At 48.2% G+C, this 70,476-nt stretch overlaps 3 protein-coding genes across 6 annotated transcripts; all 3 read right to left on the bottom strand.

Annotated features, from left to right (window-relative positions):
• Nucleotides 1–18,329: 18,329 nt before the first annotated feature.
• On the bottom strand, nt 18,330–22,400 carry LOC140900104 (somatostatin-2). The gene is made up of 2 exons (XM_073316735.2): nt 22,172–22,400; nt 18,330–18,729 (listed from the first exon to the last, which is right to left on the bottom strand). Exons 1-2 carry the CDS (start codon nt 22,271–22,273, stop codon nt 18,517–18,519), a joined length of 315 nt encoding a protein of 104 aa, XP_073172836.1. The 5' UTR covers nt 22,274–22,400; the 3' UTR covers nt 18,330–18,516.
• Nucleotides 22,401–30,997: 8,597 nt separating this feature from the next.
• On the bottom strand, nt 30,998–39,392 carry SRM (spermidine synthase). The gene is made up of 8 exons (XM_073316553.1): nt 39,186–39,392; nt 38,450–38,570; nt 37,990–38,082; nt 36,630–36,783; nt 34,540–34,623; nt 33,778–33,923; nt 32,787–32,909; nt 30,998–31,958 (listed from the first exon to the last, which is right to left on the bottom strand). Exons 1-8 carry the CDS (start codon nt 39,332–39,334, stop codon nt 31,941–31,943), a joined length of 888 nt encoding a protein of 295 aa, XP_073172654.1. The 5' UTR covers nt 39,335–39,392; the 3' UTR covers nt 30,998–31,940.
• A 4,042-nt stretch (nt 39,393–43,434) lies between these two features.
• Nucleotides 43,435–70,173, bottom strand: EXOSC10 (exosome component 10). Of its 4 annotated transcripts, none has more exons than XM_073317130.1 (25): nt 69,994–70,173; nt 65,835–65,971; nt 65,193–65,316; nt 63,613–63,717; nt 63,088–63,250; nt 57,985–58,096; nt 57,587–57,662; nt 57,260–57,370; nt 56,605–56,748; nt 55,556–55,746; nt 54,513–54,669; nt 53,250–53,398; nt 52,757–52,807; nt 51,822–51,933; nt 50,961–51,011; nt 50,269–50,347; nt 49,943–50,064; nt 49,254–49,349; nt 48,461–48,535; nt 47,914–48,001; nt 46,597–46,670; nt 45,876–46,044; nt 45,310–45,371; nt 44,574–44,650; nt 43,435–43,959 (listed from the first exon to the last, which is right to left on the bottom strand). In XM_073317130.1, exons 1-25 carry the CDS (start codon nt 70,150–70,152, stop codon nt 43,929–43,931), a joined length of 2,715 nt encoding a protein of 904 aa, XP_073173231.1. In that variant the 5' UTR covers nt 70,153–70,173; the 3' UTR covers nt 43,435–43,928. The 4 variants fall into 4 exon arrangements, with proteins under 4 accessions (XP_073173231.1, XP_073173232.1, XP_073173234.1 ...); XM_073317131.1 differs by lacking the exon at nt 69,994–70,173 and adding an exon at nt 69,449–69,928; XM_073317133.1 differs by lacking the exon at nt 69,994–70,173 and adding an exon at nt 69,271–69,436.
• Nucleotides 70,174–70,476: the final 303 nt, after the last annotated feature.

Raw genomic sequence — 70,476 nt, 5'->3', positions numbered from 1 at the left:
GGGCCATTATTCTTTCAATTTAGGTCTCTGATGCCTGTTAACATACATTAGGCTTTTCCATATGGTGCTTTTTAGCCTGGTGCCCAGGGCAGCTGCCCAGGTCTCTTCCCCCACCCACGCTCTCAGGCCCTGCCTAATGAGGATGGATGACAGCCCCAGCTCAGTAATGGGACACAGATGGTCCAAATGGCTTTTCACTTTTCTACTTTGAAACATATTTTCCATCTTAGAAATTCTCATACAAAAATAAACCCTCCTAATCTTTGGTGCTGTAATTTTTTGTTTTCTAAATTGATAATGGACTCGTCGGATAGGCAAAATCTTTGAGAGGGCTGCAGACTTTTTATTAGAATGGATCGGGCACTGAACTAAGAGTCAGGAGACCTGGGGGTCTAGTTCCAGCTCTGCCACTGGGTGGCTTTGGACAAGTCACTCCCCTTTTCTGTGCTTCTGTTTTCCTTCCCACTCTTCGCCAGTCTTGCCTACTGTAAACTCTTCAGGGCAGAGGCTGTCATTTACTATGGGTTTGTACAGCCTCTAGTCCAATTACTAGTGTTACTTATAGTTCTGTAGCCTTAGTCAGAGCCCAGAACCCCATTGTGCTAGGTGCTGTACAAACACAATGATCCCCCGATCTCCACTGTGGTCTCTAGACACTGCCAGAATACAAATAATAATGAATTAAACAAATGGATCACTGGAGTTAAAGTCTGGTGTGGGTAGGACAAAAGGAGAGCCCTGAAAGAAGAAGACAACCTCGTAGCTGCATGCAGTAGCCAGTAACTGAGGGGTCTAAGCAGCAGGTTTGGCATAGCGAGGCTCTGCAGCATTACAGGTTCAAACCCCAGCAAGGTTAACACAGGCTCTTTATCCTAGGAATTATTTGTATTCCAAGAGGAGCCATAAATGCACTAGGCACTGTCCAAACACACAGGAAGAGGGAGATGCATCTCCTTCCCTGTAATTTACAGGGAGGGCTGGGGATGTCTTTTATAATGGCCTCATCTCAAGTGCTCATTTGGACCGAGCCCCCATTGACGCCTATGGAGGGAGAGCAAGCCCTAGCCTGGCACTCTGGAATGAGTCCAGCATTTTCAGCTAAACCAGGGCATGATCCAAAGTTTGACTGTTTTCTGTCTTTTTAAACCTTAGCTCTCAACCCTGCCAAAAGCCAGGAACTCCCTGCCTGGCCTTCTCATTGCATTTTCCACGTGCACTCAGTCCTATGCTTGTCCAGGCTGCTTTTCCAGTGCACTTGTATCGCAGCTCATCCTCTCCTCTCCCTTATTCAAAACTCTGACACACAGGCAGCTGGTTTCTGCGCAAGCGGGCAGGTTCAAATGGGAGGGGAAGAGGCATCTCATATGCTTACCATGCTGACCAGATAGATTGGAGCCTCATACATATCCTGCATCACCCAAATGCATATAGCCTCTTTGGGTAGAAGAGAGCTCCTGGCATACTTCTTGTGCCACCCCAGAACTGACAGCAGCACAGGAGGGAGTTTGGCTTAAAAGGGAGATGTATGTAACCATCCTCTGCCACAGAAACCTAAGGGCATGGGGTTTTTCTCATTGCTTCCTTGTGCTCCGTTTGTTCATCTGTCTGTATCCACGTGTCTTATCATTAGAGTGTAAGCTGGGGTGGGCAAACTACAGCCCATGGGCCGTGTCCGGCCTGTCGGAACTTTTAATCTGGCCCTTGAGCTTCCGCCGGGTAGCAGGGTCAGGGGCTTGCCCCGCTCCGGGGCTCCAGCCAGGGAGCCCGGAAGCAGCAGCATGTCCCCTCTCTGGCTCCTACGCGTAAGGGCAGCCAGGGGGTTTCACACGCTGCCCCCGCCCCAAGCGCTGCCCCCACAGCTCCTATTGGGCAGGAACCACGGCCAATGGGAGCTGCAGGGGCAGCGCCTATGGATAGGGTAGTGCCTGGCCGGCCCTGCACCACCGCATAGGAGCTGGAGGGGGGCATGCTGCTGCTTTCGGGAGCGGCGCCTGTGGAAAGGGCAGTGCACAGAGCTGCCTGGCTGCGCAAAAGCCTGAGGGGGCACATGCCACAGCTTCCGAAAGCTGCTTGAGGTAAGCGCTGCCCAAAGCCTGCACCCATGAGCCCACCCCCATGCTCCAACCCCCTGCCCCAGTGCTGATCCCCCTCCCGCCCTCCAAACCCCTCAGTCTCAGCCCGGAGCACCCTTCTGCACCCCAAATCCCTCATCCCCAGCCCCACCCTAGAGCCCGCTCCTCTAGCTGGAGCCCTCACCCCCCGCCACACCCCAACCCCCAATTTCATGAGCATTCATGGCCCGCCATACAATTTCTATACCCAAATGTGGCCCTCAAGCCAAAAAGTTTGCCCAAACCTGGTGTAAGCTCTTCCAGGAAGGGACTTTTTGTTCTGAGTTTGTTCAGTGCCTGGCACAATAGGGTTCTTTCTGGTCCATGCCTGCAGCTCTTGGGTGTTACCACAATCTTACTGCTTCATTTGAAAGAAGGATGTACCAGACATGTCTTGGAAGATGCTCCCGTCTCTTCAAAGGGCTGGCAGCTCCTTTGTATTTATGGAATCCAGCTTTGCATTAAACCTTAAAATATGGAAACCATAATTTCGCTGTTCACCAATGGGGCCCACTAGAGGCCTCAAAAAGGGTATGGAGTTAAGGGTGTCATTAGGGGCCAGAATCAGGGTTGCCTTGTTTCTGTCTGTGATATCTCATTTACTAGGAAGTCTCCCTTCCTGAAGGTGTTCAGTGGTAATTATATGTCTCTGAACAATGGAGGTAAGGGACTCGGGAAAACAATTCCTCTCAAATCTTTCATCTTTCATTACAATTCTCCTTAAAAACGCCAGCTCTGATTTACAGCCCGTGATGGCCTGCAGTCAGATCTCACCAGCTGCCAAAGCAGGACTGACAGAAGCATGAAACTTATTAACCCACACTTCAATCTTTCCAGATCCTGGGCATTGAAAGAGATCCCAGGGCTGGGCTGCTCCACACATGAGCAGACAATTATGCTGTAGCCACTTGCGGGTGGTGCAGGTGTTTAAACCTGAGCTGCCCTGTCTCTGTCTGAAGACTGCAAAGGGGCATTAACTTGCAGGCAGTCTTGCCTTGTGTTCAGAGCAGGGGACTAGGCACCAAGACTTCTCAGGGCCTATTCCTGAACGTAACCACTCCATGGCTGCGTGAACTTGGATAAGTCACTTCATCTCTCTCATGTGGTTTAGCCAGCTATAAAATGGGGATAATCAAACTTGCCTGTCACAAAGGGGCACTGCAAGGCTGAATTAATCAAAGTCTATAGCGCTCCCCCAAGATCACTGCATGAAAGGTGCTATTCATATTACAGAAGTGAAAAAAATATTGTTATAAATTCCTATGCTATAAAACAAGACAGACACGCATCTGGTAATCCCCAGGCCCCCCCAAGCAGTCACATGCGACAACACACACACGCAGGGTAATCTCAGAGTGTGCCACGCTCTGTGGATGTCTACACTGCAATCAGAGATGTGATTGCAGCCCATGTAGACGTACCCTAGCCGGCTGTGTAACAATCAAAGATCAAAGCTAGCTCAAGTACCAATTGCAATGAAGCTGCAATGGCATGGGGGATGGGCTGTTTGAGTATGTACCCAGGGTCCCAAACAGACAGAGCTGGCTTGATCTGCAGCAAAACTAGCTTGTGTATGCCTAGAGGTGCTGCAATCACACCTCTCAATTGCAGTGTAGACAGATCCTCATGCATTGCAGCACACATCTATGGGTCACTCCCCATTCAGATTCCTTGGCAATAAAAGGAATACTTGTGGCACCTTAGAGACTAACAAATTTATTAGAGCATGAGCTTTCGTGAGCTACAGCTCACGTCATTGGATACATACAGTGGAAAATATAGTGGGGAGATTTTATATACACAGAGAACATGAAACAATGGGTGTTACCTCTTACAACTACAATACCCACCTGCTGAAGTGAAGAAACAGATTGACAGAGCCAGAAGAGTACCCAGAAGTCACCTACTATAGGACAGGCCCAACAAAGAAAATAACAGAACGCCACTAGCCATCACCTTCAGCCCCCAACTAAAACCTCTCCAGCGCATCATCAAGGATCTACAACCTATCCTGAAGGACGACCCATCACTCTCACAGATCTTGGGAGACAGACCAGTCCTCGCTTACAGACAGCCCCCCAGCCTGAAGCAAATACTCACCAGCAACCACACAACAAAAACACTAACCCAGGAACCTGTCCTCGCAACAAAGCCGGTTGCCAACTGTGTCCACATATCTATTCAGGGGACACCATCATAGGGCCTAATCACATCAGCCACACTATCAGAGGCTCGTTCACCTGCGCATCTACCAATGTGATATATGCCATCATGTGCCAGCAATGCCCCTCTGCCATGTATATTGGCCAAACCGGACAGTCTCTACGTAAAAGAATAAATGGACACAAATCAGACGTCAGGAATTATAACATTCAAAAACCAGTCGGAGAACACTTCAATCTCTTTGGTCACTCGATTACCCCCCCCCCCACTGTTCCTCAGACGTTCTTGTCAACTGCTGGAAATGGCCCACCTTGATTATCACTACAAAAGTTTCCCCCCCCCACCCGCCCCCCTCTCCTGCTGGTAATAGCTCACCTTAAGTGATCACTTAGGTGCCACTGACTCTTGTGGCTAACTCGCAGTCTTCTTGGTATTTAAGAAGCATTTAGGGCCGGCTCCTCACTGGGGCATTTAAGCTCCTAACTTCCATTGAAATCCCTGTCTTAAGGACGCCTCCTGGAAACCTTTGCCAAATACACTATCCACTGATCACTCTCGGTTACAGTGTGTATGGTAACACCCATTGTTTCATGTTCTCTATGTATATCAATCTCCCCACTGTATTTTCCACTGAATGCATCCAATGAAATGAGCTGTAGCTCATGAAAGTTTATGCTCAAATAAATTTGTTAGTCTCTAAAGTGCCACAAGTCCTCCTTTTCTTTAGACCTAAAAGTGGCAATTCTTCAACAAAAAAACTTCAAAAACAGACTCCAACGAGAGACTGCTGAATTGGAATTAATTTGCAAACTGGGTACAGTTAACTTAGGCTTGAATAAAGACTGGGAGTGGATGTGTCATTACACAAAGTAACAGGTTTCAGAGTAACAGCCGTGTTAGTCTGTATTCGCAAAAAGAAAAGGAGTACTTGTGGCACCTTAGAGACTAACCAATTTATTTGAGCATGAGCTTTCGTGAGCTACAGCTCACTTCATCGGATGCATACTGTGGAAACTACAGAAGACATTATATACACAGAGACCATGAAACAATACCTCCTCCCACCCCGCTCTCCTGCTGGTAATAGCTTATCTAAAGTGATCATCAAGTTGGGCCATTTCCAGCACAAATCCAGGTTTTCTCACCCTCTCCCCCCACACACACACACAAACTCACTCTCCTGCTGGTAATAGCTCATCCAAAGCGACCACTCTCCCTACAATGTGCATGATAATCAAGGGGGGCCATTTCCAGCACAAATCCAGGTTTTCTCACCCCCCCCACCCCCATACACACACAAACTCACTCTTCTGCTGGCAATAGCTCATCCAAACTGACCACTCTCCTTACAATGTGCATGATAATCAAGGTGGGCCATTTCCACCTTCATTTCCGATGAAGTGAGCTGTAGCTCACGAAAGCTTATGCTCAAATAAATTGGTTAGTCTCGAAGGTACCACAAGTCCTCCTTTTCTTTTTGCGAATACAGACTAACACAGCTGCTACTCTGAAACTTGGCAATAAAGTGACAGTCCCCTCTCCTCTCCATGCTACTGCTGGCCTTTCTGCTCACTTGTTTTCTCCCACCGCCCCACACACCCTCACCCTACAGCATGCTAGGCCGCTCACTGGCACTGAACAGATTTGTGTTATCCTTCTCGGAAGAGCAATCAGGAGGCACTTTCCAGCCTGCTGGCTCCCAGCCGTGGGTGAATTCTTCATTTCACAGACTGAGCCAAATACCACCTGGAAGCAGTGATTTCAAACCAAGAGATAGACACTCACTCCCTGCAGTGTTGGGCCACTAATTCCGTGTCCCCATGCCCTTTAGGCAGCTGCAGCTTCCCGCACGCACACCTGCATGTAAGCTTCTGGCTGGCTAGCTTTCCCCCGGGAGCTGATTTACTTCAGTGAATAGATTAGCAGCAGCAGAACAGGGAAGAGGGAAAGTTTTCTTAGCACCGCAGGCTTGTTTGTGAGTGTTTCTTTGCCCTGGTGGTTTCCGCAGGGACTCCCTGTGCAGAAACTTGTCCTAAAAGGGGGCGGGGCAGCGCAACCTGCAGGAGAAGGAAACAACATGCTAGCCCCTCTTCCTCCCCTTTGCATTCCATCACCCCAGCGGATGCCCTTAGCCTCTGCCAGGCCCACCGACAAGTGCAGACTGAGGTGTTCAAAGCCACCTAGGGAATTTGGACCTTCAGCTCCCATTAAAGTTTAAAATCTCAGCCACAGCTAAACCTACCAACCCTGCTATCCTCATGTAACCTAGGGGCCGCAGCCTGCCAAAACAGAGGGGACCAGTGCCCAGAAAAACAAGTTCTAAACCCCTCCTTCAGGCAACCAAGAAGTTCGCGGACCATATCTAGATATTACGTGCCAGGAGCAGTCAGCTTTCATGGCCACTCATCCTTGGCCTCTCTCTCGGTCAGGCCTGCTTATTAGTACCAGCTGAGAGGACTTTGTGATTCAGGTATCCATTTATTGAGCTGGATTGAGACCAACAAATTCATTCTACACAATGGCCAACTTTTATGCCATGACCACCCTGAGCAAGGTTGGAACTAGTCATCTCAAAGTGAAGTGCGTCCTATTTCAATACCAAGTCCCTGAGCCATCGAGTCCATCTGGCCTCTCCCTGCCACCATCATGTTGTAATCAGCCACTGTACCGGAACTAGAAGCAAGAAGGCATTGACCCCTTCGATCCTCTTTCCTGAACTTGCCACTTTCAGAGCCAAAGTCCTTTATCACAGGAAGAACGATGAACAATTCGTACCAAGTTTGGGTCCAATAACTCAGCCACCCCACACTGTGGAAGTTTGCAATCCAATATTTCATGTGTTTGCGTGCAAGGTTCGGGGATTATCTAAGTAAATAAATACGATGAGAATTGTCTGTATTTCTGTCAGTTCCTAAGTGGCTTTGTCTCCTTGGGTCAGGCCATGTGAGTCTGAAATGTTCTGTCAGCCTCCAACACAGTTTTAAGAGGCAGGAGGAGGACACGTTTGAAGATATTCATCTGGTCCGCATAGGTCTCTGCAGAGCTCCCATCCTGGGACAAGCCAGCACCCTTTCAAGGCTATGAAAGGAGATATGAACAGGGAAACAAGACCCGAGGCAGCTCCAGTGCTGTGGGAGCCTGCAGAGAGGAAAGCAGAAATAACGTGCAGCTGGCAAACAGGACTTGCCTCTAGCTAAGCTTCAGGTGACCCAAGCAAGGAAAGATCTGCACAGGTAGCAAAACCAACTCTTTAGGAATGCACGGGTCTGCCCTCTAAAGAGATGCATGATTTAGTGGGCTGACTGCCCAGAGACCTGGGTTCTATTTCCATCTCTGTCACAAAGGGTGTGTCTACCTAGGAGAACTGACTGGAACAGCTAATGCCGGAGAGCTCCCCAAGTGGACACTTTATTCTGGAATAATTACTCCACTTTGGAAGCATGCCATTCTGGAATACAAGTGACTTTTTCTGGAATTTTTCTGAAATAGCATATCCACATGGGGAGTTATTCTAGAAAAGCTATTCCAGTCAATTTCCCCATGCAGACAAGCCCTAACTTGCTGTGTGACCCTGGGCGAGTCATTTCACCTCTCTGTGCTCTTATTATCTATCCCTTTCTTTATGATTCCCAACTTTCTGTCAAAAAAGAAAATATCATATTGCCTCTATATAAATCCATGGTACGCCCACATCTGGAATACTGCATGCAGATGTGGTTGCCCCATCTTAAAAAAATATATATTGGAATTGGAAAAGGTTCAGAAAAGGGCAACAAAAATGATCAGGGGTATGGAACGGCTGCCATATGAGGAGAAATTAATAAGACTGGGACTTTTCAGCTTGGAAAAGAGACTATTAAGGCGGGATATGATTGAGGTCCATAAAAATCATGACTGGTGTGGAGAAAGTAAATAAGGAAGTGTTATTTACTCCTTCTCATAATACAAGAACTAGGGATCACCAAATGAAATTAATGGAAAGCAGGTTTAAAACAAACAAAATGAAGTATTTTTTTCACACAAAGCACAGCCAACCTGTGGAACTCCTTACCAGAGGATGTTGTGAAGGCAAGACTTTAACAGGGTTCAAAAAAGAACTAGATAAATTCATGGAGGATAGGTCCATCAATGGCTATTAGCCAGGATGGGCAGGGATGGTGTCCCTAGTCTCTGTTTGCCAGAAGCTGGAAATGGGCAACAAGGAATGGATCACTTAATGATGACCTGTTCTGTTCATTCCCTCTGGGGCACCTGGCATTGGGCCAGTGTCGGAAGATGGGATACTGGGCTAGATGGATCTTTGGTCTGACCCAGTATGGCCATTCTCATGCACTCTAGCTTCCCCAAGCATGGAATGGAGAATAAGCCATGTCCACCTCTGTAAGGTTCTTTGAGATGCTAGAGCCATGCAGAGTCCCATTATCGTTCCTCCTCTCTCAAGTGCTTGCAGTGTATAGTATTTCGCACTGCAGTTTAACTGAAAGCACAGTACAAGGCACAATCTGCCCGGCCCACTTACATCCCTGAGAATTTTATCAGGGCTAGGCAAGGCTGTGGAGAAGCTATTGTTTCAGATGTTCTTTGAAGTTGCCAAAGGGTCATTTGCTTTCAGGAGTCTCCTGTGCTGTATGCTTCTTACCTGAATCTGCTATGCTACCTTTATAGTCAAGACAATATCTTTCTTTCATTTAAAGCCCTCTGTCGGGTATAAGGATGTATTCACAGTCTGCTGTTGCTGGGGGTCTGGTGAATAAAGTTGCTCCGAGGAGTAAGTGAAGACACAGCTGAGGAGCCCACTTCCCAAATGAAAGCCTTCACAGCTCAGATATGAGGTCAGAAAACTGAGAAACTCAACACATATCTACCTAGCTAGAGAGTGAGTAATAAAGTGAGTGAACAAATGGGTTATTTGACCGTGTTACATTTCCACTTAAATGAGACTGAGTGAGGCAGAAAATTCACTAAGGTCATGAGAAGAAGCAAACACAGCCTCGTGGTTAGAGCAGGAGACTGGGCGTGAGGACTTGAGGGATCTATTCCCAGCTCTGCCAGTAACAAGCCTTGTGACTTTAGGCAAGTCACTTCAACTCCATCTGTAAGATCATCTGTAAGGGACAATGGTATGAATGAACCACGGGATGTTGTGAAGCTAAATACATTATTGCCTGTAAAGTGCCTTGAAATCCTCAGATGAAGGGTGCCAGATGCAGGTGTCTCATTTATAAATCCAGTTGGTGAGTGTGACCCAAAGACCTCTTGATGCCAACTGACAGAGGGCACAGGTATCCCAAGGGTCATTGCAAAGTCTCTAATAAAAGACTGTGTCATGCTGATCCTCTTGATTATTGTGAGATGTATGTACAGATGATATTTAAGGAGTTATGTATCTCTACAAAAAATATCTTCTTCAGGTGTGTGTCAGCAGCAAAGGTGAAAAGCCACAAAGGAAGAAATGTTTTTATCTATATCTTACTATATGTTCCATTCTATGCATCCGATGAAGTGGGCTATAGCCCACAAAAGCTTATGCTCTAATAAATTTGTTAGTCTCTAAGGTGCCATAAGTCCTCCTGTTCTTTTTGCGGATGCTGACTAACACGGCTGCTACTCTGAAACCAGTTTAAATATCTGATTACATGTAAATGAAGTATTCTATGGCTCACAATGGGCATCCACTCACAAGTCTGAGCCAAATGCTAATGAAGGATTGTGAAATCTTCAGAGAGAGGAAATTAACAGGAAGAAGTAAACAGCAGGAGTTATCTTGGGTAGGGGTAAGACAATGAACTCTTGAAACTACATCCGATGAAGTGAGCTGTAGCTCACGAAAGCTTATGCTCAAATAAATTTGTTAGTCTCTAAGGTGCCACAAGTACTCCTTTTCTATCTGGAGTAAAGATGAACCCGTAGGTATTCCTTCAATCTGTGATGAGAAGCTGTCAGCAGGCTTGCTCTTATGAGAAGGGTCGCAACCAAACTGGCTGAAAAGGCTGAGGAAAGACCGAAGGGTGGGGGGAAGCATCCTGTCGGAGACAGGAATACTTGGTTAGTTAAGTTTAGTCTCTAAAAACCATGTTCTAATTTTGTTTTCTATGTAACCAGTTGTCTCCACTATTCTCACTCACTATCACTTGACTCCCTGTTCTTTGATAATAAATGTATTCTTGTTTTTGCTGTACATATACCTAAGTGCCATGTGTTCACGGAAGCTGCATTCTACAGAATTACTAGTAAACTGTGGTGTACTGTGTCTTTGGGAACAGCAGGCCCAGTAATTCTGTGAGTGCTCAGGGGATAAAGGGTTGGACACAACAGGGAACGCTCCAAGGACTCGGGTGTCAGGGGGTTGGCTATCACCAACCTGTGCAGAAGAGTGAGGCCTGAGGAGGCCTGGAAGGCAGGGCTTTTGTGGCCAGAGGTTGGTGCAGTCAGGGAACTTACCAACGGCAGGCACAGACATGACTTCCTCACGCTAAGAGCAGGTGGTGGTGAGGTGCCTCAAAGCCGTGGGTACCCTTGGGAAGTGACACCGCTCACGGAGTTCAAAAATGGAATCCATGGGTGTTGTATAGCTGGCTGTCCTTGTTCACGCCAGGTCCTCGCCCACTTCTCTCTGGCTGAACATATCCCCTCACTCTTGTTCCTATTCACTACCAGCCAGCCAGGGCTCTCTCTACCACATGGTCATTCTAATATCCTAGGGGAGTGGGAAGTTATTTATTCATGGTATGGCAGTTCTGAAAGCCATGTCCTTAGTACGCAGGTGAGCCGCTCCACACAATACCAAAGCTCACCTGCAGATGTAGCAAAGGAAGTGCTAGAAGCCCAGTCACCTGAGCCATCTAGGACTAGAGAACAGAGTGAGTATCAGTTCTGCATTGCCCAGGGGAGATGGACTCATCAATATACTTGGCACTTCTATGGCACTTTCTATCCATGATTCTCAAGGGGCTTTGCCACCACTGATGAATTTAGATCTACAGCCCCCTGTAAAAGCCTCAGGTTTCAAGAGTGCCCATTGATTTTGGTGAGCAGCTCAAGAAACTTTTGGGCTTGCTTTTCAGAGGGAATGAGCACCCACAGCTCCCATTGGAATCACTGAGAGCTGCAGGTGCCCAGTGCCTTTGGTGATGGGGGTAGGAGGATGGGGAAAAATACACAGTGGCCACTTCTGAAAAGCTGACCCTAAGTGACTTGCCCAAGGTCAAATGCACAAATCTGTAGCAGATTCAGCAGCAGATCCCAGAACTCTGACCTGTAGTTAAGGCATTGGACTAGAAAGCACTCGCTGGTCTCCACTAGACTTTTTTTTTAAACCTTAGTTAGTTGGCAAAGGTTAGTCTAGACAGGCCTCAAACCATGGTGCCCAGGTACAGTTGTGTGTAGCTTAGCATAGACTCCCTGCTAGCATCCACCACATGTAAAAACAATGACTTATCCTTCCGATACTAGGGCCTTATCTTCACTGCTAAACGATGGTATTTTTTTCACCTCAGAGAAACTAATGTGCATGAGCTAGCCTGAGATAAAAACCCTGGTGAGACAAGGCTCTCTTGTTTTACCTCACAGTAAACGAGACACGGTCAACCCCAGGCAGGGGTATAGATGTTGGATCATATTAAAGAAGTTCTGTATTAAAATCACAAATGAGTTTGATTCCCCATAGTTTAAATTCCAGGGTATTACTAATTAAGAGGTCTCTTGGTTTTTGGTACTGTTTCTCCCTCTCTGTGTGTGAAACTTGCAAGCTGCTAATTAGTACAGATTTAATAATTTTAGTAAGATGATGTTGAAGTAAAAAGAAAACGGTACAGAGTTTAGGCATAGAAATTTCTGGTTATCAGGGAATAAGGTACAGATTATCGAGGGGTGCGAAATTCGGTTTAGGAGCGGGTGGCGTAAGGAATACATAATCTGCAATCTCCCCCATTGGGGGTAAAAGTTTAATGGGTCAAAGTACAGACATTGAGCTATGGGGGTATGTTGTCCATATAATGGCTATGTTCACGTGTGGAGTATAATGAGAGGATATGATGATGAGGATGGATCTACCCTCATTTGGTGGGATTTAATGTTCAGTGAGGGATTTAATGTTATGGTTCCAATTCATATGGTCCAATGGAAAAAGTCTCTCAGTCCCTTTCCCATAGTGGATGCATGATGTCGTGACGGCTCACCCCTCCTGGTGCTGTCGGTGGCCGGTGATGTGTTCGATGTAGATGTCCCTGGACCATCGGATGGTGTCCGAGACCATGTGGCACTGCATGAGCCGTGCGTAGCGTCGACCGATCCCACAGGTCTGCAACACACACTCGTTGCAGGGGTCCCAAGTGCCCAGGGCTCCGACGATCAGGACATCCATCGGCACCTCGTAGTCTGTTCTCAAAGCAATTCTTTGTAACAACTACTACTCACATAGAGAGAGACTCAAAGCAATACTCTGTAACAATAGAAACAGCACCCAGAGACTCCCCACCCTTTTCTTGTATTCATCTCGCTTTGTTAACAATTGTGATTAAAATAGAGATAGAGGATGTATGTGGATGGATGCTTGGTGTGGATAATAACTGAATGATCAGGGAGGTGCCAGCCTAAGAATCCAGTGTCCATCGGCTGAAGAAGGCGTCAAGTGGAAATAACCAGAGGACCCCCTGAGGGCAGACTGGAATCTACCCAACAGCCTCAAGAATGGGAGAACCAAAGAACAAGATAACATCTGGCAGCATGGACACATCAGGAATGTGTCATCTGCTGATTGATTCAGCAACAGCATGATGAAGCAATTCCCATAGACTGGCATAGGAAGAAATTCCTATAAAAATAGACTCTAGAAAGTGAGAACTTTGGGGTCTGATTCCGCAAACCAACTTCCAGGAGCGTCAGATGAGCATCTGACAAGGCCCTGCTCCCTCCTCATGTCCAGGCCACCTGGCCAGTGGCTTGGCATGAGCAACTCTAAGGCTGGTAACTATGATCACAACCTTGCAGAACCTGTGTGTGTGTGTGTGTGTGTGAATAAATATGAGATTGAATGGAATGTTATAGCTATAACTAACTGCTTACTATGATTCTTTCTGTATTCACAATAAATGTGGCATTTTGCCTTTTCCCCTTTAATAAGATCCTGCTGGTTTTTATTTTATTGGTATAACATAGAGCTGCCTAGTTCGCCTCAAGGTAAAACAACAGTGCCTTGTCTTCACTGGGGTTTTTACCTCACAGTAGCTCATGCACTTCAGTTACCCGGAGGTAAAAATACATCTTTAGCAGTAAAGAAAAGGAGTACTTGTGGCACCTTAGAGACTAACCAATTTATTTGAGCATAAGCTTTCGTGAGCTACTGCTCACTTCATCGGCTGTAGCTCACAAAAGCTTATGCTCAAATAAATTGGTTAGTCTCTAAGGTGCCACAAGTACTCCTTTTCTTTTTTGCGAATACAGACTAACATAGCTGTTACTCTGAAACCTATCTTTAGCAGTGAAGACAAGATCTGTGGCTATAAATGTGGTCGCTATCGTGTTTTCAAGGCACTTTTTTCCTAGGGGTTGACATACCCACAGAAGGCTCCCAGCGCCCATCTAGGAGTCTGGGCACTTTTCACTTAAAAAAACCCAACAAACAAAAGCCAATCAGCCACATAGACAACATGTAAAGTAAAAACCCACTTAGAACCACTCACAGACCTCCCCATTCATCGATAACTAGCTCATACCACCCCTACCATCTCCACCCGGGACCCAAGGACACTGCCCCTCCCGGATCTCTTGACCTACCCTGAGGAAAATGCAAGAACAAACACTACATCCACACTGCAAGCTCAGATTTCGGTTCTGGCTTCACAATCCTGGAGACTGGTAGCCTGTAGCCCAGTGGTTCTCAACCCGTGGCCCAATCAGCACACAGCTGCAGCCCGGGTGAGGCGACAGCCTCAGGGCCATACAGGTAGTATACGTACTGTGTGGATGTGGCCCACATAACACACAGAGAGCTGCATATGTGGCCCACAATAGTCGAGAACCACTTTTCTAGCCACAGCAGAGGCAGTGCAAGCTCCCTCCTCAGCACTCAGCCGGAGTGCCTCAACCCTGCCCAGAAAGGCCCATCAGCAGCAGAGAGGGAGGGAGCTCAGCCTCCTGTCCTCAGCTCCACTACAGGATTAGGCTGTGACCTGTAAACATATTAACCTATAGGCCACTGAACAGTAGTATGTTGCAGGGCTTGAGACAATCTCTCTTAGGGGTTAGAATGAGACAGATTCTCCCACATCTGCCAGCCAGCTTCTTGCACCATCCTTTAAAGCACCTAGTGCTGACCACTGCCAGAAAGAAGATTCGATGGTTACACCTTGTGACCCCTACTAAGTTGGGCTGGACTCATACCGGTAAGCAAGGGTAGGAAGGCTCCAGATCCCATTGCTGAGTTTCCTACTACGGATTTGATTTTTTTCTTTAGGGCATGAAGAATAAAACAAGCTCCAAGACTCCAACCGCTCCCAGAAGCCAGACAAACACAGCCAGAAACTTCCATGGCAAACGAGGTGGAAAATTCAGCCTGACAGAGAGTGAAAAGGCAGAGATGAGCCTGCCCATCTGGATGCCAGAGTGGCTATATCACTCATTACTCCAGGAGAGCGGGGGAGTTGGAAGCATTACCACGTCTGGAAGAAGAAAACAGGCCGGGGGCTGATTTGACTGAAATGCTGCTGAGAGCAGAATCCTCAGTGCCACTCATGTTCAAAAACCAAAGCAAAGATTCTTATTGAAACAACCCATCTAATTCAGTGCTTCCTGGCTTCCGATGATGGCCTCTCTGACTTGGGTGCTGTCACCTCCCAGTGCTTGGTTTTCTTGGTCCCATCATTCAGACCTGTGCAAAGAGGGTGTGAAGTTCTACCACCGGACAGGCAGTGTGGCCTAGTGAACTGGGAGTCAGGAGACCTGGGCTCTATTTATGTCTCTGCCACTGACTTGCTATGGGACCTTGGGCAAGTCACTTCCCCTCTTTCAGTCTCTATTCCCTTTCCCAAACATTGTGCATCTCATCTATTTAGCCTGTTAGTTCTTTGTGGCTGGGACTGTCACTGGGTGCTCATGCAGCACCTAGCACAGGGCAGCCCTGCTCTCAGTTGGATCCTCTAAGCTTTCGCTTAATGCTACTACTGAGAATAACCGCAAATCTGAACAACAGCATTTTATAGCCATTCTGCACCTGTGTCAGTTACTGCCCAGGTAGAAGGCAGGGGAGAATCAGGTCCCCACTGTCTGCTTTAGGGACCAGCATCCATGCTGGACTTACCTCCGCCACTAGGGCCTACCCACCATTCAGCTGCATGCATTCTCTAACCCACCTTCCAATCACAAGAGGGAGGATCAAAGCTAACCCAGCTCCTCGGCAGGCGAGCATGAGCCCAGGCAGCAGGCCTCACGGTCTCAGCCTGGCGAATTAGCACAGTTGCTCAGAACAGGAGCAGGAGCCTGTCTGGTTAGCCAGCAGATGGGCGGATCACAGAGCGCAAAGAGGCTCCCTTTATGGCCTATTACAACAATCTGTCACCCACTCACCCCCTCTTTTTGTCCTATGGCTGCTGGTGTTAACAGGTCACTCTACCTTGAATGGTCCCTTACAAGAGGGGTAGTCAACAGGCAGAGCACGGTCCAAATCTAGATCCCCATATGCTTTGAACAGACCCCAAAATCTTATCATCATTGTTATGTTGTCTTTAATTATTTTCTCTGGAGTCTGGACCTGGACTGTACCTTGACCAAGAAATTTGGACCTTGACAAAAAAATAATTGATTACCCCACCTTACAATATGTGCTAACTACTTATGCTAAACAATCAGTTCCACCTCTATGGTACCTTTCCCAGACCTGAAGAAGAGCTCTGAGTGGCTTGTCTCTCACCAACAGAAGTTGATCCAGTAAAGGTCTTACCTCTCACCTAATATCCTGGGACTCACAGGGCTACAACCACACTGCACATAGCTCTCTCCTCGGACATTCCTCCTGCGGGGTTACAGCCATTTCTCTCCCCCCCTCCCCGCCAAAGGAACTCTGGGCTCATGATGAGAGTATGAGGGGTAGGCAGTTCTGCCCAGGTGTCAGAGCACAGAGTGGGGAGGATGAAAGGTAAAAAAATCACTCTGCTAAGCTGGTCACTTTCCTCCTGGATCAAGGCGACTGGAGACAGCATGGGCTACCTGCAGGTCCTGCCCTGACCCCTGGAGGTATCGTCTTCACCGAGCACACAAGGGGGGAGGAGCAGGATATCCTTCTAAAGCCATACACTGGTTGCTGCCCCCTAGCCCACAGCTGGGGTGCATGAATCTCTAACATCAACAGACCCGTCCCCAATTATAATGGGGACGCTCTCGATACTGTGGCATAACACCCATTATGCCCCAAGGGCATGGCAAAAGGCCAGGGGAAGAGAATCATGGAGCCTAAGCCTCGCCTCACCCCACCATTCCTGCCTGGGGGAGGAATAGCTAGACTCACTGGCCTCCTCCAGGACAAACCCCAAGCGACCCCACCTGATGCTTTAGTGGGTAACAGGGCTATTGTGGTGCCCTCAAGAGGGACTGCTGGTGTTTCTTGCAGGCACCTGGGTTGCAGAGGGAATTTTCTCTTTTCTGGGCCAGCCAAGGTCAGGTCCCACACAGGTCAGGGGCCCGGCTCGGCCCAGCTCTCCCTCCCACCGCCAGCTTCCCCTCTCCAGCAGGGCCAGATCTACTGAGTCTCACTGATGGGGCAATTAAGAGTCATGCCTCCTACCTTGGTATTTCCGCTCTTTCTCTTGCTCTTGGAAAGGCAGCCAGACTGGGCAGGGTAAATGCCCACCTGGGCAGGGCCTGGCTGAGTCTGGTCACAGCTGTGTCCCATTAGTGCCTCGTTAGGGCAGAGGCACTGTGTGCTTCCCCGCACTCCCTTCCAGCAACCAGAAGCTCCCAGACCACTTGTGCCTCTGCAGGGCACATGGCCAGCATAGTAACCCTGCTCCAGCGTCCACTGGACTTAATGTAAAACTTCGCATGGAGTGTCTGGGGAGAAGCCTGTCTCTGGTTGCTCCAAAATCATGGTTAGGAGTATAGAGGGGGATTTCCCTAGACCATTATACCTCAGCACACTGTCTTGCCTGAACTGGCCTCCAGTGGTATGAACTTTCCCCCCAGCCAAGGCTCCAGCAGGCTGAGCTCTGGGCTTCCTCATGTGTGAGACACCTGTTCTCTTTTATGCCTGTTGATAAACTGTATAGTCAGTTGCTTGAGCACACTTTGGTTTGTTATGAAATATACTCAAGAGATCAACTAACCAGCGTCAGTCTGGTTTATTACTATGATGCACTATACGATCCTCGTCTCCAAAGAGCCGTCCTGTGACATTCACCTTACACAGAAGGCATGCTCTCTGAAGTTACATCCCTTTTTGTATCAGTAAAAGATACTATATATGGTGTCTGAAACTGGATTCAAGACATCAGGTTTTTACCTTGTTGGTTGCTGGTACCCTGATGCGCCCCTTTATCTTCTGTGCTGAACCCAGGTCATGATGCAACCTTATCTTTGTTCTGAGCACTCCAGGTACCAAAGGCATGGAGCCATCCCCTGGGCTTGTACCAGGGTAAATAGGTTTGTGAGGAGGGTAAACCCCTTTCTGTTGCTGTTAGAAAACATTTATCTCTCCTGATACTGCCAGTTTTCCTATCTACTTAAGCCAAAATTTTCTTCTGCTAATGCAAGGTGTTATGGGATACTTAGCACAAGTCAACAGGATTATAACAAAAGTATAGGCCAATATGGGCTATATAATTGCTATATTAATGCTTAATAAAATGTATACTTAAATGCTTGAAATATGTATTGTGGGTAGTATTATCAGCATAATATATGTGTATGCTAGCCTGTGTATATTAGTCAGCATTTCCTTTTCCCCCCAACACCTTTTGGGCCAGCCCTTTACCTTTGCTCACCACCCACCGAGTGTGTCAGAAGGTCCAGATGTGCGTGTGTGCATTTAGCTGCAGCAGGCACAAAGAAGCAGACACATGTTCCCAAGGTGCCTCTCAGCCATGCTTTATTTGTGAATGGAGTAACAAACAAACAGAGCTCAAATCATTTGAGGAAAACAGAAACCATTGACATGTGGATGTTATTTACAATGCAAGTACAGTTCTTGTATTCTAAAGGGGCCAGGGAAAATCTGAGGGGGCCTGAATCCAGGGCTGATAGTGAGGCTTGGGGGTTAGCAGGAAGTGAAGGTTTTCCAGAAGAAGTTTTTACAGGGGGCTTTGCGGTCTCGCTGTGATAGCCGCCCCAAAGCCAGCCGCTCCTCTTCCAATTTGCTCTCCAGGGGCTCTCCAAAGTCAGTGGAAGCTGCCTCACGCCCCGTGTCCATCCCATCCAGGAGACCCACCAGCATCTTCAGGATCATGTCCTTCCGGGCCTTAGTCTGCTCCTGCAAGTGGAAAGCACAAGAGAGATAATGCCATCTCCTTAAGTCCCTCTGCAGGTACTGGCCTAATGCTCTCCATTCCTCATCACAGACCCCAGCTCTAACCCTTAGGACACGAGGCCATCCTGCAGTGCTAATCACCTCAGACTGGCCAATTTCATAGTGCTGAATGGGAGTCACTGGGGTCATCATGATAGGGGTGGGTTGAGGCAGAAAGGTGGGGACATTTGCCAGCCCCAGTTGGCCTCCTCCTCTTCCCTGGTTCACATCTCTTGGCCTGTGAGCCAGCAGAAGGGAGGGGGACAGCATACACAGGAGGGAAGCCTAGCACAGAGACTCTGGCATGGAGCCCTGGATGGTTCATTGAAGTGGCAGATTAGCCACTGGGCCAATGGGGCCCAAGCCCAGGGGCTCCGGCCAACTGGGGAGCCCTGGAAAAATGGGCAACCCCGTGCCCCAATCGGTTCCACCCACCCAGCGCTGCTCCTGCCCCTGTACCCTGACCCCATTTCCTCAGCAAGAACACGGCGGGGGGAGTACGGGACTGCAAGTGGAAGGGGTGGGGAGGGGCTCCCCATTTGCTCTGGCCCAGGGCCCCACAAATCCCTAATATGCCTCTGGTTCTCTGCTCAGTGGTCAGAAAGCCAGGGTCTCATCAGAGACAGGGGAGGTGGAAGAGAGGGATAGAGCCAGGATCCCGGTTCCCTCTCCCTCACCAGAGGCTCCTGGCCTGAGGGCTCTCAGCACCTGTACAGCACTTGATCTGCAGACAGGCGCTAGTTAATCCCCACCCTGTTCCCAGGGTAACAGGAAACAGTCATTACCACCACCACACAGGAGAGGAAACCGAGGCACAAGGGGGAATGACTTGCTCAAGGTCACCCAGCAAGTCAGTGACAGAGCTGAGATTAGAGCTCAGGAATTTCTGGCTCCCAGACCCCGCCTGATCAACTTGGCCAGCTGGGTGGAGACAGCAGCAGGTGTGTGTCATTATACCAGTGAACAAACTGGTTCACCCAGTTACAATATCCCCTGCTCCTCCCACCCGCCCAAAACCCAGCTAGCTATAAATCCCACCCCCCCCCCCCAGGTTACTGTCTCCATTGCCTGGCAGTCCCAGCACCTACTTGGGAAGGGCTATGGAGGGATACATAGTGCTGAGAAGTATTATTAACATGGGGAAACTTCATGCTGAGACTTCTCTAGCCAACCATTTCCAGGAGGCCAGAATTAAGGGTGAAGGAAGAAGGCAGCAGTGGGTGGGGGCTGTAGCCCCAAATGGCTGGAAAAGCTACTTGGACCATGGAGACATGAAACAACCCACATTGCCTGCTTTCAAATAGCCTAGGGCCAGATTCTGATCTCAGTTACACCAGCCTTGATCTGGAGTAACCCAGCTCGGTTTCTTTACCCCCAGAAGAATCTCAGCGGTTGCTCCCCACTGATGCTCCGGACCCCTGGGCAAGGCTGTTCCCAAGGAGCGGCCACATTAATCCCCCTGATTCTTGAAAGAAACCTTTGTGGGTATTGACAGGGTTCTAATTGTTTGCCCTTTAGACAGTCCGGGAAACTGAGGCACATAACTGCCTGCAGTCGTAGCAAGGCCAGAAGCCGGGTGTCCTGACTTAGCCCCAGCCACAGAGGTGTGGGGGAGGCCGATTTCCCAAACCCTGCCCATCTGGCAACACCTGGGTCGCCGCTCCCTCCAGCCCTGAGTTGGGAAGCCAGCGCTCCAGCCGTCTGCTGGGTGTCCCTGTTACCTGGGCACGGGGTGCCCGCCTTATCCGGGAGCCGGGCGAGACAAAGCCCTGGCTCCCTGGGTACTAGCGGAACCAGACTGCGCTGGAAGCCGGTGGCCACTGGCCCCAGCGAGGCTCCGGTGCCAGGGGGAAGGGTCCTCAAAGCCACCTTCTCCAGCCCGGTGCGCTCGCCCCTTGTTCCCACCGATGTCCCGCTGGAGAGCTCCGGGCCGCTAGAGCTGGTTATTGTTCGCGCCCCTGCGGCTGCTGGCTTCTCTGCACCGCTTCCACCGGGACATGGAGATACCCCGGTCGGTGTCTTCCTGTGCATTTGGGGGTGTATTTCATAACAGCTCATGCCTCAAACCCGGAGGTGTTTAGCCTGAGAAAGGGATCCCCATCTCTCTCCTCCAGCCACCAACCCGTCCCTCCTACCGCGATCTACTCTCGAAGGGACTTTGGAAAGTTAATAAGTCTTCAGCTCCCTTCCAGCAGCGGCATTGGACCTGCCGCGGAGAACCCTTCCTCGCACTCATTTCCACTGAGCGGCTGGTGAGTGGGCTTAGCCGCCTAACGCCGCGCTTTTCCCTTCTCCCTGCGGCTTAGACTTCGGATAAAAACGTGTCGGTCACAGAGAGGGTTAACCTGTCGTTGTGGTGAGAATCCGCAGAGGAAAGAGACTGTGTCTCCCCCCCCTCACACACAAAGGGTTAAGGCCGATCTAAGGGCCGCTCCCTGATGGGATGCTGTCCCCAGCATCTCACTGTGTGCGTCTGTCTCTTCTTCGGTCTCCTCGTTCGCTTACTCCTGGAACGCGCGCCCCTCTCCAAAGCGCCCCAGAGCCCCTCTCTGAAGCATTAACATCGGACACTGATGGGGAACCACCTCTGAGGCTGAAAAAGCGCCACCGGGAACTAGACACAGGCGCAAGAGGAGTTGGTGCCTTTACGGGGTTCTCTGGGTCCCTTCCTTCCTCTTTTGGGCTGCTCCCCAGTTCCCAGGCTGGGAGGCGAACCTGCGAGCCGCGCTGCGGGGATGGACGCGCACCGGAGTGAGAGCTGCGCAGCTCCCACTCCGGCACTCACAGGTGCAGGCTGGCGGAGCGCAGGGCGGGGGCAGAGCCGTGGACACAGGCTGGGAGCACAGGGCAGAGGCTGTGTCGCGGTGGTTGTCTACCGCGGGAACTGACCGGGGGAGGGACTAGCGGTACCATTACACTGCTCCAGCTATGCTGGCGTATCTCCCATGTGGACACTCTATTCCGGATCAAAGCGACTTTATTCTGGCGTGATTACTCCGCTTCTTATTTCTCGGTTACCCTCCTTCTTTCCTATTGCACCGGGTCCTTCCAGCATTCTCCCCCCCCGGGGGGCCTTTCTGGAGCAGGGACAGGAGCCCACTCTAGCCTTCTGTTCTCCTACACGCCCCTTCTTCTCCTGCCCGACTCCTTCTCGCCGGACTCCCCCAGCCAGCCGCGTTTCCCCTCCCCTCCTTTCCCTCTCTCCCGTTCTAGTTTGCGGCTAGCACGGACTCTGCTTTCACCGACCCCTCTGCGGTCTGCCCTCAGCCCTGCCCCCCTCCCCGCTAATCAGGCGCCCAGCCCCACGCGCCGCAGCTCCGGAGGGTCCAGGAGCACAGAGCGCCACCGGGGTGGCCCCCGCGGTCCCCTCTGCCCTGCCTCCCGCCCCGGGGTGCGCGATACTCACCCTGCTGCTCGCCACGGCGGCTCTCTCCTCTCCGGGCAAGGCGCTGGCTCTCACGCTCCACACCACCAGCAGCACGGACACCAGGCTGGCCACCAGCTGCATGATGGATCCGCGGGGGCTGCAGCGGTGGGTCGGGCACGGCTGGGCGGGGGGAGCTGTCTCTGGGCTCGGCTCTGCCACAGGCAATGGCTGCAGCCCCTTTTATAGCCCGCTCTGGAGCCCTGCAGGTGACGCAAACAATCCAGTCTCTATCCAAGGCGAATTAGACTTTGGAGGGGTGTCAACACTTGGCTGCTGGAGCGGGGCCCTTCAGCGCCCCGGGGCTCTCCAGGTGCCCCTGCTGCAAAGACTTGTGTGGGGGGAAGGGGAGGGAGCAGGGGGCTGGGACCAAAGTAACCCACCCTCAGGTCTGCAGCTGCCCTGTCTAGGTGGGCTACTCCTGGTGTCCTAGACCCTGCAGGCCAATGGCCCCTCCAGTCCTGTAGCCTGTGGCCAATGTGGGATGCTGCAGAGGAAGGGGTCAAAGCCCCCTCTCCCATAGTTACAGATGGGCCTGGACCTGAATCCAAACAACCCCGAGATATTGGGGTTTGGATCTCTGCAGCTCAGCCCTGTGTCTCCCCACGGTGCCGCTCACTGGGTGATGCTGAGCTGCTCCCCACCCCCATTCTAGCACCTGTGGGTTCCAGGTGTCTGGAGAAGTCCCCCAGTTCCAGACTGTAGCCTGGCAGAATGGATCCCAGCCCCACTGGACTTGGGTTTCACAGTGCTAAAGAGAAAAGCAGAGGCTTAGCTGGGTTGGGCAGACTTGGAGCAGCTGTGCCTAGCTCATGGCACAATGACCCCTGCTTTAGGTTCCTTCTGTGTCCCCCTTTCTCCCCGGCTCTGCCCTGCACAGCCCCTTTTCAAGCAGCCGTTCAGAAGGTTCCTCCTGCCCAGACTGATGTCCTTGTAGCAAGAGGCTGTGGCCCAGCAGAAGATTCTGTAAGGACATTGCAGCCTACCTCCCACTCCCCTGTCACCATGGTGTCATCTGCCTCCTGGGATCCGAGGACCCAAAGTTCACATCTCTTCTCACCCTTGAACCCACCACCCTTCTCCCCTGGGCACACTTCTAAGGGGAGGCCCAGCTTCTGCAGCTCCGGTCTCTCTCCTGCCAGCACCCCTGTAGAGCAGGTAAGTTCTCACTTTTCAGATGTGGAGGGACAGAGCGGGGATGTGGCCAAGGGGAAACAGTGAGTGAATGGCAGAGCTCAGGATAGAACCCAGAAGTCTGTCCCCACCCCACCCTCTCCAGCTGCTGACATTCCAAGCCCCTCCACTGTCCTTTGAACGCACAGAGACCCAGATCACTTGGCAGTGGGGCCTGCCCTGAGTACCTGATGCCTAAATATCCACACAAGGGGGCTAGAAGAAACCTCTGATCCCCTCGCTAAAAGACACAAAGGAAAGGAACTATTCTGTGCCTAACGGATTCCCCCTGGGAGATTCCAAGGCCTGAATTCTAATCAGGAAATACAGCACCCGAACAGGGGGGCTGAAGCAATTTGTATAGTGGGCATCTGAGCGCCATGAAACCAAACTGTAAACCCTGTATAGAGTGGAAAACACTTCAAGCCAGGGGGCTGCTGCAGCACCCCCTGTCCTCCTAGTTCCAGCACCTATGTGCCCTGAGTGCCTTTCCCACCATGCCCTGGGATAGCTGGGGAGTTAAGGTCATTGCCAGCTTGTGTGCCCTGATCCAGGATGAAACGTCACCTGCTCCCTTCAGGAACGATGGGGCCAATTTACTCGAACCCACCCTGCTGCCCTCCCTAATGCAGTCCATCAAACTCCTCCAGCCTGGTGAGAGCTGCTGGGGTGCAGGATGCAGAGGGCACTGACCTGAGCATGGCATGGGGACCTGCCAGCTGACCCATGACTGAACTGCTTGGTGGTGGGAGCAAAACTAGGGGATTGCACATGGGGCCTCAAGAGGAACTGGGGGCCTCATCCCATTGCAGTCTGAGATGGGGCTGAGGTAACAGACAGGCAGGAGGTGAACCCAAGACAGTCACTTACGAGACGGGACTAACCCAAAGGGCACATTAGCCCAAAGGCTCTTCAGACAGCAGTGGAGGCAGACAGCCAGCACTCTGGGGGCTATCTAGGCAAACCAGGCTGTTTGTTCGCATGGATACAGCTCTGTGTGGGGCTGTGTCTTACGTATGGGCTGTTCCCTGAGGCACCACGGCAGAGTGAATGGAGTCACAAGCCGGCAGCAAAGCGGGAGGTGAGGGGGATAAACGGCGATGTCAGAAAAGAGCTGGCGAGGCAGGGGGATGTCCAGGGAGGCAGTTCCAGATGGCAGGAGCTGTGGAGATGGCTTTTCCACCACCAAGGGCCAGACATGCTGGGACAATGACCAGCATGGAGAGCAGCCTGAAAGGTGCAGACGTTGAGCAGGTCTGTAGGGTTGGCTCAGGCTGCAGCAAGAGAGGCTTAAAGGGCAGGAACGCCAGGCGGGATTAGCACACGCCTCAGGGAGCAGGTCTGGGAGACAGCGTCTGCCCAGACGTGACGGCAGAGTCCCTGTCCCCACTCCCAGCTGCCAGGCAGGCTCCAGCTGGAACATTCTACGATGTTTCTCCCAAGAGCTCAGCTTGGTGTCCCTGCTGCTGTGTGACCTGAGGGGACATGGCCAGCGGGCACCTCCTATTGCTCACACCCACAGGATGGGTCCAAACCCACTGGGCCCTGGCTCTGAATGGCTCATACAGGCAGCTGCTATGGGCCATGCAGGAAGTGATGGAATTAGCTGCTGGTACTAAAGCTGCTGGCCTTTTGTCTCGGGCTCCCTGTGCATGAGAGGCAGTGAGCCTGGCTGGGCAGCGGGATCCAAGCCAGCTGCCTGAGAGGTGCTGATGGGCCACACTATAGCTTCCTTTGCCTGCAGAAATGCCCCTCTCCCACATTACTGATCAGTGTCCTTCCCTTCTCCACCACAGACTCCCCAGCCAACTCCTCCACTGCCCTCCCCACGAAATAACTCTGTGTGGCTTCAGTCTCATCAACTCTGAGGTGGGGATTTGCCCATACGAGCCCAGGCCAGGTGCCAGCTCAGACCTTTGCTCTGTGATCTTGCTGACCCCAGCCCCCTTCATAAAGACCAGCTGACCTCTGAGGCACCCCCCTCCTCCTAACCCCCTAAGCACCTGTACAGGGGAAGTCAAAAACTTCTCTGTGAGGGATTAACATGGCCCCTCCATTTTGCCGCATCACTTCATCTCCCACAGCCCTGACCCTACCCACTGGCTTCTCAAATCCCTGCCTGGGCTTCCCCACTGGGGTCACATCAAGGTCGTGCTTCTCCCCAGCTTCTGAGTCCTGCATGGCTCCAGTCCCCAGCACCACCCCATCCCCTGTTGGGGTCTTCTCCTTTCTGCTTCCACCATCTCCTCCTCCTATTCCCTATCTGGTGCTACTGCTCAGCCTCCCAGTGAGGCTCCATCTCCTTGTGCTCCTCTCGCTGTCTCCCCAGGACTCAACTCCTCTTGGAAGCCTGGCGATGGTAGCACCTCCATAACACTGCTATCTGCCTTGCTGGTGCCTCTCGACTGACCGCCTCAAGGCAGGGGCTGTTCCTTGGCTGGCATGTCGCTCGCAGGCCCTGGTGCTCATCCTGTGGCAATGACAGGCCTCGCTGGAGAATGCGTTCCTTCCACTTCTTGTTTGAGGTTAAAAGTACATAATCAATTAGGACTGCAAGTGCTGTTGGACATGGGACTAGTACAGATGGCCCCGCTCTGGAAGGGGACTCAGGAGACTGGCTTTGGGTTACTGCCTGTGCCAGAGGCTCTCTGTGTGGCCTTGGGCAAGTCATTTCATGGCTCTGTACCTCAGTTTCCCATTCTGTAAAAAGGGGATAATGAGCCTTCCTTTGTCTATTTAGCCTGTAAGCTCTTTGAGGCAGGGACCCTCTCTTCCTATGGGTATGTGCAGCACCTTGCACAGCAGAGCCCCTCCCCCCCGTGCTGCTATAAGAACAGTAATAGAGTGTGAACTCATTAGGGAAAGGCCTTGGGCTGGTGGGCTCCCAGGGAGAGTCCAACTTACTCCCCTGGCTGCTCTCTTGGAGTTGAAGGGAGTTAAGAACAGGGACACGTGCGGTGGTACTGTACCCCGGTGTCTACAGATAGATCAGCAAATCCCACATAAAGGAGTCCCCAAGAAGATGAGTCTTCGGCGGCTGTGTACACATCACACAGAGCCTTTCAGTACCATGGAGAGGGCAGCCTCGCTCTTGCCAAGGAAGTCTCCTGCTGGAGGGAAGCGAGCGCTTATCATTTGCAGCAGCAAGAGGCTACTAAAGTTCTATTCACCGTGCAGCTGGCAGCCTTGAAAGATGGGCCACCTACTTTCACAGCATTTGTGATCATTTCTCTCCCCCCACCCCCGCCCTGTTTATCTGCTTCACACATCACTGTCCTATAATTGAGATCCCAGTTTCTAATTCCCCACCTTTTGCATATTTTAAAAGCATTTAACTCCCTCCTATGCAGACAGTCAGAAAAGAGCTTCGCCCAAAGTGCCCAGCATTTAACTCCGGGAAATTTTCTCATTTTACTTTTTAATGACATTTTGCCTGAGTCTCTTTGTCTGGGCCTGGCTGGTTGCTCAGACTTTCCCCTCCTCTCTCGCACCCTTGCAAAGGAAACTGCTTCGCCCAGCACCTTGGGGGCAGTTGTTATCACTTGTAGATTGTTTGCCTGTGGAGGCTCGTGTTCCCTTAGGAAAGTCAAATTGTCCTCAGTTTGGCAGTCTCACGCTCTGTCTGGACTCCATCAATGATCCAGCCAGGTCCTGAGAACATCAGCACAGGCTGAATGAGGTACTCATACCAATTAAGTGGCTGAAAGGACACGGGCAAGATATTTTTCATAATGAGTTTTTTCCCCCCAGAAAAACTTCTGAAACTTTTTGGGAACTGAAGAAGTTCCAGTGGCAAAGTACAGGGCTAGGAGTCAGCCCCGGGCCAGCAGACTTGACAACAGGCCTCTGGCGCACTGAGGCTGCTGCCTACCAAGACCCTCTCATTGTGTTCCTCTGTCCATCTCCACCTGTTGTTTCCGGTCATATTCTTACACTGTGAGCCCTTTGGGGCAGGGCCTGTGCTCATACAGCGCCTCGCACAACGGGGGTCCTGTTCCATGACTGTGGTGGGCCCGGATGGTACCGCAGTACAAATGGAGAAGACCAATAGACTCAATTCTTGACTCTGCCAATTTTCTTAGCCTTGTGCAAATCACTGAGTTTGGCTGGCCAAGATTATCCCAAGTGACTAGTGATTTTCAGGGCCCAGCTGGAGACACCTTAAGCCAGCCCAGTTTTCAAATGACAGCAGACACTCAGCCCTTTAAGGCTTCTCAAGTTTAGCACCCGAGATCCCTTGTCACTTTTGAAAACCTTCTTCTCTTGTACCCGTGTTTCCCAATCTGTAGATCAGGGTTAACAGCTGCAGCCCCAGGTGTGGAAGGGATAATCATTGCTGCACATGGATTTCATCTGCCTTGCTGAAACTCTATATACCATGCAAGTCCCATTGTAAGGGTTTGAGTAGTGCACAGAACTCTTGTCAGCTGTCTACGCTGGGGCGACTTGCACCCGAACAGTCAAAGTGCTTGGAGCTGCTCAGATGGCACTAGCTACTGTGCAAACTATCCTTCCATTCCCTGGCTGCATTGTTAATGAATGCCAGCTTCAGGCAGTAAGCTGTAGCTCTCATTGCAGAGTACTGAAGCATTTGAAACTGCCTATAAAAGGTTTCTGGTGGAGTTTCCATAAACTGGAGTAGGCTACCACGCCAAAGCACAGAAAATAGCCATGCTCTGAACTCTATGGCAGACTTGCAAATATGATGGTTTTTTTGATATGTATAAAAGTGCTTAACCCATTAGTTACAAAAAGTGACAATCCATCTCTTAATACTTATTATTTGAAATTCTTTAATAAAAAGTTCAAGAATTTAAAAAAAACAAAAAACCCAAAACCCCCCAAAGGTCTGGCCATTACTGTGGAGTTATATGTAGGGCTCTACCAGTAAATCATGGGCAGCTTGGATTGCAGATGGCCCTATCCTGCCACTACGGTAACTGACTTGTAAATTAGGCCACCCCATGAAGTGGGCTGCAGCTCACGAAAGCTTATACTCTAATAAATTTGTTAGTCTCTAAGGTGCCACAAGCATTCCTTTTCTTTTTACGGATACAGACTAACACGGCTGCTACTCTGAAACCTAGTGAGATTAAATCTCTGCAAAGAGCTAAGGAAAAAGGCAATTGGGACCAGCTGCAGGGAGGTGCCTGGAGGCTTTCAGCTCTAGGGCACTATGCATATCCAGCATGGGGCAGTAATCTTACACATCACCAAATGGTGGCTGATCAAGAGCCTTTCTTGACTGAACTGTCAGACTCAGTCCCCTTCCCCCATATATAGGAAAAGCCTCATCATTGGCATTCTGGGCAGAGATGTGAAGGATTGAATAGGTTATAGGGACTGAACCATCCTCTCTGCCATGGGGTGTGTGGGGTAACTCCAAGGGGGGTTTCAGAGTAGCAGCCGTGGTAGTCTGTATTCGCAAAAAGAAAAGGAGTACTCATGGCACCTTAGAGACTAACCAATTTATTTGAGCATAAGCTTTTGGGAGCTAAAGCTCACCTCACTGGATGGGTGTGAGGCATGTTAACAGGACAGCATGGGGGAAGCTTGCATTGCCCCAGCCCAGTCTGTACCTGATCTATGGACAAAGGGATTTGAAGAGGTGGCAATCCAGCACCTTTCCACAGCACCAATTTAGACTGTAAGCTCCTAAGGGCAGGGCCTGGCTGTGTGTTCTGTTTGTACAGCACCCAGGGTCCCTGAGTAGGGCTCCTGGGTCCTACAGCAATACAAATAATCAACAGTTGGGAAGCATGAAGGGTTGTGCCCTGGAGCCCTATAACAGAGCGGAGGGGCAAAGCTTCAAGGTGAACAGAAAAGCTTCTAAAATAAGAGAAAATTCAACAAGAACCACAAGAGTGAGCAGGAGGCGAAATTGCAGCGCTGGAAATCACCTCCCCCTGTACTTAGCACAGCACCTTCGTGCAAGGGCCCGGGGTTCTGCTGACGCCAGGGACACCTCGTGCCCTGGATGGAATGCAGCTCCCTGCTGGGCTTTAGGAGGATGTTATCAACAGAGGCCAGAGGAACAGATCCCATAGCCCCAGGCTTGGCAGGTACAAAACATCTTTATAGCTCTCCCCTCCCCCAATCCTTATCCATTCCCTTTGAGTGATCATCTCCCCAGCCTCCCCTAGAGGCTTTGACCCAGGATTACTTCTTTCCTCACTCACCCATCACGCTGTTTTCATACTTGTAACTCATCAGAAGACGACTGCTGACCCTCCTAGAGACACTGGGCCCAAAGTGCTTTGGCAGCCTTACTGAAACACCATGAGGGAAGGGAACAACCCAGCCGCGTGAGGGATGGAGAGATGGCGTTTGGCCAAAATCAATCCAGAACGCCAGGGGCCTGATCTCCCACCAGCAACTCCATTTCCACCAAGAGAACCACGTGCAGCGAACTGCATGGAACTCCGGTCAGCTGCCCCAGCAGAAGGAAGGGATGAGTTGGGATCAGATCACGTGCGGGTAGCTTGGGGGGTTCAAACCAGAGTGTAGGGCACTAGGGCGACCCCTAGTGGATAAGAACAGGCTCTGTTCTGGGCACCACACTGTGAGACACAATAGCTGGGGCTGGAAGAACGTGTATATAGGGCAATAGGCCAAACTCCTTGGAGGGGTAGATCGAACAAGGCCCAGGGGCCCCAAGCGAAGGGAAGGACAAAAAGCTGTCACACCCACTTAAACAAGCTAGTTCAAGCCCAGACCCCAGGGTGAAATCTGGCCAGCCTGCCCCTGACAGACTGAAGGGGAGCCAGGCTCCACTCCTGCACTGGAGCTTGGCAATGCCTCAGGCCCGTGAAGGAACTGTGCTGATGGGAATCTGAGGAGTGGGGCCACACGCTGAGCCAATAACTATAGATAAAGCAGGAGGGGAGACTCCAACAGAGGAGGCAGACGTGACAGACAGTGGCTGGCTACATGAGCTGCAGGCCCTGCTGGGTAGCGGCTGGGACACAGCCTAGTCCCAACATGAGCAGAACATTGCTCCTCCACTGTTACCATGACAGAGCCCGCCGGGGGACGCTCTTCCTTGGCAGCATGAGCCCTTTGATTGGGGTTCTCGAGATGTCCCCTAGCGGACATTCATGGTTTGTACAGCTACAGCCCACTGCAGGACTGAAGAGCTGTCAGCCTTAGGGACCTGCAGCAGTTTTGCAGAGGGCAATAAGAAACAGCGACTAGCTGGGAGGAGTCAGGGATTGAGCCACACTTGAGGGAAATGGGAAGCTTCCTTAGTTTGACAAGCAAGCAGGGGGGAGCAGCTGGGAGCCTCCTGTTTAGACTAGAGAGTAGCTGAGGCCAAGGGGTGCTGACTTGTGCAGCACACATGGGACGGCGGAGGGGCTGCAATGGAGAACATGCACCAGGTCATGGTTTACAACATGTGCCTTTTATACATCCTGCAGGGCAGGGGGAGGAGAAGCCTGGATGATCAGATGGTTCCCTGAGATCCTCTGGTAAGAGGCATTAGCACGAGCACAGGAGTTTGAGAGCTTCCCTTGCTATCAAGGAAATGCACCAACTCCAGCGTCACCTTAACCACCAGAAGGGATTGTTTTCTTGGTCACAAGGGAGTGACAGCTGCCTGGGGGCTACACCGAGAGGACACCAACAGCCCAGAGGCAGCATGGAGTTCTTTTAATGAGTAATGGAGAGGTGGAGTCTGAGCCTCAGGGCCCAGTACACGCAGAGAACAGATTACACATCCATTGAACTCGGGAGCAAGAATACAAATCATGATCCGCCTCCCATGGGCCAGCCAATACCCGGCCTGAGCCTTCTGCGGAAGCCTTCAGGAGAGACTAGCTCCCTGGAGATCCATACTTGCTCCTATCCACCAGGCAACGGATGGATATAAAGCACCGACCTCTGTACTGAGGAGCATGCCTTGGAACCGATCCGAAAGCGAGGATTAAAAAAAACAGGAGCCGCCCTGTTAGTGCCTCAGCACTTCGTTTCCAACCAATTTAAAAAAAAAGAGCTACTAGACTTTGCTGCCAGCCGATGAGCCTGTAACACAGCTGCTCCAGCAGGACTAGAAACCTACTGTGAATAACAACAGAGGATATGAATTGTGACCTCTCCAAGGACCCAGTGGAGCTGGAGTTCAAGCCTGTTACCAGTTACAATAGCTCAGCAGCAGGGAGCTCTCTGCGGAGGAGAGCAGGCTACCTCCCTGCATACTACTCCCTTCCCTGTGCTTAAGACTGAGTTAATGAACCTTCTGGACTCTTCCCAAATTCCAGAAGATTGCTACGCAGACACATGTCAGTTATAAATACACCAAGTGAGTTGGGGGCAGGAGGGGGGAGAAAAGGAGAAATATCTTACATTCCCAATACTGGAAAGAACAGTTTTGACCCCAAGCAACGAGGAGCTCAGAAAGTCTCATCTGGCTTATGCCCTGCCATCTTTAAAGTGTTATCAGACGGAATGTTGGCTGGCAAAGGGTCAAATCCCCAGCCAGGAGGAAGAGTTGGCAGCCTGCTGAGAGTCCCCCCATGCTGCAGCGCTGAAGATCTCAGGGTCCAACTCAGGGTGGGGGGGAAAGCAGCTTCACAGGCTCTCACACGTCACTCAAGGCCTGGAGACACCCAAGAGAGAGGAATTCAGTTAATCGTCCAGAGAAATGACAAACCTGCTTAGACAGGGGCTGGGAAGTGTATTTCTGGGCATGCTCCTTTCACATTACAATGCCACTAGCTCAGGCAATTCCTCCAACATGCTGAGGAAGTCTCCCTTCTGCTGGTGCACCTTTCACAGCCTGGGCTTAGGCCTGACTGGAACAGGGATGGTTCAAAGAGGGTGATGTAAAACCTGGACAAATCCTTCAGCAATGCACAATGAACTGCATGCCCATCGTAGACCATCACCACTGCTGTTCTCTAGTCCTCTGGTTTGCAGCAGGATCCACAGCCCATGCCTGCATTACCCAGGCCCTTTGTGTGGCTTCTCTAATGAAGACTGGTCTATTCTAGTGACTCTCAGGGCCCACTGGTGGATCTAAAGCCTCTTCGGGGTTTGATTCAGGTTAGTCCTCTGTAGTAGTCTACTCCTATCCATGTATGTACTGACCAGCTGTGTGTTCAGTCACCTCCTGATACTGGCGTGCCCTGGCTTCACCATACCTCACCCAGAGCAGCCAGCACACAGATCTCCATGCTGCTAGCTCTGCAGACCTTGAAGTCCCACACCAACTCCCATGCTCCCGGGAATTAATCAGGGACCGTCCTTAGCTCGAGGTCAAGCAGGAGCCTGACCCAAGAAGGAGCCGCGTACTTCTAAGGAAGTCATGGCAACAGCAGCAGAGCTCCGAGTGGGAACCCTCGGTCCCAGATCAGCGGTTCCACTCCACAGACTGGTGGGGTCTCACCAGCCTTTGGGGGGAGCGAGGGGCTGCAGCCTCACTTACCTTCCGTGCAAACTCAGGCAGGATGAAAGCTGCCTGATGGATGTCAGAGTTGTAGTATTTCAGGTTCATCGTTTCCACTTGCTGCTGCGATAGCTGCTGCACAGGCTCCCGGAACTTTGTGCTCTGCAAAGAGGAAACACAAACACCGAGTGAGTGTATAGAATCGTCTAGAGGGGCCCTGTACCTGGCTGCTGGAAGCAGACAGTGAGAACGCACAGAAATGGGGATTTTTTTTTATGGCATTTTTCCACCCTGGGATCACAAGCCCTGCATGGCAACAGCCTCTGGAATCTGCAAACCCCGGCTCACGTGACTAGCCCTTTTCCACAGGCCGAAGTCAGCGAGATTAACTCGCACAACTAGGGAACGACTGTGTGAGCCCTGTGCCAACCAAAGCTTTCACACCATGACTGAAGATCAAACCCTTCACTCTGCAGGGCAGAATCCGCACTGGTATTCAGTGCGGCCCTGCGTTTGGTGGGTCTCCACCCGGTTCCCAGCGGATAGCTGCCCTCATCTCAAAAACAGAACCGCCAGAGGCTGTCGAAACTGACCTCCTCCCTCATTCCTTGGCGGGACCCCTCCAGGCCAGGCCTGGGGCTCTTTGAGGGGGAGCCTGCACTGCCGCAGCACCTGCTCAGTGGGAGCCGCCCTCTATCTCCCGACCTCTCACACGTGCACAGCAGCCAGTCAGTTCTGTCCCAACGACACACGGGCTGGGCAAGCCGGACCGTGGCTGCTAGCCCCTGACTAGCAACGGCCGAGCACAGCACGGACCCAGAGGGGGCCCTGGTTCCTGGGAAGATGGGTCTAGGTGCCGCATGGAGATCCTTCGGCGTCAGCCAGAGGCAGATACCGCACGCGAGCAGGCTTCCTGGTCTTTCAGACACTAAGAAGTGGCGGACGCTGCTAATGGAGATGAGTCTGTTCCGTGTCGCCCTCCCCCCCACGACCCCAGCTCCCTGCAGCCGGCGGGACACCCGACACTCACTGGGTTCTTACTGCACAGCATGAAGCCGATCTGCCCGCTGGGATAGGTAGGGATGGTGCAGTAAGCGTATTCCACCACAGGGAACAGAGACTTGCAGAACTGACGCATCTCCTTAATGAGATCCAGGTGCAGCCACTGGCATTCACCTGTGCAGGTAACAAGGACAGAAGGGAGGTTAGAATAGACAATGGCCACCTTTAGCACTCTGAGCAGAGAGGTTTCAGGTAAAGGCTGATTTTAAATCTGAAGACTAAGGCCTGGTCTACATCCAAGTCTTACTGGCATAGCTACATGGGGATGGGCTGGGATTTTTTAACACTGGGATACCTTTGCTGGTAAGAGCCCCAGTGTAGACACAGTGCAAAGATTACTGGAAATGCACAGGAAGACTAAGGCCAGACTCAGACACAGCTCTGGGAAGTGAGATTTTTAAACAATAGATACCGTACCACAGATCCCAACTTTGGCTTTTTGCTGCCTCTGTCATCTGTGCCCATTTACACGAGATCCAGAACAGCAGGCACGAGGGGAAAAGACCCTCAGACCCACATTACCTGTTTGTTATAACCCTCTGTTACAATAGGATCCTGGTACACCCAGCCTCACCTGAACTTCCCTATTTACATAGTTACCTTCAACTCTAGTCTGGGACTTGGGACACCTGGGCTCAATTCCCTGCTTCATCAGACTTCCTGTGACCTTGGGCAAGTCACTTCGCCTTTCTGTGCCTCAGTTGGCCAACTGTACCCTGTCTGGTCTCACCTTGGCAGCAGAGAATCCCATCCTCTCGCAGAGCCGTCTTCATCAGCTGGTAGTAGGATTCTTTGAACAAGCTCTCCGCAGGACCTGGGGGTCGGATGTCACAGAGATGGCTCAGGGTCCATGAAAATCCCTTTGTGCATCTAAGGCATGCCTTTGCTGGGCTCCAGAAGAGACCAGAGCTTTGCTCCACCTGGGGGTCTAGATACTCAGGTTTGATACCAGGCAAAACTCAATTGTTTTAGAAAAGAAGGTTCTGAATCGCTTTTTAATGTATTGCACACAACGACTGAAGGTGAGCTGGGGGTGGGCAGTTTGGATCTGGGGTTCTGGTTTGGCCCACCTCCAGCACAGTAGAACCAACCCAATTTTCTCTTTGCTAATCAGCAAACATAATACTCCTCACAAAAATAAAAATCGCATGATCTCACCCCACTGCGTGGCAGATTAAAAGGAAGAAGATATCAGCAAAGGGCACTGAGGTTAGGCTAGTTTGTCTATCAAAATCTGACAGTAATAGCTGAAGGAACCTCTTGCTAAGGGAATCAGGAGAGGGGAACATCCCCTGAAGCATGTGTCCTCCACCTCTCCACCCCCACAAAAGTGTAATAGTGTTGCAAACGGGAGCAGAAAACAATTAAATGGTAAAACCCAAGGCAACATTGTATACTCTGTTGAAGAGAGGAAAGGTGGTCAAGGAGCTAGGGTGCTAGCTTGGGACCCAGGTTCAATCCAATTCAATTCTGCCACAAACTCCTGGTGCGCCTTCAGCGAGTCACTCTGGGGCCAGATTTTTAGAATGATTTCAGTGCCTAATTCCCATTGATTTCCATGGCAGCTAGATGCCCAAATACCTTTAATGTATTCTCTGCCCAGCAACTGTGAGAGGCAGGGAAGCGCTGTTATCCCCGTTTTACAGATGGGTAACCAAGACCCAGCCACGACAGGCCAGATTTTTAAAGACCACGTGGCTCTCAGCTAATATTGTAATGGGGCCTGGGAGTAAGTTAGGAAGGTAGCTAGCTCCCTTAGGATCTCGAGGGGGTGGCGAGGCGCGGACAGCAGCTCACTACAGGTAGGAAGAGAGAAGACTGTGGAATCTTACATCACTATAGCTGTCTCCATGGAGCGTGACAAATCCACACTCCTGAGAGAAGTGGCTATTCCGACCTAACCCAGGTGCACACAGCACTAGGCTGATGGAAGAACTCTTTCATCGAGTTGGCTGCCACGTCTTGGGGAGGTGGATTACCTATACTGACAGGAGAACCCCTCCCGCTGGCATAGGTAGTGTCTACACGACAGAGTGATGTTGATGCCAGGCAGCTTACGTTGCCCTAACTATGGAAGCATCTACACTAAAATTTTGCTCCCTCCAACGTAATTTCCCGGCTCTGCCGACTTACCTCCACCTCCACAAGAGGTGCAGAGTCACTGTCAATGGAGTTAGGTTGACACAAAGAGCGAAAAGTGGACAAGCAAAAGCGATTTAATGACTGCAGCGGCTGGATGCTGACATAACTTAGGTCAACATGATTTTGTAGTGTAGACATGCCCTTAAATGGCTACAGCTGTGCAGCTGCGGCCCTGCATCTGTAATGATTTATGTGTAGACATAGGGTGAGTAGGCAGGGAGGGTTGGCAATTAGGAGTTCTTTTCAGACTCCAGGATTAACTAGTTACTAGAAGGAGTAATTAGATCACCTCACAGGACTGGGGCACAGAGCCCTGAAAAGGGAAGCAAGATGGCTGGCTGGCAGCCTTGCTCCTATGCTGGCAAAGAAACAATTTTCAGATGCATTTTCACCCCTCAGGGGCCAGAGAGGCAAGGAAAGAGATGTTCCAGCAGCGCCATGATTTGCATCTGGAGCCCCACCCAGATCACTCCCCATCAAAGGAACTGAAGTGAAAGGAAGGGAGTGAGTTCTCTGGGCTGGGAGAGAAGATTCTCTCTTTATTCTTCAAAGGAGCCCTGCCCAGCTCTGCACTGCCTCAGTGAGGTGTTTAGAATGGAGAGGATGGGCAGTCTGGAGGCAGGGAGAGCGTGGGTGGATGGGACCCACCCCACCCTCCCCTTTCCTTTGGGTTCTCACCCATGGGGTCGGAGGAGTCTGTGATAATCACATCAAAGGCTTCTTGGTTCTGTTTCATGAACTCAAAGCCGTCCCCGACGTGCAGGGTCAGCTTGGGGCTGGAATAGCCCACCGCCATCCCTGGGAGGTATTTCTTTGATACCTGAATCACATCCTGTAACAGACAGCACAAGCAGGTGAGTACATAGAGTGCCATGCAGCCAAGCTGATCAGTGGTTGAGTCATTTCCTTCCATACTCTCAGCTCAGACCCACTTCACCAGCAGTTTGAGAGCAGTCTGTTTCCAGCATCTTAAGTGAGCACACAACGCTCAGCCCTGTCCTATGGCCCCTGAGTTCAGCAACACTCTTGCACAGTAAGTGCCAAACCCAAAGAGCTTGCAATTTTCAAAGGTGCCCTGAAGAACTGAAAGGATCTGATTACACAGACCTGCCTGCTCCCCTCTCCCTTGGGGATACACCATCTGCAGAGGCAGATCCCAACCAACATGGCGATTTTCTTTTAAACCCTGAAAATTGACAATGTGGTTTTCAAGGAAAGACATTCCCATCCCTGCCCTGAGCCCTCCTTTCCCTGTGCAAACTTCCTTGTGTAGGCCTCTCTGCCCCAGGCTGAGGAGAACACCTCATCCCTAGTAGAGGAGCACTTTCTTTCGGGTGAGAAATCACGGTGTATTCCCTAAACACTAGAATCCTTATGGCTGGCAGAGATGTGACAAGACACTAGTGTCAGTTGTTCTGAGCCTCCCTATTCAAACCAACCAGCAGCATCTTTGATTTAGTAGAGAGATTAGGAATAGACTCTGGTCTTAGTTCTCATTCCTCACACAGCTCCTATGTCCCAGCACAATGGTGACAGTTTCTGAAACTAACGCCAATATGAACCGACCAGTGGAGGAAGGACAGACCCACCTACCAGCAGAAGGCCCTGTAGAAAGAGACCCCGTTCCTGCATTCAGCAGCAGGACACCAACTCAGCAATGACCTAACAGAGGGACAAGGTCCCTTTCGTTGGAGGATGAGTGCTGTCCCCGTCAGGGGAAGCAAAAGGGTGCTTCACAAAGTCAGAAGAACTTCTCTTCTCTGGAGCTCAGCCTTCAGATCCTGCACCCGGACTGGATTAGCCCCAGCTGTGCACGTGGAAGAAGCCGCAAGAAAGAATCAGGCTGTTGCTTGGAGAGCTGGGGCGGTCACTGCCATGCCAACAGGGCAAGGAACGAAAGCGCCGTCTTCAGGGTCAGCAGCAGCGGACGAAGTCGCAGCACTAAGCTGATATTTTGAAGCTGCTCTCCCACTCACTCTGCAGCCTCACAGCCCATTGAAACCAAGGACACAGCAGCATCACCTCCCGCATTACCTACCTCGTCAATTTCACACTGCACCACAGAGTCCACAGAGGGGTGCTTGACCACTTCTCGTAACACTCCCCCATCGCCACCACCAATAATTAGCACCTGAGACAGGAGAGAGGCCAAAAACCAGAAGAGTCAGCTTGGTCCAGCCAGGCTGGAAGGGTCATACCAAGAAAGTCAGCCCTGAAAATCCAGTCAGGATACCTCTACAGCTTTGCCAGGGACGCATGCCCCTCCTGTAAGGCAGGGATATTAACCTATCTCCCAAGTTACAAGGGCTGCTTGCGATGTGCTTTGCAGGCCCCAGGCGAAAGCGCTACAGAAGCGTAAAGCGCTGTATTGGCATCCATAGGCCACATGCTTGGCCCTTGGGTTCAATCTGTAAAAACGCGAATTAGGACAAATTGTCCTTTAAGCCCGACTCCTAAAACCGTTGGCACAAGCGACCCGGCCACGGGCCATGGACTACCTTGCGGGGATCTGGGTGGCTGCAGAGAGGTAGGTTGGCGATCATCTCCTGGTAGGAGAACTCATCTCTCTCCGTGCACTGGATCACCCCGTCCAGCACCAGCACGTTGCCGTAGGTCTTGCTGCCAAGGCAAGAGAAACGAAGGGGCCTCAGGGCAGCGCCCTCGGAGCGGCAGCCGGTCCCTCTCCGGCGCCACGCTGCCTCCGCCCCCCACGAAGCGTGGGGCCGGCCCCCCTCCCCGGCGCCTGGGGCGGGTGCAAAGAATCGCCCCCTCCCCGACTCCCTGCCCGCCGGTGCCCAGGTCCCGTGCGGCCCCAGGGGCAGGGCTGGGATCCACCTGCCGGCACCCCGCGGGGAAGGCGGCCGCGGTCCAGACCCCCGGGGAGGGGGGGTGCAGGCTGCCCGCCGGGCCCCGGGATCGCGGATCCCCCCCCGCCCCGCCCCGCGCCGGGCCCCGGGATCGCGGATCCCCCCCCGCCCCGCCCCGCCCCGCCCCGCCCCGCGCCGGGCCCCGGGATCGCGGATCCCCCCCCGCCCCGCGCCGGGCCCCGGGATCGCGGATCCCCCCCCGCCCCGCGCCGGCGGCGAGGAAGCGGAGCCGGGTCCCCGAGCGGCAGCGGCTGCTCCACTGCGGTGACAGCCGGTCGGGCCGGCCCCCGTCCCGGGAGAGGTGGTGGGGAGGCGGGTCACCCCGTCCAGCCCGCTCCCCGCCCGGCCCCCGCTCCCCGCCCGGCACCTCCGGAAGACCAGGATCTCCTGGTAGCGGGAGCGCTGCTGGTGCAGCAGCTCCTCCACCTGCAGGGACAGGGCCTGGCCGGGCCAGAGGCTGCAGGTCTCCCGGAACCAGCCCTCGCGGATGGCCCCGGCCGCCGCCCCGGGCTCCATCCCGGCCGGGCCCCACAGGCCGCGCCAGCCACCTGCCGCCCGCCGCAGCCTAACCTGATAGCGCGCGGGGGGGCGGGGACCGGCCGCCAGTCGGGACCCAGCGCCCGCCCCTTTCGTGACCTTGAAGGTTGCTATTGGTTCGCTTTCTCAGCGCGCAGCCTCTATTGGCGGCTCCGGCGGGTGAGTCTGGCGGTACAGCGAATAGAGCTAGCAGGTTAGTGTGGCCGGCTCCACGGGGGCCACGTGGGGGTTACGGACGGGAAAGAGACCCTGACCCTGCACAGCAGAAAACGGGGGAGGGGATGTGCCCCCCCCTCCACCGCGTGTGTATCGGGGGGGGCAGCGACCCCCCGGGTGAGGGGGCATTGCTCCTCCCCCCCAGCGGATGAGGGGGGAATTGCTCCCCCCCAGGGTGTGGGTGGGGGCAGTGGATGGGGATGTGTCCCCCTGCCCAGTGTGTGGGGTTTGACCAGCTCTGGGTGGACGGATGTGCGATCCTCCCATTTCAGTGTAGGGCTATGGCTAGGAGGTAGATGGGGAGGTGACCCAGTCTGCTCCATGTGCGACTACGGGGCAGTCCGGCTTGTGACAGATGGATCAATGGGGCGTATGTGCCTAGAGGGATGGGGGTGCAAGACCCCTCCCTGCAGAAGAGGAAACTGACTTTTGAACATACAACCTTCTCTCCCCCAGCTAGTAAAGTCATAGAATATCAGGGTTAGAAGGGACCTCAGGAGGTCATCTAGTCCAACCCCCTGCTCAAAGCAGGACCAGTCCCCAATTTTTGCCCCCAGATCCCTAAAGGGCCCCCTCAAGGACTGAACTCACAACCCTGGGTTTAGCAGGCCAATGCTCAAACCACTGAGCAGCTGATTCCATCCTTTCTCCCTGCACCACAGGGGAGCTCCTTGGAGCTGAGTGCATAGCCTCTTTCTATTTTCTAATTCAAACAAAATAATAAGGGAGGAGGGAGAAAGACATGAGCCCAGGGAAAGGACATATGGATAGTAGCTCCCTGTATGATGCCACTCCTGAATGAGAGAAATTGCAAGTCATTTTTCTTTCATTTTTATTGATTTTTAGCACGGTTTATCAAAAGTGTGAAACATTCACAAATACTGTTTTACACTATTGTATACACAGGGATTAACATATTTAGGTGTACAACAGAAATATCAGTGAGTCTGGTGTGGCTGCATTAGTGAAGACAAGAGATTTATACAAAGTAACCCAAAATAAGAGCAGATAAAATCCTATCCCTGCACACCTTTGCATGTTCTGTACATGGCCCAGATATACTATTTTAGCAACGTTGTAGTAGTTTTAAAAAGATTAGTGGGACATCATCTTTCTCCTAGCATCTGTGAAAGAAGGCACCTGGTTCTACAGGAGTGCATGTATGTAGCAGACAGGAGGAAAAAATATTCCCTTTCTAATAATCTTCTAGACCTAAAATGTCATGTTTTTAAAAGCCAGCATCTGTTGGCAGGAATAGAAGCTTTTACTAGGTTCCACTGGGAATAAGCATTCTCTCTTTCCTAATGGTGTAGAGTTCCTGTCATTGCCCTGCAGGATACTGGAATAGAGTGGAACTTAAACCTAAGACAGTTTTAGATCTGGAGAAGTTACTACTTGCTCAGGCCTATTATTCATCTTTGGCCTCTGGCCTTTCAGAGGCATAGGGATGTATTACTTAAGAGTCAAGATGAAATGAGATATACACATCTTTAGAAGAATGGTTAAATACAATCAACTGCAAAAGTTGAGTATAACCCACTCTATATTCCCCACTGATTAGAGCCATACAATGAACATGAAAGCTCCACCATACAATCTGGCTACTTAAATGGCTCTCTGTTCATATCCACTAACACATCACTGATCTCTCTACTTTCTCTAAGGCATGTGTGAACACAGGACTGACACTACAATATTGCTGAATAAAATATTTAACTAACTGCAAGGTAAGAATAACTCCAAGGTGTTTAACATCTTGCTATGTGCTTAGTTTGAGATCTCAGGGCACTGTTACGTTCAACGGTACAATCCACGCTCTATGACTAGAATAGATATTGGAAGAGCTTTTAATGTATACAGGATATCCAGAATGCCTCCCCCCACAAATAGTTGCAAAACTGAGCCCTCTATTTTAAAGTGTTACTTACAGTGAGTAGTACTTATTCATGTGAGCAGTCCTATAAAAAAAAGTCTACTCATGTAAGTGCTATTCAACATTAGAAGGACTGCAAAATCAGATTCTTTATCAAGAATACTGTACCTGAGGGCAGAACCCCTAAGGGACAATGCAAACACCACTTCCATACAATAATATTTAAAGTTACTGGTGTATGTTTATTTTCTAGTGCTTTCTGTAAAGCAATTAGATACTTTAGTAAAGCAACTTTCAATCATAATTCAATATGAAAAATGATGGGCATATTACGGATCTGAGGTGCCGATTTATACAAGGGGCATTAAAGGATGTCCGTTCTTTTTACTAAAGTACCAAGTGACTTCTAAGCAGCCAAGCATTACACTTTTATGTTAGTTGATTACTGTACAGTAACATATGGGTTAAGATACTAATAAATGACAACTGATTTTGGGTGCCCATCTACAAACATCTGAAAGGGGCCTGAGTTTCAGAAAGTGCTCAGCACCTATCCTCTGACAATTAGGTCCTGTGCACCTGTGACCCCCAAGAACTGAGCCAAACCAAAATCACTGGTCACTTTTGAAAAATCTTAGCTGGATTTTTAAAAACTGATTAGATGCTATGAGAGTATATTATTGTGCCTAGGGATACATCCAGAAATAGTACAAGACACATGGCACATATTTTCAAGAGCAGACCTTAGGAAAAACCCCCACAAGAATTATACTAAGAAGTTATCAAAACTGGTTTTTAAGCAAAAAGGTTTCCTCGGCTATTGGTAGAAAAAAAAAATCCCCGCAACATAAAAGTGTAGCATGAGGACTGCATCTGAATTATAGCTATAATCTCACTTAGGTGGACAAAACATGCATACCTTTGCCAGTCATATTCATTAAGGGCATTTTTAAAACCTATGAAAAACCTTAATTCAAAATGGGGGAAAAAAAATCAAGATGAAAATTAAGCCAACCTTTGAAAATGTTACACTGCACATACTTCTAAAATGAGGAAAAGGAGCCCATAGAAACCAGAAGATTATTTAATCCCCACAGTCAAAGGGTCTTTCACAGATACATCAATTAAAAAAGTAGCAGAGGTGGCAAAGCTGAAAGGGAATTGCAACTGGCAGCAAATGTGGAGTGGGCTGTGGAATGGCACATGTTCACAAAGAACACTGCTGTTCAATTGCCTCTCTTCAAAGACATTCTGCAGGTGTAATATGCAGCCGTGCAAATGGCTTTCCTGAGCAGGAATGGACCCAGCTCTGCCACTCTCAGATGTAATTTGCCTGACACTATTCATGGCAAAAGACTCCCAAATGAACAAAACCCACCTCACACGTCGCTAATTTTTTCTGTGAAATAAAGTTCTCAGATTGGTAGCCTCCGAAAACAGAAAGGACCTTTTGGCATTCTCCCACCTGCTGCTTGTCACCAGGCCTATTTTAACAGATTAGGCTCAAACAGGAGGATTAAAAAACAGAGCAGCATTATGCAGTGATGCAGGTCTGAGGAAAGAAAGGACAAGGACAATAGGAGAGGGAGCAGCACCCAGGGGTCAGCGCAGATAACCAGGAGTCCAGAGTTCTAGTATTTGCTCTGCCACTCACTCAGTGTATGGACTTTGCCAAGTCATTTCAATTTGGTGCTTCTTCATCTGCAAAATGGGGATACCGCTTACCTGTCTCACAGTGGCACTAACAAGCCTTCATTTGCCAACACGTGGAACAAGCTTTGAGATTCTCAGACATTAAAGTACAGAGTATCCCAGAAGTGAGCAATGTCAAATAGATCCCTTCAGTCTTCTCCAGTTGTGTTTTAACCTTCAACCTATTTACATGGCTTTCAGTCCTTCTGTTCATTTCTGTAACAGTCAAGCAAAGCAGTAACTGTTGGTTTTCATTCAGTTCAGAAGTACCTGCGCTCTTCTCTTATAATTTCAGTGCTTATTACTGCTTGGGAAGCAAATGCATTTTCTACATTACCGTTGCTTGCAAAACAAACAGGCAGTTTGGCCTCATAGGGACAGTCTGGCTCTAGTTCCTTTGCTGTTACATTTGTTTCGGATTTATTCCCCTATACCTAGTTCAAGTCACAAATATTTGCACATTTGTTGAATCTCTTGATTTCTGTGCTGGCTTTGGAAATACGAACCAGGTTAATCCTACATCCAACTGACATGTCGAATTCTGCTCTTCCAGGTTCAGCCTAACTCAGCATTTGAGGACACCAAATACATTTTCCAACCATTTTTGAAAGTGTAAATATAATAAAGGCCAAAGACAAAACAATTAAAATTGGTTTTCCCCTTTGGAAAAAGCGTTTTAATTATTTTTAAAAGATTTCTGTACAAAAAACTGCAGCAGTGATTGATATTTGCCCTTCCACACTTGACAGAGACTTTGTTCATTGGCAGTTCCCACAGGATCTCTTACAAACACTATCTTTTTGGCCAGCTGTGCCTGGAGCCCCTGCAAAAACAGTTACAGAAAGAATTTAAAATAGCTTTGGTTCGAAGTTCACTCACGATTTAAAGCCTATGAAATGTTTGCAAGGCTGTATTGAGAGGTGGTGAAACAACCTCTCGCGCTATCCCCACCTCAACAGAGAATCAAAGTAATGTTGCTCTTCTGCAGCTACAGGGGATTTATGGGCCACAATGCTGCCCCCCTCTCCCAGAAGAGTTATGCCTGGGAACGGCAAACTAAGTATCTTGGGAATTAGCCTCTACGGAATTCTCACATGAGCCGACACCATTGCTTTCCTTTCTAACTTGCTGGTTAGACGTGTGCTCCCTCCACACAGCCTGACCTTTGGTCCAGGGCTGCATCTCCTATAAGGCTAGCACCACTGTGAGCTCAGGATTTCAGACCCTCTGCTATGGTTGTCTTTATTCACATTAATCTTGGACTAGATTTCTCTGAGGCTGATGTCAATGGACACCTGTAGGTGTTGTGCAGCTCTCATGCTAAGCGTGTCCAGATACTGCTGTGTGGACTAGTATAATAATGGCTTTGCCTATGACTCCAGGGGACTTGAGTGGGGAACACTCCATCACTTTGCAGAGAACCGTTCAACTACATACCGATCACTTTTCCCAGCCAGGTAGGACATGCTTTTATTTCCAGCTGGGTGTTGAAGTTTGTTGGCTCCAGAGAATTTCTATATGAAAGGAAAAATGACCCAACAAAATATATTTCACGTGATACTTCTACTTGTCTCCAACCCTGTCTTGTCTACCATACCTTCAAGGAACACTTTTTGCTCATTTAAGTTGTGAGTTTTGGAGTACAACATATTCTCTCATTCACCTGAAATGAGCATTCCTGACTAGGAGCTTCTGCTTGACATTTCTGTCTACAGATTCCATTGAGATTAAATTTCTACAATTTGAGAGGTTAGTAGAGAGGGATCCTGAACAGGACCTATCCCCTTTTCTTCTCTGATTCATCCCCACCACTGTGCTTCACTTTATTCTGCATCTCATCTCTCTCTCTCTCTCTGTAGAACAAGTCTGGACTGGCATTGAAGTAGCTGCACAGGAAGCTGCATTTCCCACAGTGTCACATGTAAACTGATTACCTGTTAAACTCTACACATAGTTTTAATGATCTGAAAGAGAAGCTTGTGGGTACCATCTGCACATCAGTCAGAGTGGCAGGAAGAGGATGCACATTGGAAGAGGGCTTGTAACAAGCCTTATGGATTATTGATTGAAAGTCTCATCTCAGCATCAAGTGGCTATTAGGGGAGGTTTGGCATGTCTAGGGCCACCTTGTATCACCTTTATTTCTGTTCCTCATTTCCGAGTGTTCCCTTACCTTGCCTGTGTGGGCCTGCTTGGCTGGATCAAACTGGGATGACTGCTTGGATTTGCCGTTTCCTGAGACAGACACGGAGTGGAGAATAATTGCTATTAGAAAGGTTCTTTTAAATGAACAGTAAATTCACACCAATAGCAAGTGCTCTTTGGCTGTAATGAAATATACAGCGCTGTCTTTCCCTCACTATGAAACAGAGTGTACTGCTGAGGAGAGAATAAGCTTTTAAATGGATCCTCATTACACCTGATTCAAGTCTCTCCTATTTTCTACTGCTGCAGGGTTTAATGAAATACATTACTCTATTGTGCAGGAAAAGGAGTCACTGCCTTTGGTAATTCCAAGAACATTTCAACTGGTTTTCTAATTACATGGATGGATGGTGAGCAATCCACTTCACCAGGCTGATTCCTTTAAATCGTTCCCAATTCTTCCATTAGTACAGGGCAAAGACATTACTGTTTGGACATCACAGAGCTCTACGAACCCACACAGCCTTTCTATGGCTCAGCCAGGCAATAGTCTCCACAGCCTGCAGCCTCGTAGGTGGGGAGTCCAGTTCTTACCAGAGAACACTTTGAAGTTAGACTTGCTGTAATCAAAGGGGGTGAACTGCTTTGGCATTTCCTGCTCCTCTGGCTGCTGGGAGGCTTTTGGCCGTTTCTTCTCTTGTTTTGGTGTCTCTGTTCCTGGTTCACTGGTGATTCTCTCCCTCTTCTTGCTGGCCTGTTCCTGCTGTAAAAGCAACACACCCCAGGAAGGAAATGCAATAACCTCTCTGCCTGGTCACACTGGGCTCAGAAGGCAGCTGCCATGGATATCATAATGGGGTTTGAGGGAAATGTTGTTTCTGTTCTGGGATCCAAGGTCTAAGCTGCCTTGCTCCCATAGCAGAGACTTCTCAGATTAGAAATCTGACAATCACAAGACTAGAGGCCTGAAGCTGTTGTTGCTCTATGTACACATTTCAGGGGGAACCGAGAAAGAGGAAGACAGAGATAAGGCAATGGCAAGTATTCTCCAGGATAGAGGAGAGTTGAAACTGGAGTAGGGCAAGGCCCAGCACAGATTCGTTGAGGTCTGAAACAAGGCCTGTTGCTGTGTACATGGTCAGAAGCACAGGAAAGATTCCATCCATAGATTCAGAGGGCCCGAGAGATGTTAAGTGCCCTGGATTGAGGGCAGAGAGTTTATATTTGTGAAGGCTAAAGGGATAGCTTTAGAGATACTTGTTTTGTCCTACTCTAAAACCTGTTTTGTCCTTCACACTCAAACATTTTTACATACCACAGCTTGCTGACGGACTGAGACAATATTTTCTGCTGTTGCTTTGCACTCCTTCTGCACCTGTTCACGAGCGGCTGTGAAAAGAACAAAACAGCGCATGAGATTCACCCAAGAGACATGCAAAATCGCTCTCAAGAAAGAATGAGGAGCTTGCTTTGCAATGGCAATCCTCTTACCCCAGATGCCACATATAGACAATCTTCATGATGTGAACCTCATTCATCAGAAAACTCTTGACCTAAAAAGGGGTCATGATAGGACAGGACCATACCATATCTAGATTATGGGGAAGCCATCTGGCCAATTCCTCAGTAGTCTGTTGGGTGGTGGGGAATGGTTTATTTCAACTCTCACTCCACCCTAGCTCTCTCTAGCCACCTCTTCCTGAAACACTCCCACCTGCTGAATAATTGAGGTCATCAATCAGCAAACTAAGGCATCCTGCAGGGTTGACTCCCTAGAAAAGGTTTTGGGTAACCCCAAGATGACTGACTAATCACTGTTCTGACAAAGTCTTATTCCTCAGGTAGAGAAGGTGCTTAACAAAAATGTGAAGAGTTAAGGGTTTTTTGGTAATAGCTGTGCAGATTAACGTGCCAGCCTTTAAAAACTGGATACCTGCATTCTTTGTGGCAGGGGTTACAGAGGAAGTGAATTTAGAGAATTCAGCCTGGAATACATTCAGTTAAGCACTATTTGCAGTCTCTGGTCAGTGAATGGCTAATACACAAACAAAAGGGATACTGCATGTTAGCACAGAAACACACTGGGAGAGCTCTGCGTGTGGAAGTTTCAAAGCACTAGTCTACAGTGGGCCTTGTTCTACTGACTATATCAGTCCCTCAGTTTCAAACAGCAGTATGTTTTAGCCCATTACAAATATACAAGGATCAGACAGAGGAAAGTGGTGGCCTGCCATGCTGAAAGGAGACTTTCTAGTTAAAACCTATGGGTTATGATGATGGTAGTTTTAATGGAAGTACTCTGAACTACCAAGCAATCAGATCTGCACCTGACTTCCAGTCCTGATCTTTTGCTCCCTGTAAAGGTAAGGAGTCCTATGGGTGTACTGCTGGTAAGGAAGGAAGAGAGAGGAAGACCTCATGTCATTCACTGCAAACCACTCAAATCAGCTAAAATTTGTTTGACTGGCTCTGAAAGGACTCTTGCTCAGAGTGTCTTGGTTGAAAAGGCTGTAGTTAAGATGCAGGGCCTGGATAGTGGTGTTACAGGGAAAGGGACAATCAGGGGTTTGGAAGATCCACCTTCCTCCCCCAGCCCTCTCCTCAGTCTCAGTCCAAAAAAAGTGGGTGTTACCTCTCTGCTGTACTGCTTTCTTTTTGGCTTCTTCTTTTGCCTCCTTCTGCAGTTGTGCCTGACTCACCAACTTCCACCGATTGCTGATCTACATCAAAAGAAAATTAGCCAGGATCACTCACTGTGAAGTCAGACAGAATGGGGGAGGAGTTTACAGACCTGCACCAGCATTCATTTTGGACTACAGAACACCAAATTTGACTACACTGGAGATGACTTTTTTTATTTTGTAGAGAGTCTTGAGCCACATGAATTAGCACCAAAGGATCCAGGCCAGGTATGGTGTCTCCTTTTAATTCAATGTTTTGCAATGTGGGAGATATGAGTGGGCATTTCCCTTGTTCTTTGGAGAAGAGGAATGCTATAGAAGTCTGAAAATGTCTCCCCTTTTCTGAGATGAAAGGGAAGCAAAACGGAAAAAAATAAATCCAAGTAATCTCATGCCCCTCAGAAACTTCCAAAAGAAACCCGGAATTCATTTGTTGTCACCTGGTTCTTTCACAAGGAGCTGAGCAGTTTTCAGAAAATTTGGCCAGTAGACACTCACTTCATAAATTTTTGATGATGGGTCAAACTTTGCTGATTGTGAGATGTGGGCAGGGTTCTGTTCTGAAGGCAGGTACTAGAAAAAGGAAAAGAAAAATGTCTTTAAAATACAGCATGCTACAGGGTGCAGACAGCATAAATTACAGTGGAAGTCACAGACAGCTGAGATGCACACTTAGTAGGTGCTAACTGAAAAAAAGGTCAAATTTAACATCAATCCTACGGAAAGTTAATGGTTCAAAAGAACGTCAGCTTACCCCGTCCAAAATTACAAAACTTGAGGCCAATAGAAATATTTCTATTAAAAGTAAATCCAATGGGAACACTTTTTGATAACATTATCCTCCAGTTTGCAAGTCCAAACACACTGATAAAATACATTTTAAGACATGGCAAACCAGAAATGAAAGATTCAAAACCAAGAGCGAACCAACTAGTTTATTTTCATCTTCAAGCTGAGAGATGTAAAATACAGTCAAAGATGAAAAACTAGATTTAAAAAATGGTTTTAATTGAAGGTATCTAACAAAAGTTAAGAGTTTTAAAAAACATGATTTTTTTAACCTGTTGAAGTGCCTCCCTAACATCCATTTCTGTACAAGTTTCAAAACCAAATCCCATGATTTTCCTTGCAAAATACATCTAGCATATAACCCTGTGATTCCAATAAATGAGCAGTAGCTGTCATGCTAGGCTCTACTAACCCTGCCTTGTGAAAATTCCTGCTCTTATGGGACCTACTACATTGCTCAGTTTACCAGCTGCCATTACAAAATATATACAGTGCCCTTTACCATTCTGAACGGATTTTCAAAGGACTCCATTATGCGTTGAGCCTTCTGCTGTGCTACTGTTAAGTTCTTCTCATTCCCTTCATCCACATCAGGCTCCTTAAGGAATGCAGAAAAACCATTAGCATATAAAATACATAAGTTACATACAGACTGTATATAGAGAATAGCTCCAGCATTGTTTGGAACACATGATGTGTGACCTGAGGCTTTTAAGGGCTAGTAGGGTTAGTAAAAGCCAAAAGACATTTACGACATCCCCTAGTGCTAAAGCTGATACATCATCAACTAGGCTTTGCTTACTTGTGTGGGGGGGGGGGGGGGGGGAGGAGGAGGAGAGAGATGGAGGGAAGTGAGATAGGGAACTGAGGCAGTGCTGAATTTTACTTCTCTACTTGACAAGCCCAGAAAGTTCTGTTCTGTAACAGTACCCATTTCACACCTGCTGCTTGTTTTAGTAGTAGGTGAATTTTCAGTTGTATTTCTGGGCTCCTCGGCTTATCACCATATCATTTCCTAATTCACCTAAAGGCCCAGTAAGGGCAGTGACTCTGGAACTGTAAGAAGAGCTAATCCACTTGCCAGCTTCCTACTTGCTGAACACCTGACAGGGAGCACAGCAGTATCTCCATGAATATCCTATTCCTCTGCAGCTACCCTAAGGCCAACCCCTTCATATTACTGGAGCTTACACTGAATATACTGATGGTTGCAGTAGCAACAAGACATGTGGAATTAGGTAATACCCTTGTGCTGTCCATCTCCCCATCGCTGTCCGAAAAGAGGCTCCCACATTCCAGAACTGGTGCCGGTTCTGCAGAGAAAGGAAAAAGTTTCTGGTTTTGAACACTCCATTCCTACTGGATTTGTGTTCTGCTGTGATCTCCCTGGCTCCACAAATGAGCTTCCACTGAAGGTGATATGCTTATTTTAAGGTGTCAAAGAAAAAAAAAAAACTACTTGAATTTTTTCCATATTAGCAGAAGTCAGAGGCTGGCTCCCATCCTTCCCAAATTACCTAAGGCTGAGAGGTTCTGAATATCATCCAGAGGAACACGAGAATTGTCATGAGGTCCAAACAAATGATTCTCCAGCCTCTGCAAACAAATTCAAATTACATATGTGATCAATACAGAACCTTGCTCCGAGATGTTTTAGGGGAATTTACAGAGTGGAAAATGACATGCTAATCACAATTAAAATGTATGGGTGATATTCTAAGGCTAAGTATTTCTAATATAGCTCATCTGCAATTGCACAGTGAATCTGACTCCAAAGGGATGGCTGTGCAAATGGCTACTGGCTAGCAAGAATGCTTTACTTCGTAGACACAAGGTAGATAACTGGGACAGCTGTAGTAATTCATCTGAAATGTTCCTTCTTAAAAATCAGTCAATACAGATTATAACAAACATACACAAAACTTTGTCCAGCAACTGTAGTGGTTACTGATGGAAGACTTATTTACTATAGTCTTGTTTGGAGCTTTTAAAATATTGACTCATGACTGGTACTTTTACAAGCATTATAGCACAAGGATAAAACTGGGTTAACAGAGGGACATGTTTGTCAAATGGAAAAAGAACTAGTTAGTGGACTAGTTAGAATAAAATTACAGTCTTCATGCTTCAAGATACGGACCTCTGCTATGGCAGTTTCTACGAGTTTAGGGTTTAACACATTAGCACGCCAAGCAGATACAGATAGTACCTCTGGGTTGGGCAGAGACCCTTTCTTCTTCACCGTGGTTGCAGTTTCAGACTAAGAGGAGAAAAAATAAATAAGAGAATTACTAATGGTTAACTTTGAAGCATCTAGCTGAGCAGACACAAGCTTCCTCTTATCAATATTTTCAATGCAGCTAGCAGAAGAACAGTTCTACATTTCCCTCCCAGGGGTGTGTGTCTGTGTGAGGATAGGTAAAATTACGAAGCTGTTCACATAGCAGGGCTGTGTTTGTGCTCACGAATGGCTTAATTTCACTGTAGGAGAATGCACTCCACTGTAGTAACAGCAGAAGTGTGCTGACCTATATTAAACCTCATTCCAAGCCTCTAGGTTGCGTGTATGTTTCTGCTTTGCCAGTTGTGTGGGATTTGTCACTGGTGATTTCTTATGTGCATCCAACAAGCTCTTATTCCCTTTGTAGGTAAATGTGATGTGTGTATAAAGGCAGAATAGGGTTATACCCAGAAACCTCTAAGTTGATTGCTTTGCTCAATAGTGAATATTTCTACCTGGTTACTCCTCAAGTTCCCTTAAGGGCCCGAACTGCTTTGAAGTCTGCAGTGAGATTTCATTACGGGGGTAGGAAGAAATGCCTACAGGCAGTGCTTCTGTCTGTATTATAGCATACTGTGCAGTACTCAGGCTTCAAAGTGAGGTTACTGTCTCACACACAAACGGCAACCCCGGCAGCAGTCTTGTACTATAGCCTTGCATGTAGACTATTTCTAGATTTTAATACTTATGAGATCAACAGGAACCTCTGGAGGACAAGGTGCAAGAGATATTCCACAATAAGTCCACATCTTTTGGGTTTTGTTATGTGTTGGTAGAAGATCTTTGTACCTTGAGCAGAGGCATCTCTCGGGCCTGTTGGATGAGGAGATGCATTTCGTTGATCTGTTGGCGGACTAGTGGTGGGATCGGGTTGCAACAAGCAATGATGCCCTGGGGTTCTCTAAAGACATAACGAAAAAAACCAGTTTGCTGTATTCTCAGCTGATAAATCAAACATCCACATGCAAAGAAGAGTCAACCACATGTAATCAGAGGCCCTCGCTTCACTGAATAAGGCAAATCAGATTAGCCATCACTGTTTATCCAGTACAACTACAAATGTGTCCGTACTACGTTTGGGCACATAAGGAAAGCCCATTAGCTCAGCACCCCCGTGTTCTTTCTGCATCCAGCTTTAATTTCTCTCCTTATCCAATTTATATTTTTCTTATAGCAGGAGTGTAAAGGGTTTTGAAATCACAGATGCAGTTTTATGTGGGATGGAAAATACCAAGTCCTCCAAAAAAATCTTGTTTACAGGAGAATGTTGTGGGTGACATGAGAGTGGTCTGGCACCTATACATTTTCCTTTGAAAACTAAATCAATACCTAGGTGTTAGTGAAATTAATTTCCTCCTAGCGTACTGGTGGAGAGCTCAAAAAGAAGGGAGATGCAATGACTGGCAGCAGTGAGCCCAAGTTTTGCATTAGTAGGCTGTGTATTCCTGACATAAAGACACATGTATAAAGATATCTGGCTTATGCTAGAAGAGCTTAGCATCTTAATTCTTCTGTGCACTGAATTTCTCTGCTCTGAAGAACTAAAGGTAAAAGCAATGCTAATTACTGGGAGCAACAAGCTAACTGCAGCAGTAAGTAAAACAAACACACACGTAAGAGGATAGCCCATCTGGCTGATGGACCTGGGATCAACTTGGAGGACAAGGAAATGACATTCAGAGTTGTACAAAAACAGACAAAAAACAGAAGGCACGAATACATACTTGGGCAGCTCCTCTGCTATCTTCAGTAGCATATGGTTTGGTAGCACGTACCTGCAACATAAAGAGCAGGAGCACTGATATCATGGTAATTGTGTTAATGTTAATCAAACCTGTTTAAAGAGAAATTTCATGGGGGGATGACGACCCCATGTATCATTCTGCACCGGACCCAAGTTTTTAAGCATTGGGGTCAGTTAAGGAGAAATAAATCAGGACTGATCTAGAAAACCATCGAGGCAACCCCCCCACCAATGTGATTTCTGATCTGAGATGTAGGGGGTCAGAGGAACAGATGGGAGGAAGTGGTGCCACTGAAGTACTGCGCCTTTCACTGGACAGTGTCTTAGATACACAGGAAGCACCCAAATCAACCCCTCTCAGCAGACCCAGTGTTTCTTTCAACGAGCTGTACCGCTCTGCAGAGATCCATTCAACGAGCTGTATTGCTCCGCAGAGATCCATTTCAAACTGTGTCTAATGAACAACTTCCTACCCTGTACTCTCATCCTCTTGGCGTGCCATCTTGTCCCTCCAGGCAAATAGCAATTTAAAAGCTGTTAGCTGCTGTGTGTTGAGATGCTTTTTCTGCCTCCTGTAGAGCTCAAGGTAGGAGTCCTCTGAGAAGACGGGTTTGATGTATTTCTGAACAGGAAGAATTAGAGAGATTGGGGATCGATATCAAACAGAGTCATGTACCGATTCCCTTGGGCACTTCCCAGGCTGTGTTCTCTCTGGCACAGAGAATTAAGCACACAAGAGAGGACTGGATGGTTTGCAACAGCGGCTCAGGAATTCAGGACTGAGGAACCCCTTGAGGGTTTTACCTTAAGCATGTGGGGCTGACAACTGTTTCTGTTTTAGTTCCAGCCACACTCATTTTTTCATTTTAATTTGAATACACGAGGCAAGAAAGTTTCCAAGTCCAAGAGCAGCCACAGACATACCAGATCTTTAAGTCATGGTAGATTAGAAAACCACCCACCTCTTGGTCTCACTATGACAAATATACACTGCCAAGTGAAAACTAAAGTTACAGTGTGCTCCAATATCTCAGGCTTTTATTAGGGATATCCAAAGAAATGTGAGTAAATATCGACTCACTTGAAAAGTTTCAGCCTTAACACCTGCAGGTTGATGTGGACCAGCAGCACCGGTTTTGAAGACAACCAAAAGGTCTAGGATATCTAGAGCAGGGGTTCTCAACCTCTCTTTCTGAGACACCTCACCTCCCCTCCCCCCCAATATGGCCCACTTGTCCAGATAAACTCCATGGCCCACTTGTCCACGATAACTGGTTTTCTGCACAAAAAAGCCAGGGCTGGCATTAGGGGGTAGCAAGCAGGGCAATTGCCTGGGCCCCCCGGGAAGCTACTTTGCTCAGGCTTTGGCTTCAGCCCCAGCCCCGGATGTTGGTTCTCAGGGTCCCAGGCTTCAGCCCCATGCTTCGGCTTTCTGCCCTGGACCCTAGCAAGTCTAACACTGGCCTTGATTGGCGGACCCCCTGAAACCTGCGTGTGGCCCCCCAGGGGGCCCTGGAGCCCTGGTTGAGAACCACTGATCTAGAGGTCCCTTAGCTAGTGGAAAAGCCCACACTAGGTGGGAATGGGGAGAGAGTAAGCCTATTTCCAGATATACATACTGAAAATTAGGGATTCTGCCAGAAGGTAGGGAATGGGCCAGGCACACCTTTGGGTGCTTCCAATCCTAGACAGTCTGTATTCTGACTCAGATAATTGGTCCCCAGGTGAAGATTTACCTTCAGGCAGATGTCCCTGCTGCGCTGCCAGACCACCTGCAGCTGAGTGGGCTGCCCGTTTCCTCTTTCCCACAGTGCCTCTCTCACTTTATCATAAATGTAGAGCAGGTAGTGAGTGTCGTCTCGGGCATACTGGATCATTTCCTCTGGCAAAGGGCTGGAAGCAGAGAACTATCACTGTTGCACAAATACGTTTTAGTAGCCCATCCATCATCCTTGCAGTGCCCTCTGCCACAGCACGTAAAGATAAGCTACATCTAGGTCCACCCCCAAGAACAAATCCAGGATTCCTCTCACCAGAATCTCATTTGTGGGCACCATTACGATGATTTTCTCCATCTGACCTCGTCTATATCTGGGAGACCAGGATCCCCAGGGGAGCCACTCAATCAGATGGCAGGGGGTACCTAGTATAGTAATGTGGCTACCACTGTGTGCCTGCACAGCCTACGTACCACACCTGGGCTCTTCGTGGGCCAGGGAGATGGCGCTGCAGAGATCGCTCTCAAACTCAGTCCCTGTACTCATTTACACAGCATTTTTGTCTGGGAGTTAGAATTTTTTAGTGGTGCATCTGTTACAACAGAACTACACCTTTACAATGCTAGGCTGAGCAATGCAGAGAAGGTGGCAGCTTTTGTCGTAACACTACTCTGTAGTTATGCTCTGTTCCTATTGTGTTAAGTCAGCTTCCAAATGTCTTTTGTGTCACTGATTTTAAAAAAACAGATATATTACAGCATTTGGAGAGAGCTTAGTGCTCAACAAAGTAAGGGGCTGAAACAGACAGCCAAGCACAGCGTACCCGTAGGCAGGTGCTGTGCATACTAATTCCACAAATCTGCTAATGCATTTCAGCTCTGTTTTGAAGCCCGTCCCTTTTATTCCAGTTCACCACCACCACCACCGTATTAACCAAAAATCCCAGTGAGCTATGTGGTTGCGGGTAGGTTGAGAAGTGAAACGGTCCCCCATTAACATGCAAACAAGTCCCAAATTTGATTCTTAACTCTAACGCCAAAATGTCAGGATAAAACTTTTACCGAATCCTCCAGTCAGCCAGCTGATACTGCTTGTCAGTTTCCACATGGCAATAGAGTTTTAGCAAGTGGTCCAGGGAGTGCCTGCCAAGGTTGAGGAGACGGGCAGCCTGGTGAGTATCAAACATGTTCACTAAGTACAGACCAAAATCTTTCTGTAGCCACTCCACATCTGAGTCGGCACCATGAAGGACCTGCAAGGCAACACAATCAAATGCATCAGAAACAAGAATGTGAGATGGTAGAATAGCACTTGGGACGAGAGGATAACCAATTCCTTTTAGGGACCTGAAGCGTTGAAGAACCAGAATTAGAAAGTTATGTTTCTAAACCAAGACCTCTTTCCTGGCCTTTCTCCTTTTGCTGCTAGTGGCATAACAGCAAGTACTTGGTTTCACCCAGACCATGTTTCCACACTCAGCCCTCTCAAAAGACAACTGGTAGACTACTGAAAATTTATTTCTCCCCTCTCCCAAAATATATTGTAAAACTCAAGAGCTTTGGAGCTGAGAAGATGCCAGCTAACTGTTCAGTCACATTGTTTATAGTGCTCCCCATCCATTCCCTCCTGTGTTTACACATTTTTATCTAGTGGGCAAGGTCTTTGGGACAGGGACCTTGTCTTCATACTTGTCAGTAAAGCACTTACAATCAACTACAATCAAAATGGTACCTGGTCTGTGTTCAGCACAGTCTGATGGATACAGTCCTGCCTAATACCTCCTGATGGGTGGTCAGATTCATTTTTGGGCCATTGCCAACTAAGCAGTGCTCACTCTCACAACAGTGACTTAGATGTTACTAGCATCTTATCATGGCCTGAGGTCATACAGGCTGATTCAGTGCTCACTGAAGTCAAGGGGAATCTTTCCAATGATTTCAATGGGTATTGGATCAGGCCCATACCGTGGCTCTCCCACTTGTCCCAACCCTTCCCCGGAAGCAGGGAGTGGCCAGGGCAGGAGGATAAAGCATGCTTTCAGACAGACAGAGTTAAGCCAAAATTAAGTTCACCAGGTGTAATTCTGAATAGGTTGGAAGCGTCTACTGACCTTTACAATAGCAGGGTCCGTGAAGGCCTCATTCAGAATGTACATGTCACTACGTAGCTCCAGGGTGTCAATAATGAAATCTTCCATCCGGGTGGAAATCTGCATCAGACATGTCAAGCCCAGGAAACTCCTGTAGGAATGGTGCTATCAGACAAAGGACAGAAGTTAACTCAGAGCCCCTGCAGGAGTGGTACTATGAAACACAGAATAACCAAAGGCAGAGGAAAAGATGACAATAAAAGAAGGAAGGGTTCCTCTAGGCAAAAGTTAATGACATGAACAGATTTCAGGCCTTTGCAATCATTGCTGCTGTCTTAATACGTCATCCAAATTAATTTTGAAATTGGTCCTTTCCAGGGATCTCAACATAACCCAGAGGATCATAGGAAAAATTCAAAACAGTCTAAATTCAATATAAATCTTATTACAATAGAATAAAGTTTGAGAAATTAAAATGACAGCCAAAATCCCATACAGGATAATAAAATGTAGCAGCCTTCCCACATCAGACCTGGGACATATTACCTAACTCAACATAAAAAGGATATGGTACACAAAGCAAAAGATGATGAAAACTAGAAGAAGAATACTATAATATGACCTGCTGAGTGCTAACTCAACATACGTAATTTAAAACAAAGAGCAACATACTCACCTCCAAATCCACAGCAAATTCTTTGCATCTTACAAGCTTTTCATTCAGTTCTACCAACTCATCCAAAGTGGAGATAAAATGGCAGGGTGCGTCCTCAACAGGCCTGTACATCTGACAAAGCAAGTTATTAGATACCCCCTTGTGGGGACATAGTGCTCTCCTCCCACAATATCCAAAAGTTTCTGAATTAAACACTGCTATCACAGCTGTAACTGCTCCCCCCCCCCCAATTGTAACTAGGCTACAAGCAGGGCCTACCACAAACTGATCATCATCTACTTCAACATTTTTTCTAGATTTGATTACTAATTTAATCTGGGCACTAACCTGGAGTTGTGGTTTCTTGAGAGTTTCATCTGGTGGAACAAAGTGTTCCAGTTCATATTGGTAAGGGTGAGCAAACCTGCGCAAATAACAAAAAAGAAATATGCATCATTCCAATCAACTTCACTGAGCCAAAGGAAGTAGTTACCGAGAGATAGCACCGCAATTTGCCTAGTATTGACCAGAAATCTTAGCACAGGGCAGATTTGTTATGCCTCGGTTTAAAAAATTATGAACATATATGGAAGCAGCTACAAGTGATGCAGCATGCATGTGCATAGACACAGAGAAGAACCACATGAGGTGCTGTATGTGACAGGTACATACATAAAGAGACTGCATACAAAATGCATATAAATCTATTGTATTTCCAGCACCCTGTTGCCGATTTAATTTCTTACATGTCTTGTTCAGTCTGCTGAGTTCTCTGTTGATGGAGGAAATCTGCCAGAGCAGCTGGTACATCCAAGTCCTCAGGACGCTCCTTTCGCTCCTGCCTGCTTTTTGCAAGTGCTGAATGACCAAGATGGAAAAATTAGACAAAGCTGTACAAATAATGTGTATTCCTAACTCAAGTTTCTCTCCCCAATGCCTAACCTAAAACCCATTAAGTACTATAAAATCCTGAATGCTCCTGGCCTGCTGCTTTTAAATACAAGATTTCTATCTGTGCCTCATTTTATGACTCAGTAGGAGGTATAACAAGGACAAATGTCACCCCGCAAAGATTAAGTAAGATGAGCAATAAATACTTTGCCAGACCTCTGCTGAAGAGGTGGTAATAGAACAAGAAATTTTTAAAATTTAATCACATGGCATGAGCATCCCAAAGATGAATAATTCTGGCTGCCAAACACTGCTCTGCAATGGAAAGGCAACTAGCAGCTCTACCTCCATTATATGTGCTATTAGAAAGTGATGAAATATAATAAAACAAAAGTCAAATCAACTGTTAGTAGCTAGAACTGCAACTGCATTTTAATGGAAAAATGCTGATTCAACTACAACAGAATGACAGATCACAAAGACTTGGGAAGTTATCGGGGGTGGGGGTCTGAGAACTACTGAAGCTTTTGGTTGCCTTGTGTCAACTATTTGGCTAAGGAAGCCAAAGAAAAGAAGCTCACATCTAATCTTTTTTTCACTATACTAATAAAAAATCCCATTATTTCTTCTAAGCTCAACTGCATTTATGCAGGACCTGGTACTTCTTGACATCAGTAAGAGCCTGATCCCTGATTTTAGCGGGAGCAGGATTAGCTGCAAAATACAGTCTGTGTTACAGATTGTTACATGTGCATCCACAGCAAGACATTTTATATAGACTTGACTGTAATAAGATCATCATCATCATAATGGCATGCCTACTACTTCCAAAGGGTTTTAGTCTCCTCCTGAGGTACACATTTTTAAGATTCAATGATTTCTTTTGGCTTGTGAGGGATGGTTTCTGTTTGAATTCCATTATAAAAATAATAAGTAGGGCTGTCGATTAATTGCATTTAACTCATGCGATTAACTCAAAAAAATTAATCCCGATGAATCGCAGTTTTAATCGCACTGTTAAACAATAGAATACCAATTGAAATGTATTAAATATTTTAGATGTTTTTCTACATTTTCATATATATTGTATTTGGTGTTGTAATTTAAACCAAAGTGTATATTATTATTATAATTTTTACTGTGAAAATATTTGTAAACAAAAGAAATAGTATTTTTCAATTCACCACATACAAGTACTGTAGTACAATCTCTTTGTTGTGAAAAGTTTCAGAGTAACAGCTGTGTTAGTCTGTCTTTGCAAAAAGAAAAGGAGTACTTGTGGCACCTTAGAGACTAACCAATTTATTTGAGCATGAGCTTTCGTGAGCTACAGCTCATTTCATCGGATGCATACCGTGGAAACTGCTTTCTCACCCCCCCCGGAAACACACACATATAAACTCACTCTCCTGCTGGCAATAGCTCATCCAAACTGACCACTCTCCAAGTTTAAATCCAAGTTTAACCAGAACGTCTGGGGGAGGGTAGGAAAAAGCAAGGGGAAATAGGCTACCTTGCATAATGACTTAGCCACTCCCAGTCTCTATTTAAGCCTAAATTAATAGTATCCAATTTGTAAATGAATTCCAATTCAGCAGTTTCTCGCTGGAGTCTGGATTTGAAGTTTTTTTATTGTAAGATAGTGACCTTCATGTCGGTGATTGCGTGACCAGAGAGATTGAAGTGTTCTCCAACTGGTTTATGAATGTTATAATTCTTGACATCTGATTTGTGTCCATTTATTCTTTTACGTAGAGACTGTCCAGTTTGACCAATGTAAATGGCAGAGGGGCATTGCTGGCACATATCACATTGGTGGATGTGCAGGTGAACGAGCCTCTGATAGTGTGGCTGATGTTATTAGGCCCTGTGATGGTGTCCCACGAATAGATATGTGGGCACAGTTGGCAACAGGCTTTGTTGCAAGGATTGGTTCCTGGGCTAGTGGTTCTGTTGTGTGGTATGTGGTTGTTGGTGAGTATTTGCTTCAGGTTGGGGGGCTGTCTGTAGGCAAGGACTGGCCTGTCTCCCAAGATTTGTAAGAGTGTTGGGTCATCCTTCAGGATAGGTTGTAGATCCTTAAGAATGCGTTGGAGGGGTTTTAGTTGGGGGCTGAAGGTGACGGCTAGTGGCGTTTTGTTATTTTCTTTGTTAGGCCTGTCCTGTAGTAGGTGACTTCTGGGAACTCTTCTGGCTCTATCAATCTGTTTCTTCACTTCCGCAGGTGGGTATTGTAGTTGTAAGAAAGCTTGATAGAGATCTTGTAGGTGTTTATCTCTGTCCGAGGGGTTGGAGCAAATGCGGTTGTATCACAGAGCTTGGCTGTAGACGATGGATCGCGTGGTGTGGTCAGGGTGAAAGCTGGAGGCATGCAGGTAGGAATAGCGGTCAGTAGGTTTCCAGTATAGGGTGGTGTTTATGTGACCATTGTTTATTAGCACTGTAGTGTCCAGGAAGTGGATCTCTTGTGTGGACTGGACCAGGCTGAGGTTGATGGTGGGATGTAAATTGTTGAAATCATGGTGGAATTCCTCAAGGGCTTCTTTTCCATGGGTCCAGATGATGATGTCATCAATATAGCGCAAGTAGAGTAGGGGCTTTAGGGGACGAGAGCTGAGGAAGCGTTGTTCTAAATCAGCCATAAAAATGTTGGCATACTGTGGGGCCATGCGGGTACCCATAGCAGTGCCGCTGATCTGAAGGTATACATTGTCCCCAAATGTAAAATAGTTATGGGTAAGGACAAAGTCACAAAGTTCAGCCACCAGGTTAGCTGTGGTTAGCTGGTTACCAGGTTAACTGACATTATCGGTCACTATCTTACAACAAAAAAAACTTCAAATCCAGACTCCAGCGAGAAACTGCTGAATTGGAATTAGTTTGCAAATTGGATACTATTAATTTAGGCTTAAATAGAGACTGGGAGTGGCTAAGTCATTATGCAAGGTAGTCTATTTCCCCTTGCTTTTTCCTACCCCCCCCCACTCCCCCAGACGTTCTGGTTAAACTTGGAGAGTGGTCAGTTTGGATGAGCTATTGCCAGCAGGAGAGTGAGTTTGTGTGTGTGTGTGTGTGTGTTCCTGGGGGGCGGGGGGTGAGAGAGCCTGGATCTGTGCTGGAAATGACCCACCTTGATTACCATGCACATTGTAGGGAGAGTGGTCACTTTGGATGAGCTACTACCAGCAGGAGAGTGAGTTTGTGTGTGTATGGGGGTGGGGGGGTGAGAAAACCTGGATTTATGCTGGAAATGGCCCACCTTGATTATCATGCACATTGTAGGGAGAGCGGTCACTTTGGATAAGCTATTACCAGCAGGAGATTGAGTTTGTGTGTGTGGTTTTTGGAGGGGGGTGAGAGAACCTGGATTTGTGCAGGAAATGGCCCACCTTGATTATCATACACATTGTGAAGAGAGTGGTCACTTTGGATGGGCTATTACCAGCAGGAGAGTGAGTTTGTGTGTGCGGGGGCAGAGGGTGAGAAAACCTGGATTTGTGCTGGAAATGGCCCAACTTGATGATCACTTTAGATAAGCTATTACCAGCAGGAGAGTGGGGTGGGAGGGGGTATTGTTTCATGGTCTCTGTGTGTATATAATGTCTACTGCAGTTTCCACGGTATGCATCCGATGAAGTGAGCTGTAGCTCACGAAAGCTCATGCTCAAATAAATTGGTTAGTCTCTAAGGTGCCACAAGTACTCCTTTTCTTTTTGTTGTGAAAGTGCAACTTACAAAGGTAGATTTTTTTGGTACATAACTGCACTCAAAACCAAAACAATGTAACACTTCAATGCCTACAAGTCCACTCAGTTCTACTTCTTGTTCAGCCAGTCGCTAAGACAAATAAGCTTGTTTACATTTACAGGAGATAATGCAGCCCTCTTCTTATTTACATCACCAGAAAGCGAGAACAGGCATTTGCATGGCACTTCTGTAGCCGACACTGCAAGGTATTTATGTGACAGTTATGCTAAAAACATTCGTATACCCCTTCGTGCTTCGGCCACCATTCCAGAGGACATGCTTCCATGCTGATGACACTCATTAAAAAAAAAAGTGTTAGTTAAATTTGTGACAGGGGAGAATTGTATGTCCCCTGCTCTGTTTTACCTGCATTCTGCCATATATTTTGTGTTATAGCAGTCTCCAATGGTGAACCAGCACATGTTCATTTTAAGAACACTTTCACTACAGATTTGACAAAGCGCAAAGAAAGTACCAATGTGAGATTTCTAAAGATAGCTACTGTACTCGACCCAAGGTTTAAGAATCTTAAGTGCCTTTCAAAATCAGAGGGATGAGGTGTGGAGCATGCTTTCAGAAATTTAAAAGAGCAATACATCGATGCAGAAACTACAGAGCCCGAACCACCAAAAGAGAAAATCAACCTTCTGCTGGTGACATCTGACTCAGAGGATGAAAATGAACATGTGTCGGTCCGCACTGCTTTGTACTGTTATTGAGCAGAACCCGTTTGAACAAGAAATAGGACTGAATGCACTTGCAGGCTCTAAAATTTTAGATTGTTTTATTTTTGAATGCAGTTTTTTTTATATATAATTCTACATTTGTATGTTCAACTTTCATGATAAAGAGACTACACTATAATACTTGTATTGGTGAATTGAAAAACAATATTTCTTTTTTTTTTTTTTTTTACAGTGCAAATACTTGTAATCAAAAATAAATGTAAAGTGAGCACTGTATACTTTGTATTCTGTTGTAATTGAAATCAATACATTTGAAAATGTAGAAAACATCCAAAAATATGTAAATAAATGGAATTCTATTATTGTTTAGCAGGGCGATTAATCGTAATTTTTTAAATTGCGCGATTAATCGTGATTAATTTTTTAAATCACTTGACAGCCCTAATACCACCACCACCTAGCTCAGATTATTATTATTATATGCTACCCAAAGCAAATGAAGCCCTCTCGCCCTGGCCTTCTTACCTTCAGGCAGTGGTTTCAGAGCGTTGGGTTTGACAAAAAGCTTAGGTACAAAGGGAGTGTTGGAATTGTCAATCTTCTCTCGAAATTTGAGCTGTGGTCGAGTGATATTCTTGGCATGTAGCAATCGGAAGGTTTCAGACTTTGTTCTGTGGGATTCTCCACTCTGTTTAAAAAACACATTTGAATGGATTTTGAGATATACTATTAAGACTTTCCCTATATGCATTTGAATATTAAACTCCAGAAACAGTAACGAAAAACTCCCCTGAAATTAAGAGCACAATATCTAAGGTCCATACAACAGCATCTAAATAAGGTGCCCTGAATTCAGGTTAGAGAGAGATCTGTGTGCATGAAATCTATAGCAGAAACCCAGGGATCCTGAATCTGGAGTAAAGGGAGAAGCAGCACAACCAGAAATCTAAAAGGATTTTGGGTTACTGAACGCCCAACCACCATCACTACAACTCAAGCCTAAGCAAAAAGCTCAAGATAATTAAAATCAGCTGACTGTAGAAGTCTCACCTTACGGTTCCAGCTGGAAACTATTGTCTTTGGAAGCTGCATCCCTGCAGGGAGGATAGGCTGCTGGTTCTTGTTCACTCCTGCTGCTTCATCCAGTAAAATACCCTGAAATTCGGGAAAAGAAGCTTAAGCAAAACTGTATGAAACATCCTGTACTTGGCAGTCTAGCCTGACTGAAAGGAGAGAAATATGCAGCTGCTTCCATGCTCATCAACTCTGAATTTTGTAAAGGGAAAGAGTGGCCAAAGGCTAGGTATGAAATTCTAATGTTAAGGATTAGGAGAAACAATTGCCAAGGAATCAAAGGAGAGTTTCTTCAGAGATATTCATGTGCAGATCATCCTAGTCCTACACTCTCCTCTCACATCTTATCCTCCACTCTGCCCAGTTTTGAGATGGGCCAATACAGAGTTAGTCTTGCGTCTAATTTGCTTGGCACAGCATGATAAGTAACCAAGGCCATAAGAGCATTATGGCACCATCTAGAGGCCCTAACTGAGATCAGGGACATATCATGCTAGGCACAGTACAGGGAAATAGTAAGACAGTCCCTGACCCAAAGAGCTGACAGTCTAAATAGAGAAAGGTTTGGAAGGAAAGCTGAAGCCCAGAGAGGTGATGTGACTTGAGCAAGGTCACACCACAGGTCAATGGCAGAGCCAGGAACAGAACCTGGAGCTCCAGATTCTCAACTCCAGATCACATGGCCTTTCTTAGGCATGTTTCACACTCACTTTGCACAATCGTAAATGACTGTATGAGGTTCCAGGCAGTAGAGAATAAAGCTATTGGAGGCTACAGCACCAAAGCCCAATGTGCCATTATTGGGGCCCTGGAAGGACTGATTTAAATGACCGGTTTAAGAGACTACTTTTGAATGTGAGTGGTACTAAGATCTCTGCTCTCAGCTGCATGTCAGTTTAATCAGTTGCCAGCCTGTTTTCTTTATGGCTGGGGTAATTATTCCATCTCCCTTGCTCTCCTGGGGTAGTACATGATACATCTGCTCTGGCACCCACACAGGCAGCCTTCTCTTCCTTGTTTGCAATGGAAACGTTTGATCGACTGTCTCTGGTTTTCAGGAACAGTTGGAGCCCTGGTTTCCATTCCTTCTGCTGTGTGACCTAGGGGAAATCATGTCACCTTTCTGTGTCTCTGCTATCCCTTCCACCTGTTGTCTATTCTATTTAGACTGCAAGCTCTTCAGCCAAGGGACAGCTTATGTGTATGTACAGCACCTAATACAATGGGTCCCTATCTCAGTTGAAGTCTTTAGGTGCTGCTGTCATACAAGTAATCATTCTCGTCTTTACAGGCTCAGTTCCAACCGACTGCTGTGACCTGAAATATAGAAAAGCGACAGACACCTCAGAAAAATGGCCTCCCAATGGGCTGTAAATTTTTTTTTTAAAAAACAAGAGATACCTAAGAAATAGTGCCCATAAGGGAATAAATGTTTAAAATGAAAGAGGTCTGAGAGCGAGGAACAAAGTGTAATTGCTAAATATGTAGCAATTCCTGTAGAAAGAGTGATCCGTTGAATGGTTACAAGCGAAAAAATACAGGGAAAGTTTACTCACCACTCTTTCAAGAATTACATCATTGGAGTCAACCAGCAAATCAAATTTATCTTCCAGCTCTGTTGCTTTGCTGCGATCCTTGATGTGACTGCGACAGCCATGATACTGCATCACCTTGCTCATACTAACAAGAGAATAGTCCAGTTACTCTTTAAATGACATCAAAAGCAGGTATGCTAAAGACTGGACCTATGTATTAAGATTCTTTCTGAGCTCTGGCTACTTTAAGGTTTGCAAAATCAAATACAGACCCTTTAGATACTGTTGTAAGAGCCTTGAACATGAGAAGCTCTGAGAAAGTGCTATTCATTTCCACTGGGTCTATGGAACTTAGATTGTGCCATCTGGTTAGGAAGTCACTTTTCCATCAGCCCTCACCTGCTCAGTTCTTCATCTAAATTGTTACAGCTACTTTACAGTGGTAAATTCAATGACTCAATTTTTATCATTACCATTTAAATTTCATGTATCAGAAAAGCAGCTGACACACATTTTTAAAAAACAGCTGAAATATACCTAATAAAAAAATGTTCATATATTGTTTTATTTTGAAATTTGCAAAGAAGAGAATTCTCTGCCCCTCACTCTGTACCCTATCACTAGGTTTTCACCACTGACACAAGGAAGCCAGAATGTCCTTACCAGTGAAGCAGCCTGTCACCTTGCGTTTCACAGTATGCCCGAAATCCAGGAAAACTGCGATAGAAGTCATATTCATCTCCAGGCTGAGGGAGCCCATTAGATGCCTTAGTAGCAGCCACCACAGTGCCAAGTGCATGCTGTTAAAAAGCATCAGATCATTAAAATATAATTCCACAATTTATTTTTCTGACACTGCCAGATGAGCACACAGTAATCCCATTCTTTGCATTACATTACTATTCCTAAACCAAGACACAACTAGGCCTTTTTAAACGAGAGTTTACAACCATTTCATTCTGAGTTAATGAAACTAATACTAAAAAAAAAAAAGAAAAACCTTAAACTGAAGATGTTTTGGTTTAATGGAAATATTACGGGCACACTAGCTCCAACTTCAGAACTAGGAAATGCTGTCTCTCTAGAGCCATGTCCACACTATAAAATTAAGTCCACTTAACTTACATCCGCATACAGCCACAGCAGTAATTGCATCGTTTATGCGTGTCTACACTTTGCTCCTTGCATCAGTGGTGTGTGTCCTCACCAGGAACACTTGTATGGATTTTACTGTCAGTGTGGGGCATTGTGGGAAGGTTCCTGAAAGCCAGTAACCGTCTATGCAAGTAACGTCATGTCTAGACTGACACTGCGTCGACCTAACTACATTGATTTTTGATTCTATGCCGCTCATGGAGATGGAGTTGTTAAGTTGGCAGGAGCGAAATTTTAAGTGTAGACACTTCCATCGTTAGGTCGAAGCAAGGCAGCTTACATCAACCTAACTCTGTAGTGTAGACCAGGCCTACGAAAAGGTCCCTAGGTGAGGGAATGTGTAGGAATTAAGTTTGTAGAGATGGCAATACTGTGGTTTGTAAATCAGTCCGCAGAATGCTTTGTCATGCTTGAATTAACAGTCCCATATAAACGTCCATCTATATCCCAAAAATCAAGACCTAGCTGCTAAACGCATATTGAAAACTCTTCTTGCAGTAGGGAGAGCATAACAAAGGAGGCTGCTTCTCTTGCACCTACCCTGATGAAAATTTAAGAATAGAGAATCCCACCACTTCAGTTTTCAGAGTAACAGCCATGTTAGTCTGTATTCACAAAAAGAAAAGGAGTACTTGTGGCACCTTAGAGACTAACCAATTTATTTGAGCATAAGCTTTCCTGAGCTACAGCTCACTTCACCGGATGCATACTGTGGAAAGTGTAGAAAAGATGGACTACAAGCCGTCAAGAACACTATCCCTGATAATGTCACGGCTAACCTGGTGGCTGAACTTTGTGACTTTGTCCTTACCCATAACTATTTTACATTTGGGGACAATGTATACCTTCAAATCAGCGGCACTGCTATGGGTACCTGCATGGACCCACAGTATGCCAACATTTTTATGGCCGACTTAGAACAACGCTTCCTCAGCTCTCGTTCCCTAATGCCTCTACTCTACTTGCGCTATATTGATGACATCATCATCTGGACCCATGGAAAAGAAGCCCTTGAGGAATTCCACCATGATTTCAACAATTTCCATCCCACCATCAACCTCAGCCTGGTCCAGTCCACGCAAGAGATCTACTTCCTGGACACTATAGTGCTAATAAACGATGGTCACATAAACACCACCCTATACCGGAAACCTACTTTCCGCTATTCCAACCTACATGCCTCCAGCTTTCACCCTGACCACACCACACGATCCATCGTCTACAGCCAAGCTCTGCGATACAACCGCATTTGCTCCAACCCCTCGGACAGAGACAAACACCTACAAGATCTCTATCAAGCTTTCTTACAACTACAATACCCACCTGCGGAAGTGAAGAAACAGACTGATAGAGCCAGAAGAGTTCCCAGAAGTTACCTACTACAGGACAGGCCTAACAAAGAAAATAACAGAACGCCACTAGCCGTCACCTTCAGCCCCCAACTAAAACCCCTCCAACGCATTCTTAAGGATCTACAACCTATCCTGAAGGATGACCCAACACTCTCACAAATCTTGGGAGACAGGCCAGTCCTAGCCTACAGACAGCCCCCCAACCTGAAGCAAATACTCACCAACAACCACATACCACAAAACAGAACCACTAACCCAGGAACCTATCCTTGCAACAAAGCCCGTTGCCAGCTCTGCCCACATATCTATTCAGGGGACACCATCACAGGGCCTAATAACATCAGCCACACTATCAGAGGCTCGTTCACCTGCACATCCACCAATGTGATATGTGCCAGCAATGCCCCTCTGCCATTTACATTGGTCAAACTGGACAGTCTCTACGTAAAAGAATAAATGGACACAAATCAGATGTCAAGAATTATAACATTCATAAACCAGTCGGAGAACACTTCAATCTCTCTGGTCACGTGATTACAGACATGAAAGTTGCGATATTACAACAAAAAAACTTCAAATCCAGACTCCAGGGAGAGACTGCTGAATTGGAATTCATTTGCAAATTGGATACAATTAACTCAGGCTTGAATAGAGACTGGGAGTGGCTAAGTCATTATGCAAGGTAACCTATTTCCCCTTGTTTTTTCCGACCCCCCAGACGTTCTTGTTAAACCCTGGATTTGTGCTGGAAATGGCCCACCTTGATTATCATACACATTGTAAGGAGAGGGGTCACTTTAGATAAGCTATTACCAACAGGAGAGTGGGTTTGTGTGTGTGTGGGGGAGAAAACCTGAATTTGTGCTGGAAATGGCCCAACTTGATCATCATACACATTGTAAGGAGAGTGATCACTTTAGATAAGCTATTACCAGCAGGAGAGTGGGGTGGGAGGAGGTATCTTTTCATGCTTTGTGTGTATAAAAAGATCTTCTACACTTTCCACAGTATGCAGCTGATGAAGTGAGCTGTAGCTCATGAAAGCTTATGCTCAAATAAATTGGTTAGTCTCTAAGGTGCCACAAGTACTCCTTTTCTTTTCACCACTTCAGTGTTGCCAAATCTGTGGGTTTCCTCTGAATTTTTTCCCTGTTAAGATAACAGATAACTAAATTTAGGGCTGCTTTTGCTACCAGGGCCCATGCATGAGCTAGTACCGGCTGTTTAGCTTCAATTTATCTCACCACCATGATTCTAGTTCTCCAGACTCCACTGCAGGGAATGCCCTAACTCATTTGAGGGGTTATGCTGACAACTTGCCAGGAATAGGAAGACTGCATGAAATTAGGAAAAAAGGAGAATGCCTCCAGTGCCCATGGAGACAACAGGTCCTAGTTTCGGGGGCAGGGAGGGGGGTAGCCATGTTAGTCTGTATCCACAAAAACAACAAGGAGTCCGGTGACACCTTAAAGACTAACAGATTTATTTGGGCATAAGCTTTCGTGGGTAAAAAAGCCACTTCTTCAGATGCATGGAGTGAAAAATTACAGATGCAGGCATTATATAACGACACATGAAGAGAAGGGACTTACCGCACAAGTGGAGAGCCAGTGTTGACAGGGCCAATTTGATCAGGGTGGATGGGGTCCACTCCCAACAATAGATGAGGAGGTGTCAATTCCAGGAGAGGCAAAGCTACTTCTATACCTCTAGTTTCGGGTCCCATAGCCTACACCTCTCCATTTAACAGAGCTGAAAAGACTGACTCACTTCATGCCAACGAGATGCAGCTCGTCCCCCGACTCCCCCGGGGCGAGAGGCGTGAAAGCCTGGGCGCCCTGGCGCTGGGAGGCTGCAGTGGCGAGCTCTGGCGTCTCGTGCTGGGCGGGGGGCAGAGAGGGCGCAGGCCGCATGGGGGGGCAGCATCCCCTCCCCCCAGCTCCAGGCGCTGGAGCAGCTGTGCCGCACCCCCACGCGGTGCCCACGCCGGCTCGCTCAAGCGCCACACATCCCATGGCGACCAGCCCTGGGCAGGAGGAGATAGGCCCAGGGTCACTGCTCCCAGGCCCCGCGGCAACAGGGGCGCGAGGCCCACACTACAACGCCCGGCATGCAACACTCCGCCTTGCTCTCGGCCGCCCAAACGCCACCGCGGCGGGCCCAGAGAATGCTGGGAAATGCAGTCTCGACAGCTTCCCAGCGGAAGCCGAGGCCGCGAGCCGGAACTACAGTCCCCAGCAGGCCCCGCTGAGGGGAGGGGCGGTGCGCCGCAGGGCACGCTGGGAGTCGTAGTCTGCGGCGGCTCCCTCACGTACCTTGACGAAGGAGTCGGCATCCCTGAACCCCGGCAGCACAGTGTCTGAGCAGCCTCCCAGCGGCTCCTCCGTGGCGCCGCTGCCGCCGCTCCCTGTCTCCATTATCTGGCCCGTCTTAACTGCTGCACTGCGACTCCCCCCTCCGCCAGCAGCCGCCATCTTCGACACGCACCCACGTGACGCGACAATAGCGTAGTCTCGCGCGATAACGGAATCGCAGGGAAGGCGGAAGTGCTGCAAGACGCATGCGCACGGGTTGAGAGCCGGCGGGCCCGATAACGTTCTGGGTCTTTCCTTCTTTTTACCTCAGAGAGGCCGAGCGAGCGGAGCGGGGGGCTTTGCGTGTCCGCCTTACGGGCCCGGAGCTTCCCGCACGGCTGCCGGCGGCGTGCTCTGGGGGCGCTCATCCCAGCCCTGACCGCCCCTCGCCCCCCCTTTCAACCTCAGCCCCCCTCTCGCCCTGGGCCACAGCCTGCCGCTGTC

The sequence above is a fragment of the Lepidochelys kempii genome, chromosome 18, assembly GCF_965140285.1.
Source record: "Lepidochelys kempii isolate rLepKem1 chromosome 18, rLepKem1.hap1, whole genome shotgun sequence".
Lineage (NCBI taxonomy): Eukaryota > Metazoa > Chordata > Testudines > Cheloniidae > Lepidochelys > Lepidochelys kempii.
This window is presented reverse-complemented; position numbering and strand designations above follow the sequence as displayed.

Coding starts and splice junctions, on each gene's coding strand:
- LOC140900104 (XM_073316735.2), bottom strand. CDS start 22,273: ATGCAGCTGGTGGCCAGCCTGGTGTCCGTGCTGCTGGTGGTGTGGAGC. Junction 18,730..22,171: donor CCGCCGTGGCGAGCAGCAGG/GTGAGTATCGCG, acceptor TTCCACTTGCAG/GAGCAGACTAAGGCCCGGAA.
- SRM (XM_073316553.1), bottom strand. CDS start 39,334: ATGGAGCCCGGGGCGGCGGCCGGGGCCATCCGCGAGGGCTGGTTCCGG. Junction 38,571..39,185: donor GAGATCCTGGTCTTCCGGAG/GTGCCGGGCGGG, acceptor TTGCCTTGGCAG/CAAGACCTACGGCAACGTGC. Junction 34,624..36,629: donor AGACTCCTCCGACCCCATGG/GTGAGAACCCAA, acceptor TCCGACCCCCAG/GTCCTGCGGAGAGCTTGTTC.
- EXOSC10 (XM_073317130.1), bottom strand. CDS start 70,152: ATGGCGGCTGCTGGCGGAGGGGGGAGTCGCAGTGCAGCAGTTAAGACG. Junction 63,718..65,192: donor ATGTAATTCTTGAAAGAGTG/GTGAGTAAACTT, acceptor CCCGAATTTCAG/GGTATTTTACTGGATGAAGC. Junction 45,372..45,875: donor TAACTTCAAAGTGTTCTCTG/GTAAGAACTGGA, acceptor TGTCTGTCTCAG/GAAACGGCAAATCCAAGCAG.